At 32.0% G+C, this 72,089-nt stretch overlaps 1 protein-coding gene across 1 annotated transcript; it reads left to right on the top strand.

Annotated features, from left to right (window-relative positions):
- The first annotated feature begins 23,620 nt into the window (after positions 1-23,620).
- On the top strand, positions 23,621-68,947 carry LOC143255693 (uncharacterized). The gene is made up of 3 exons (XM_076511753.1): positions 23,621-25,064; positions 56,714-56,973; positions 67,149-68,947. The coding sequence occupies exons 1-3, from the start codon at positions 24,455-24,457 to the stop codon at positions 67,659-67,661; spliced, it is 1,383 nt and encodes a 460-aa protein (XP_076367868.1). The 5' UTR covers positions 23,621-24,454; the 3' UTR covers positions 67,662-68,947.
- The last annotated feature ends 3,142 nt before the right edge of the window (positions 68,948-72,089 follow it).

Here is a 72,089-nt window from a genome sequence, read left to right as displayed (position 1 = left end):
ATCTTTGCTACAGAAAGATAGTTAAGGAAAAGATACACATCACCAGGAGAAAAAGCCAATATGAAAGTACTCCCAACAAACGAAAACAAAGAGAAAGGTTTGTAGAAAAATAAACCAAAAACAATTACAAATGTAGAATAGAAAATTATCTTTAATACACATTTATCTATGTAATCATAAACAATGATATTCGAAACCTTCGAAGAACAAATCAAAGAGATAATGCAACATCTAACAGAAGAAAGTACTTTGCTACAAAAAACATATTATATCAGTTAAAACTTTACCCTAGTTGCTTACGAAGCGTCTAAAGACCAAAACCAGGTTTTACCTTTAATATCCACATGCTAACATATGAATTTGTAACAGAACAAATATCCTGACTAGTGAATCAATTATATAAACCATGTCTAAAGTGCAATCAGCCTTACACAATACTAAAAAACATCTTGAAAAATATACACTCTTCAGCTCGAAGAGTAACCGTCTTGTACTTATCCACACTTATAGAAGAAAACATATATGACATCCTTACTTTCATATTTTCCCTTACTGAATACATCCTTTCAGCAAGCATCACCTTAGAAACCACTTACGCAATGACTAACTATGTTCCATCCAACAGCTACTTTAAATTTGGATACACTTTGTACAAACAAAAGAAAATGGTAGCAAAACATAACAGTAGTCGCATTTGTAGAAACATCCATGCACACACTAGAAACCAAACCTCTTGACACATGTAAAATACAACAGGTTTAACTCCAGAAGTTTTGTGCAGATTCATCGATGATACAGTTTGTTTGTTTTCATATATGGAGTTATGTAAAAGTTGCACTATAACAGCTTTACCACTTCTTAAAGAACTTCCATCTATCAGTCAAGTTCACACTACAACTATTTAACACAGAAAGAAAACAACTCATCGTACATTTATATGCAAAAACGGCTCGTTTGGGTTGAGAAAATATTTTACATAGAAGAGCGAACAACGGTCATCGTCACGAAAGAAAGACGAAGAAGGTCGAAACGTTGTTCGCTCTTCTATGTAAAATATTTTCTCAACCCAAACGAGCCGTTTTTGCATATAAATTTCTCAACAAGTGGGTTTCTCGACATCACTGAACCCATCGTACACATAACCCTAAAAGTTCAAGACGGACAGAGTTTTATGTATAGCATACAATGTAAAAAAGCTTCTGTTTCTCTATTATACACCAAACCACAAGAATCAAATCAAACAAATGCAATAATAGAACTAAAGATAATAAGTGTAATTACAGAGATGTTATACTCTCCTGTTCCTTTTCCAGACTGCATAGTCACTCATGTTATGACGTCATCGTTTCTCATGTTTATGACGTCATCGTCTCTGGTGTTTATGACGCCATCATCGTCAGCACCTAACCATTGCCTGAGGTTGACACACCTGTGCCGTAACTACTTAAATATGACTATACTTTAGTGTCCTCATAAAAATTCAAAACATAAAAATACTTATAATAACCAAACTGTTCAGATAATATCGAAAAGTTCTTTCATCAAACATGCTTAACCTTTTAACCGTGAGAGCGTTATAATGTAACTATCAGTCTTGCTACTTGCTGGTAAAGAATAGCCCAATTATTGGCTGTATGTGGTGTTGAGCTCTCTCTCTTTTAATCTATTATTTTAAAATTAGGAACAGCGAGATTTAGAGCGATAAGATAACTGAAAGTTCTTTACAAATTTTTGTATATTTTATGTTCTAATTCATTATTCAAAAACTGCTTTTGTGCTTTGTTAGCTGCTTTTGTTGTAAGTTTCTGTTTTGTTTCTTAACATAAACTTTTCCAAAATCCAATTACTGATTGGTAAAAGAGTGTACCAAAAGTTGTTGATGGGTAGTGTTTAGTAGTGCGAACAGCTATCGTGTAGCTTTGCGTGAAATTCAAAACAAACCAAACCAACTGAGTGATATGCGACTTAAAATATCTGGTTTTTCAAAATGATACTGTTGTATAAGGACAAACAAAACTGGTTTTTATTTAACTATTAAGTTTTCAAACTAAATATATTCCATTTTAAATTGGTCAACAGTATTTATGATAAAATAAATGGTGCTGCTATGGGTTCAAAATTAGCGCCTAATCCAGCAATTTTTTTTCTCATAATTGCGAGAAAAATGGTTGAATAATTGTTTATAGAAAGTTAAATCTTTTAAATATCATAGGTATTTAATAAAATTTCTACTATTTTAAGGTTTGTTTTAGAGCAAAGCTACATTGGGCTATATATATTATGTGCACCGCGAGGAATCGAATGCTGAATCTTAGCGTTTTAAGTTTTGTAAACTTCTTCCTGTCCTGCTGTACCAATGGGAGGAACGCTGTTCTAAAGAAAAAACAATAATATGTAACTTTCCACTTAGAACATTTAAACACAACATTCTTGTATCACGTTCACTGTTCAAGAAGAAAAACTCCCAAATATATCTCATTTATGTTTAGATATTAAAACTTCGATAATCGTTTACAGGATTGTATAGACTCTGGGAATAGTTTTACACCTGTTAAACGTCAGCAATGTATGTTTATGGCGTGAACATCAGTGCCGAGAAGACTAGACTAATGACTAACAACACCAACGGTATCAGTACTGACAAATTAAATTAACGATACCTTGAAATCAGACTATTTCAAGTTCTAGAATATGTGGCTTTAAAATTGTGTTACTTTTTTTTTCATAAATAAAATTTGGTATTAATTTCGTGCAAAGCTACACGAGCGCTCTTTGCGCTAGCCGTCCCTAATTTAGCAGTGTAAGTTATCACCACCCACTGCCAACTCTTGGGATACTCTTTCACCAATGATTAGTGGGATTGATCATTACATTATAACGCCCTTGAGGCTGAAGAGGTGAGCATGTGTGGTGCGACGGGGGATTCGAACTTGCGCCCCTTGGATTATGAGTCGAGTGTCTTAACTACTTGGCCTGGTCCATAGTAAGGGACCAGAATTAATAAATTTCAACATGTTTATAAGAATAGTGATGAATTGTAATAAAATGTTTTAAAGAGTAACTTTGGGATTTTCAAGAAAAAGTTAACTGTAGTTTTTAATATGCTACAAATAAATATATCAATAGATTGTTGTTGTTTTGAATTAAGCACAAAGCTACACAAGGGGCTATCTGTGCTTTGACTACTACAGGTACCGAAACCCGGTTTTTAGCGTTGTAAGTCCGCAGACATACCGCTGAGCCACTGAGGGTGTCAATATTAATTTTATTTAATTTGATTGGCTTACGGTAGTTCTCGACAGGCCACAGATAAATACTTCAATATTAATAGGATTTACTTAAATTGCACTGCGTATCATGCTTCTAAGATTATTAAACAGAATCATTTCATCGTCTGCAAAGTTTGTAAACAGGTGATTGTGTTAATATTTCAAAGACTTTAGATGTGGTCCAAGAAATATTCTGCATTACGTATAATACATCAAAGCACCACCTGGAAGAAAAGTTGGTGGTTTCGTTAATGTATTTCCGTATATTTAATATACTGATGGAGACAAAACGTATATAATAGATATTATACATGCTTGAAATCTAGTGTACACAGGAGTTATCTTAGTAACTTCATCTATGTTAGATTAGGAGTATTGGATACGCTGTGTTTAATTTGCTTCTTGATGTTTTCAAAAAACAGAGATATATTTTAACACAAAATGAGGAGCAAGACTGATATTGATCAACAAACTTGCTATATCATAAAAATATCTCATTGTGTAGCTTTCTGGTTAATTATATAACACACTCTGCTTGTTCTTCGGTTTTACTGGCATCTAGGGGCCGAAATAATTACTACAGGAAATGATATTGTCGTAAAACACAGTAAAATTGTATGAAGTCAATACTTATTAACAATCAAAATACAAGCTAGATATTTTAAAAGAAAAACCAGTTTCGGATGATCTCTAGTTAAATTGTTTATTTCTGATGGATGAGGCACTAAACAGAAACTTATTTATGTTTGTTTATGCTGAAATGAATATTCAATATCTGTTTATGTATTTAATAAGAATACAAATCGGAATAAAATACTTTACACTCATCATTTTTAAACATTTTCGTTACGTATTTAATACCTCCGATCGAATGATTTTTCCAGTAAAACCTCTGGGATGACTTTAACCTCATGTTCAAAGTTTCAAAGAGAAAGTGCCTTCCTTTTAGAAATGTATGAGAATATGTTTATTCCCTCTTTAAGCTTTCCAAGAAAAAAAGTTCTTTATTTAGAATAATTTAAGGTTTTACTTCGTGTTAGCTCAGCGGTAACTCTGAGAGCCCATGACGTTAAGAATTGAGTTTCAATGTCCGTCGTGAGCATAGAGGAGATAATTCATTGCATAGTTTTGTGTCAACAACAAACAAACATAGAATGAGTTTATTTTTAATGTAATATTTATATTTCGAAGACATTCCTTGTAATATATTGACACATGACAAACCTTAACAAAATTATAAATTATGTTCTTCCATTACATCTTTTTCTCGAACAATCCATTTAATTTCTATGAAATAAAATTTTAATAAACTTCTTGTTAATTCGTTTTCAACAAACCACAATAGGATTTGAAAGTGTGTCCATGTAAACAATTAGTTTTTGCCAGCATATCATTATTACATCTATCCGAAGCTGTGAGCATGGAAGTTAAAAGGTTTGGTTTGTTTTCAGTTTCGCGCAGAGCTACATTAAAGCTATCTGCGCTAGCCGTCACTAATTTGGCAGTGTAAGACTAGATGGAAAGCAGCTAGTCATCACCATTCACCGCCAAATCTAAGGCTACTCTTTTACCAACGAATAGTGGGATTGACCGTCACATTATAAGTTTTGTTGATATCTTTTATGTTTTAAATAAATGATTTTTTATGTTTTTAAAGCAGTAATTGACTAACATTAGCTCGTATGTATCAGAGAAGCAGTTCTACGGATTTACGAAGTACACACGGTGTAAGTCCATGTTTTCCTCTGATATCATGTTAGCTTTATTTTGTTAAATCCTTTTAAAATTAAGAATTTGTTTTTCTTTTCGCAGGAGGCAGAAATTATAGTAGGTTAAATAAAAATGTTTACATTGCAACAGAAATAAAGATAAAAATTCGTACCAATAACACGTTTTTCTACTACATATAGTTAGTTCTTTGTACTAAGTTTAGTGCTGCCATCTAAGAATAATTTTAGTAAACAAAAAGTACCAAAAACAGTTGTCTTATTTGTCCGTTTTTTCATTACTCTCGGTTTGGGAGTTGAACGTTTCTCACAATAGATATTTTACATTTTTTTTGTTAAACGAAACTCAGTACTGCCACTGTAAAAATTTAATACCAATTCAACAGTCTTCCATGCTTTCTCATCTTTCTTGTGTTGTCTGACAAATATATTCATTAGCTTTAATAAGCTGCAGTTTAAATTTTCCGTTATTCATCAGGTATTCTACTCTTTTAGAAACGCAACATGGTTGCGTTACCTTAAACGTAAGTCTAAATAAATATATGTCACTTTTATACTTTAGCATTTGTTTGTTTTGAATTTCGCACAAAGCTAATCGAGGGCGATCTGTGCTAGCCGTCCCTAATTTAGCAGTGTAAGACTAGAGGGAAGGCAGCTAGTCATCACCACCCACCGCCAACTCTTGGGCTAATCTTTTAACAACGAATAGTGGGATTGACCGTAACATTATAACGCCTCCACGGCTGAAAGGGTGAGCATGTTTGGCGCGACGGGGATGCGAAACCGCGACCCTTAGATTACGAGTCGATTACGAACATTTAGGTTCTATGTAATTGCTTAATTAAATGAAACATGCCTAGCAATTTTTAAAATAATTAATTTCAGACTTAAAATATCTGAAAAAACAACAACAAAATCACAAAGGCATGCCCGCGGAGTTACAAGGCTAGAAGATGGTGGGCAAAGTATAGATAGCCTACTGTGTAGCTTTGTTCTTAACTACAACAATCCTGAACAACAAATTAATATATGCTTCTTGGATATGAAGCTTCAAAGTATATGTACTAATAACAATTTAATGCAACAACATATACTTAAATATAAAATGATAACTTTACACAAAAATGTTTTAAAGATCCAATAAAATTATAATTTGTGATAAAAGTTTTGTTAAGTTTTATTTTTAGTTTATTTACTAGTTATATGCTAAAGAACGGGGAAAACGCAATTGTGGTATTTGCATTTATACATGATCGATAACTATCTATTTGTTTGTTTTCTTGTTTTTACTACTGCTTGGTAGTTCTTCAGATCTGGATATGTAATCTCCATTTTACAGCACCAGATGAAATATTGAGAACATAAACAAACAGCTAAACAAGAGGGGGAAAGAGGTCATTACTGCACCTGACTCCCCCAAGGTCACCGACCCAAACACCGATACAGATCTTTGATTGATTTCGTATGTCCCTTGAAAGTGTTCTGTTTGAAAAGTAAATAAAACCAAAATTAAGAGTAACAAATATTTTTTTATTTCTTGCTTTGGAAGTTCATATGACATGCTGTATTATAGCCTACAGAAAGTATCATTTTTTTCATGATTAGTGGCGTGTACACATTTTACAGACGTCACGGCAAAACAAATGGCACGTTAGAAATCCCTTATGTGACGTCATTTTAGTGTCTACTGACTGACTGACAGACAACACCTTACTGTGTACTAGAACGAGTGCTTAAAACAGGTAACCCATCCAGGTGGCTTTCGACCTCCTTTCGGGGAAATTAGCATTCAACGATTACTTTTTTTTTTTTTCATTTAACAGATAAAGTCATATATCTTGTATTACATTACAAAAACAAGTTAGAGAAAATTTATCTTTCAAAACGATTAGCCTTAATTTCACGTAAAAAACTTTTAAGCAAGTTTTTAATACATTTTTTTCAAGGTGTGTTGTAAATTGGCATTAATTTGTTTGCGAATGATAAATGAAGTGGTACAGTATAATAAAACTGAAGATTGTCAAATAATTCTTTATATGTTCTACAACTGTTTCATTCTCTCCTTCTTTATGAAAGATTAGGTGAATTTGATATAAGATCCTTAGAACGACAAAGTAATTTCTTGGTTGACCAAATGACCTTCTACTTGGGTAATCGATCTTCAGAGTTCTGTTGTCTGTACTGACGCTCAAATCTAAAGAGAAGGCGGTAACTGGAACGAAGGGAAACCATTAAAACCTACTTAAATTCTTTTCAAGTAGCTTATTGAACGTATTATAAGGACTATTGTGGTTAACTGAACTTCGTCGTAAAAAACTGGACTGATATGGGGTAGTAAAGTTGGGAAATTATAACACTACAATCCTAGTTTTATTATCAATTCTTCTGTATTCTGTAAATACGTATTATACGGGTACATGATTAACATTTAGGCTTTTGACCTATTTTCTTGTTAACACATTTCTTAAATCTAATGTTATTAAGCAATTCTTGTACAAAAAATCGACGGTCTTTTATCTTATTCATATTGGATTAAAACAAAATTACCTTAATAACATTACTAACATACACTTTTGCCACAAATCGCTTTTATTGTTTAAAACTATACTGTTAGAAGTTAAATCAAATGAAACGTTAGGTTTAAAGTTCCCTCGAAAAAGGTATCTTCTTTTACAAAACCAACTGACTGAGTAACATTTATATATACATAAATATACATTTAAGGCAAGACAGAAAGCAAAACCATTCATTTTCTTTTGATCCATCAGGGTAAAACTTTGGGTTGTGATCACCTCCTATACTAAATGTTGGCTTTAAAGCTTAGCATAATGTTTTGATTTTGTTTTTGGATTGTTTAAAACAAAAACATACAAATAACGTGCTATTTAACGTCTTCGGGTAATTTTCAGATTGCATCACTTTTAACTATGACATCATTTATGTGAAATCCACGAGTTATGTCGACAGGTGACAAGATATTCTTTTTGGCTGCAGTTTATGTATTACATGATGTAATATTTAGATAAAAACAACCACGTACAGAAAATACAAGCAAACCTAGCCTTAGTCCAAACATAAGTGATTTCAAAATACGTCTATAGTACAAAGACAAGATAAAACTTTTGCAGTGTTTAAAGTATACATAGGTTATAAGCCCCCCCCCTGTGGCTTAGGGGTATGTCTGCGGACTTACAATGCTAAAAAGCGGGTTTCGATACCCGTGGTTGGCAGAGCACAGATAGCCCATTGTGTAGCTTTGTACTTAATTCAAAACAACAACATCGGTTATTTATAATAACTCAGTACTCCCGTTTACAAAATAAAGAAGTTTAAATTTTCAGAATAATCTTACAGGCTATCATTTAATTTTACATATGTTTTTAGGAAAATAAGAAGTCACTGTACAACACAAAACACGTAGAAAGCTACGTTTCCAAAGGAATTTGTAGTAAAAGAAAGGTACCCACCCTTATGTGGGTGGAAGAGGTCCTTCTTGATAGACAAAACAAGTGTATAGGTGAAAAACAAAACCTGGTAGAAAAATATTATTTTATATAATGTCCAATTACTGCAACTTTCGAAATTGTAAATGCTTACAGTATATAGATAAATAAATTTCCAAACATTCTAGTAATGATTTAGACAATAATTTGCTATGAAATAAACACCTACTATTTTCAATGTTAATTATATATTCGTACTATAAACCTGTCAAATCAGCAATCATAATCGTTAGGGTTAATTAGAACGACACAGTATCACTAAAGAAATTTTAACTGTTTCCGAATTCTAGGCCTAATTTGTATTTAATTCGGTTTAGACTATCTTATTTCAGCACTAAGTTATCCACAACTTAGTGATGAAATATATAAATATAGTCTTTATATGAAAAGCTAGGCGATTAGCTGGGATAACACATATTTCTGACACACATCTAACATTTTTTGTGTCACCTTCGTCTGATTTTGAAGATTTTACTTCGTTCAAGTAGAATGTATTATTGAAAGTGACGATCTATTAATATGACATTTAACGGCTTTGACATCTTTGATTATATTTAAATAAAGACGGTTAGCATCTACGTCACTCCGTGTAATGACCTGTTAGTATAAAACTCACTATTTTCAGAATTTATGTTATTCCATCCAGTAGTGACCTATTATGATTTCAATATTTTTCGCATTTTCTGAGTATGTGCAAATGCGTTCAGAATTTATGCCACTACAAGTGATGACGTGTCAGTTTAACAATTAACTATATTCATGATTTTTGAGTATGTGTATAAAGAAGGTTGGAAGTTATGCCTTTAAATGTAAAAATTAACTGTTTTAACAATTTTTAGCACAAATGAAAACAGGAGATGCGATTTAAATTGACTAGGAAAGTTAATTATTTCCACAGTTGTTAATATGAATTAAGATAGCAGGAAATTATGCCTCTTAAAGAGATGATGGCTACCGTGTATTTAAGGCATGAGCTACAAGACTATTTTTTATACCGGAAGTGGCAATATTCACTCGAAACTAATGTTCCTAGAAGGTGGACTGAAAACATGTAATTATTCGCCTGAGTTGTTAATATTTTGTCATGAATAAAAGTCTTCAAATACCAATATCAACAATTTTTGGAAGGCTAACTGCTTAATAATCAGTAGTTACAAAACGATTTCTCAACACAAAGAAATGCATAATAACCTCTATTTTGATGAACTGGCAGAATAAGTCATTTTGGAACAGTATAAGCCAGAGATCGGACATATTACACTCAATTCTTTGATTTTGTTCTGAGAGTTATGAACAATGCTTAATGTTGTATTAGTACAAAGCCACACTGGGATATCTGCTCTCTGTCTACTGCGAGCCCCGTATTTTAGCGTTGTGATTCCGTTAGTCTACTGCAGATTTACATGAACAATGCAAGTGATGCTACTGATTTTCTAGTTCGATTGCTTTAGTAACATAAAAATAAGATTGTTGAATCATGATAGGTTTAAATTAAAAAAAAAAAAAACAAGCAAACATTAAACTTACGTTTCGAAAGGTTTTTGTTCAGTTGGACTACTTTTTATGATAATTATACATTAAAACAAAAATTAGAGAGTTGCTAATTAATCCAGTTAAAATAATAGAGTTTTATTTCAACGAAAATCTAATCCTAACTGTGATTTAAAGCGAGAAATACAAATTCATAGACAAAAATCATAGACTAATATCATGGTAAAAATGATATGCATTAAACTGTAAATTGTTGTTTGTTTTCAAGTACCAAGCCACAGAACGGACTACTATTTTTTCTGTACCCCATGCAGGGATTGTACCATGAGGTTTAGTCCTCATGCTCACCGCTGAGTCATTGAAGAAAGTACATTAAAATGAATAATAATAACATAGAAAAATATTGTAATAAATATTAGACGATCCCTGTTTCCTTCGTACGGTATAAAAGTCAAAGGTCAAATCCCTCCAATGCCAGGATAAAACTTAAAAACTGACGATGAACTTCGGGATATTGCCACAAGTAGTATATTCTTCTTGGACGCTATATCAGTATGTCGCATGTTCATCTTCAAGCTGGGACCCACTATGAAACTGGGAAGGCGGAAATAGTTGTTTTAAAGGACAAATCATATCGCGAGTAAGACCAGACCTCGCAACAATCCTATTATGGACTCAGGGCTAGTTTCCCATGTTGCCTTCACATACGTTATACAGCCGGTAAATTATCAAATAAAAGACATAATACTGAATACTTCGAACATTTTTTTCTCCATCTGCCTCGCTGTATTTTGATCTTCCTGTACTTAAGATGTAAAGTTGGTAATGTTAAGACAAGAGATCACTGACAATTAAGACAATTTTATTTTTTATTTTTTTCATAATGTTTCCTGTTTGTGATGTAAGTGACTTGATCAAGTTTCCTCTGCTACAGATAAAGTAATAGTGCACAGATGTGTATATAAAGAGATATGGTATATCAGATAATACGTGTTAAGCTACAGTGTTAAGTATTTGCATATTAAAAATGACAAAATAGCGACGACCATGTAGACAAAACAAGACAACTCTCTGTAAATTTGGTTGGCAGGCGAAACTGTACAAAGTACCAATTATTAATACCAAGTAACGTTAAGACAGTTAATGTTATACTTCGTATTTTTACATAACTCATTGTAGATCAACCGTACGTAACAGTATTTTGACTTACAGGAATGTTATTGTTAAAATACAGATTCTTTAAATTTTAATTGTTGAAACAATTTTTAACGTTAAAATGACATCTTTTAAAACTAAAAGCATATACTTTCCTTACTAATATTATGAATAATTTCTTTAGTTCTACATAGTTTTAACCAAGATTTATAAACTAGCCTTTCAGTAGTTCAACTGTAAGTCTGAAGGCTTGCAACACTAAAACCCGGGTTTAGATGCAGGTAATGGACAGAACTCAGACAACCCATTATGTAGTTTTGTGCTTAACAACAGTCAAACAAAAATATATCAGTTAGCATCGTCAAAAGTATAGTAAAACAGGAAAGCTACGATGAGATTAAATAACAGTTTCATTATGAACAGTCTGATCCCAGATTTACCAGATAAAAGTCATGCATTACCTTTCATAAGTACCTTAAATCACTTGTCCTTTGTTCGTTTACTAGAGTAACTACTCGGTAATGAGAAAGCTACTATTCTGTTTTACTTATTTTACAACGTTATCAGTCAATAAAGAAGCATACGTCATATGCAGTACCTATGTTAGGATTAGTTCAGTTTATGTGAAAATATATGAGTTAAAATTTAAATGAAGTAAAACTACAGAAAGGAAGAAAAGCTTTATACCCTCATCTCTTTGACTTTGCTTATCCAGGAATAGGGGACGAGGAGGGACCTTGTATTCAATAACATTCACAGAGACAAAAGTAAAGAAACGCCTAAGAAGTTGGCGTGTTCTTCTGTCTTCCCATCCTTTGCTTTGTTCTGTAATATGTAAGTAACCTGACTTGAATAAAAGGTTTGAAAAAGAAAGTTCTTGAAACGTGACATCCACCCATTTCGGACGTCAGGATATCCTTTCGAACGAAGAGCTGTATCTGTTCGTAATTTTTACACCTTTTTATTCGTTAACGTTATCCGCTGTGATATTCCAAGGTACACTTTGTCGGATTAAGTAAATTAAGTGTCACAATAACGGGTCGTTATGGAGTTTCTAAGTGAAGTGTAAATACGTTATGGAGTTTCTTAGTGAAGTGTAAATACGTTTGACTTTACCAAAAATTAAAAAAGATATGAACATGTTTTAAGTTAGGAAAACATATTTTATCACGTGGTTATAGTTTAGTTTGTACAGTCACGAAATATTAATAATTAATTAGTCTATATTTTTTTCTATAAGTCACAAATGTGTCGCGTGAGCCACTTAGAACACAAATGTCGAAAACAGCAATAACACTCTTTTATTCTAATTCAGATATTTGTGTAAACATCTGCAGAATAAGACACAATGCAACTTTTTCTTGATGATCGATGAGAAAAGAAGTGAGAAAGATTTAATCTTGATTAGAATTTCATCCAATCATATACCCTAACAGGACTTTTATAACATTACGTCACCAGGCAAGCCTCATTTACAGAAAAGGGAAACCAGAATTTCCGTCTAGCATGCTAAACCAGCATGCTAGTCTGAAAGATACATTCTACAATTATTTATCCAACAAGCAGGCCAAGCTTGACTACTCCTTCACTCCCATATGGGCACAGTTAACAAATTTAAGGATACTAAAAGTTGTACTATCATTCAGAAAAAATTATTCTGAATAAAGAGATATCTATACACTCAGTTATGAAGAGATTTAGCTCCGATATCACCATACTATACTATATATATAATGACTGTCCTTCTATCTGTCTATTTATTCGAAAATATGAACACAAAATCGTGAGAGTAACTGTTAATAGGTTCTGATGAAAAGAAAGGAAGAAGGAATAGAAAACATCATTACTGAAGCCTATGAATTTGAGATTGATTTGAATCTCACGCGTCGAGTTATTATTCACTGAAGAATATGTTAGAAAAAAGGTTTTCATTGCATTCTACTAACGAGCTAGAAAGATCGATTAGCCGGGCTTGTTGGCTCGCTGATGGGAAATTAAAAGCGGGTACCGCGATGATCACACGGGCGAGCTATATATGTATATACACGTTTACGTCATTATAACTGTTGGACAAGGATATATATCGCAAGAGAAAACACCGCGGAGAACGTGTCTAATTGGCAAGAGAGGCGGTCGGGGTACCAAGTGAATTTGCCGACAATTCACCTTCAATTGCGGGGCGCTTTGTCACTAAAAAAAGTAAATTTCGTGTTTTTTTAATCGTTAACCTGGTCTCCGATTTCTTTCCAAGTAGGAATAGTATTTCTGATGACGGGGGTGCTGAGGCATAAGGTTCTTCTATTAAGAGTTGCGAAAACTATTCTTGACAAACAGTTATAATGATATTGAAAATAAGATAAAAATTTCTAATTTTAACTTATACAGCCAATATAATTGTACTTTCTTAGACGTATGTATAGGAAGGCTGTCATTTGCTCTAAATATACCATAGTTAATACCGGATCTCAGAATAAATCTATTAAAATAATATTCAGTTTTGCCTGTCCTGAAAATGCACGTGTACTCACTTCATTTCAACGGATATAAATAAAAGGCTGATATAAATATAATTCAGTGGAACTTCTGTACAACAACTTATTAAAAGTTATCAACGTTTTTAAAAAGGTCTAATAATAGAATAAATTATAAGCTTATTTATTAATAGCATTAAGTACAGTAAAGTCAAGTCTTAATTAAACTAGAACAAAAAACACACAAAGTTACAGCGCTAATTTTTTATTTATCGAATGAGATATTTAAAATTGTTAATTTAAAACAGAGAAACAGGGATCGTCAAAAGAGTACAGAAATTGGATCAAAATGCTAGTCCATAACTGGAGACTGTAAAAATAGTAAACAAATTAGGATGGAAATAGTGTTTACTTTATTAAGCTTCAAGTCCCTCCATTTACTCCATTTCTACAGTGCTTAACAATTTTACTGACATGTCGTCACCTAATCATTTGAAACATTCATGTATCATTAAAGCTGTTCCTAATAAGAGGCATTTTACCACCTACTGGTAATTTCAAGTATTCACGTACTACTGATGTTATTTCTACTAAGGAGTATTTTACCGTTTATTGAGGACGTTAAGTCGTCACCATCAACAGTAGTATTTGGGTGTTTAACTACGTATTAGAGTCTTCAAGTCATAATGTACTAATAATGATATTTTTATAAAGGAGTATTTCATTACCTATCAGTTTCATCAAGCTGTAATGTATTAATAACAGTATTTTTAATAAGGAGTTTTTCGCGAAGTATTTTTGTCTTCAAGACATCACTTATTAATCATGATATTTTCACTAAAGAATATTTCATCACCTAGTATTGAGTTTTCAATGACTATTTCACCACCTATTAATGTCTTAAGATGTCATAAATTAATTATGATATTTTTGTTTAGGAGTATATCACCGCCCAATGGTGTTGTCAAGTCGTCTCTTTTCAGTAATATTATTTTCATTAATGAATATTTCAAAACCTATTAGCGTTTTTAAGATCTCATTTATTGTATTTTCACCAACGAGTATTTCATCACCAATTGAAAATTTTTAAGCCGTCACGTAATATTTGTTTGATTTTTAGCCCATTTTGTAATTAAAAAAATGTTAATATAAATTGACTTATTTGAAATCATTATAAATATAAATACAATACTAATACATCACAATTTAAATAAAATACAACTTATAAATAACCCGAGGGCTTTTAGTTTATCCTGGTTTTTATTATACATCATCTAATATATCACTTATAACTAACCCGAGGGCTTTAGTTTATCCAGGTTATTATTATATATCATTAATATATCACTTATGATTAACCCAAGGGCTTCTAGTCTATCCAAGTTATTATTATTCATTATCTAATATATCACTTTATAATCTTTTATGAATAATTCAATTTATTACTGTCTTCAGTTGAGTTAGCGGTCAGTTTACGGGCTTACATTGTTAAAATCCAGGTTTTGATTGCCCGCGGTGGACAGAGCGCATATGCGCACTGTGCAGCTTTGTGCTAAAACAATATTGTATTACCTTAAAAATCTTATACATGTTTTAATTCATCAAAAAGTATCTTCTACGTATCTTACACTTTATATTTTATTTTCATTTTGTATTATTGCAGGTAAATTATTAAATAATTTTGATGTTAAATGAGTAAGTGTTTACTCATAGTACCTTAGTTTTACTATTATAATTTTATATTTTAATTCCTATATTTTATTAGAATAAACATCAGTTAGTATTTGCAAGAAAAGATTTTTATTTTTATAAGTAATAGCACACTATATATTAATATAGCAACAAACATCTTATTATTCTATAAAGAAACAATTGACTAGTGTTTTGGGGTAAATTCTACCTGATATTACAATTAGATACTTAACTATTCACTGTATTAATGGGTTATAAAGAATTGTAAAATCTGGTTACTTAACACTTTGTTTTTCTCAAATAGTAGATATTAATAAGCGTGATCTTTATTTTTATCAAGTCCTTCACGTGCTGTTTTCTGCTTAAATTGTTATCAGTTTTTAGGCCTAAATGTTTTATGTCATGCGCGCTTTCATTCTGCAAACAGTTACAAATTATCGTTATTTATAAGACTGTTGCTACAAATATACAATTTAAAATCTTTTGAATTTAAAATCATTTTATTAAATACTTTGTATTAGCAAACTAATTTTATACAGTTTGCAAATAATTTTGATTTGAAAATTTAAATTCTTCTATGTTCCCAGAGTTAAATATTAATGCTTTATCACCACCAAACATAGCCCAGCATGACCAGGTGCTAAGACACTCCCATCATAATCTGAGAGTTGCGGGTTCGATCACCCGTTGCACCAAACATACTAATCTTTTTAGCCGTAGAAACTTTATAAAGTGAAGGACAGTCCCGCTATTTGTTAGTAAAAGAATAGCCCAAGAGCCTCAGACTGCTAAATTATGAGCAGATAGCTCCCGTGTAGCTATGCGCGAAATTCAAACAGCAAACATAATGATGTTGCAACTTAAATTTAGATCACATAAAACATTTTCGTATGTTATAAGACATAGATCCAACTACAGAACTCTGTGAGATATCATACTTCATTATATTCGAGTATTTAAATTTATGTTTTTATTTTCACAGTATGTATTTTTTATATAAGCAAAATTTAAATATATAATGCAAAGCATCTTATCCACGGATGTTTGCTTTTATCTTATAATTTTTAATGTGACACTGTATCAAATATCTTTTCTGAATTAAAAAACGCACTTAATATTTAAATTATTACCTAAGGACTTATACATATTTCGTGTAAAATCTAATAATGCCTTATCAGTATTTAATCTTTATGTAAATCAGTACAGATTTTAGAGAAAAAACTGTTTATTTAAAAATCTAGTCAAGCTGCTTCTCACTATTTTAATAATATTTCAGAAAATATTTATAATAATGGAATAAGTTTATAACTTACAAAATTATTCTAATTACGTTTTGGTTTTCGTCCGATCCCCGAAGCTAAGCAAAGTCGGTCCCGGTTAGTACTTGGGAGGGTGACCACCTGGGAATACCGGGTGATGATGACATTTTAGAAAATGCCTCCCAGTTGCTCATCGGTAAGTCTGCAGACTTACAACTCTAAAAACCGGGTTTCGATACCCGTGGTGGGCAGAGCACAGATAGCCCATTGTGTAACTTTGTGCTTAATTCAAAACAACAACTAGTACTTTTTGTATATATTGGAATTACTACAGTTTTTTTTCGTTTCCTTGTGAAAGTTTCCGTTGCAACAGATAAATAAAGCTATAATTTTACGCTTATTTACTATTTGTATTGAAATTACATAATATTCTGGACTTCTCTAAATTTCAGACTCATAATTACAGTGCTCACTTTCTACAAATAACCCCTCACTAGTACAGCGGTGTGTCTCCGGATTTACAACACTAAAATCAGGGGTTCGATTCCTCTCGGTGGGCTGAGCAGATACCTCTCTGTGGCTTTGTTATACGAAAAACACACACACATTCTACAAATATGAAGGAAATAAATAACGAAAGTTGTTATTTTTCTTTGTATTAAACGTTTTACGTAGTTCATTACATTTGTATAACCTTTCCCACTATATATGTATAAAATAGTTATTAAACTTGTTTTGTAAATTTATAATTAATGTCACCACCTGCACAATCAGGAAATTATATTTTCTTTCTTTATAAATTAGCACAGTAGTGAAAATGCAAATGTTTTGTTTTCAAATTCAAAACTTCATTTTCGATTATTCATTTTTGTTATTCTTAGCTTTTTATTATATTTGTTACTATTTGAACCTATTTCCATGACATTTTAAATGAATATTTTTCGTACTTTTGTGTATTATATATTTAACTTTTATGAATTATGTAATTTCATTAATGTTCCATGATTTCGTAAATTTCCTTGTTTTATAACTTGTTTCATTATTACTTAATTTTTTGTCTTACTAATTAATATTTCTATAAATATCTCACATGCATTATTAATATCTGTACAAGTTTGTATATTTTTTCAATTTACTTAAACTTTATTTTAAGTTTAATTACCAATATTTTTTTTATAAATTATCTATATGTCTGCATTACGTAGTTTTCCATCGATGGTCTATTATCAGTGTTTTCTAATCGGTACGTATAAAAGCTTTGTTCTATAATTTGTTTTGCATGGATACGAAGCTGATTGTTTGATTTCACTAGTGTTGTTCATCAATGCGGTTGAAAGGTTGTAAAATTTTCCCTTTCTTAACCTTCTTAACAATGAGTTGGATGCAATCAGAGAGCAGTTGTCTCATTAGACCCCTCCCTAACAATGAAAAGCATTCTGATGGAACTTGTTCATTTTATGGATGTGTTTTGGTACTATCAGTGAAAAAGTGTGATGAACTTTTTTCAGTGCTGACTTTCCAGGAAAGGATAAAGTCTGCGGTACTATTCCAGGCCAAAAGAATTATTACCACTACCATCAAAGGACACCAAAGGACTTTTGAATCACTTGTATAACTTTCAGAAACTCAAGAAGAGCTCGAATACACCAAATTTTCGAACGCCAATGATGATTACTTATGGTAGGCACCATTTGTTTGAAGGAAATCGAGCTCTTTGTTTGATAACATCCATATTTAGAGACTTTTCATTGCGATAACTATATAACCTTATTGTTCTGTCTTCTAAAATCTTCCGACGTAAGTAATGGCTACCGCTCAGAAAAAGAGAGTAGAAAGGAATACAAAAGAGACTTTTTGATGAGATTTATGCTGAATTCTTAGAGACGAGTGATTGTCATCCTTAGACATCAAGTCATTTGTGGACAGAGAATAACTTGCTGTTTTCCTTTTAATCGACATACTGAATTTACCTTATCAAATGCTCATGTATTATTAATTGTATTTTCACTAAGAAATATTTCATCATCTATCGATGTCTTCAATTAGTCGCTTTTTAATATTAACATCTTACATTCTCATTAAGGATTATCTCACCACCTACTGTTTTATCCAATCCGTCTCGTGCTGTATTTTCAAAAAGAAGTATTTGAAATCACCACTTACTAACGATATTGTTCTTATCAAGAATTATCAAGGCCCAGTCTTTTAGAGGTGTAGCTAAAACGCTACTTTGAATATTTGTTATACATTAGCAAAGTGTCTTTCGCAAAGGGATGCTGCATCTTTTGTTAGAATTTTCACAGTATAAGTCATTGAACGTTCAAAACATATCAAACCACTAGTTATCACTGATGGAAATTCTGTCGGAAACGAAATGAATTATTTTACTGGTATATTATATTAAACTATAAGTTTATAGCAATGATTCTCTCATCAAGTAAATTTTGAACTGGCTTCTCCAAACAGTTATTCAATACTACAACACCCTACATACTGATATATCGAAGTTACCACGTAACACTAACGACATATCTAGCAGTAGTAAACAACAATAATTGTCAGTATCTTGAAATACTATAATTTACCAATGGTATTTATACCATGTTACCTTACCAAACAGTATTCTAACACCAAAAAAATATATTTAAGTCATCACTTCAAGCAGTAATCTTAATATCCATACTGGTTTACCATAAGCTGAATGTATATATAGTTTTACATTATATGTTTAAAATTGATATAACTTTCAGTACAAATCAGTTCCACAAGCTAATCAATCGTCAATATCATTTCCTTAAAAGTTATAAAGAAACAAGAAAAGTAGTATTAATATTCTCCATATTACGATCGCTACAGACTTTTGGGACACCCTGTAATAGTAACTCTCCCTTATTGTTAAAACGATACACTTAATATGCGCCAATATTTAGTATCCTGAGATGACCATTAATGAAGAAAGGAAACGTTAATAAGAAGGATTTCTTCTCTAATTTGTATTTGAGGATATGATTTATAATTAAAGATTCCGTCATTAAAGAATACTTTTCTGTGTATTGTTCCTAAGACTATCGTAGATTGTCGTTTAATGTTTAAAGAATCATTTTATTGTAAAATCATTAAGTGAATCTACAAATGTATATACTATTTTTCAAGATATTAAAAAAACTCGAAGTGTTTGACCTTTTGGCTAGACTAAAAAAAAAGACGCCCTCCAGTATCAGAACGGTACGTCTACGGATTCATAATGCTAGAATCCGGGTTTTAATACCCGTTGTCGGCAGAGCACAGATAGTCAATTGTGTAGCTTTGTGCTTAATTACAAAGAAACAAACGAAAAAATTCTAGACAAAAACATAATGGCTTAGAAAATTTTAACAATAAAAAATTCCATAGCAACTAATTGCAAGTACGTGGTTTACACAAAAATATGGATCATACGTGTTAATCTCGACAGATTCTTATGAGATTAATCATCGTTGAATTTGGTATATCATCCTCTGACATTGTGTATAACAAGTTAGTAACTAATAATGAATTGCTGCCTAATGCGTTGTGTCTTCATCATTTTCGTAACTAGGGAGAAAAATACAGCATTAGAAACTGATAAAACTATTTTTGAGTGTAAGTGTTATCACAGGGAACGTGTGTGTATACAAGAAGCTTAGCACTGCTACTTAACGAACACCAGGTCAACATCAAAACCCGCTTAACAGTAGCAGGTAATTTCAATTTGAAAACAAATGTTATGCCAACATAGTTATCACTTGCACAGAAAAGTTAATTGATTCCTGTTAGTTGTTATTCGTGTGCGCATGCGTATCACAAACAAAAACTGAAAATTAATTGACTGTCCAAATGTATACTTGATACAGAACACAAAAGTCCCTAATGGCTTTGATATTTTCTAGATTACAGTTTTGAGCTGTTAGCTAAACATCTTCAAAACAAATACCATAAAATATGAGGTCATGTTTTATCAACTTAAATTAATGTATTTTAACATTAGCTAGAATCGGAGCTCACGAGGAAAACAAATAATTCCAGGTATTTATTTTTGCTATCCCTAAGAAGGTCCTTGAATAAGGTCAGAATATCACTTTTGTATGCCCATTTGGTCCCTGTTCTATTAAACCAACACTACTAAAGATAAAAAATATTTTTTTTTCGTTCTATTGTCGATCCCGTGAAATTACGCGTTGAGTCAAATTTTCTATAATTATCGTACACAGAAAGTTATACGATGAAATTATTACGCTAAAAAAAAAAGAGAAATGATATAACGTACACACACACACACATATACTATTTTCGCTTAATTAGTAGTTCATTTTTATTGGCATAACTATAGATACTTAGTAAAGAAATGAAGTTTATTAGTGCACTTGTTTAACTATCTGAATGTATGGTGTATTTACTGGGCATGGTTTAAAATAGAAAAAAAAAGTTTAAAATCATTGCAAGGGAAAATGATTTATGTGCATGTTCAACGTTTCGGCCAAAGGACCATAATCGACACCTGTCATTTAGCCGAATCGCTGTCTACATAATTCGTTTTTTCTCCCTACAGTGATTTTAAATATTTTTTTTGTATGTTATTATACGATAGCTGTGTTTGTTTGTTACAGGCGGACAAACCCACACTTAAGTCAAGCGTGTAACAAATAATGACGTTGTTAAAATTGTTGAATCATACATCTAAGTCTAATTCAAACTCGGTAGCGCTACCTTCCTTGAAGCTAGTCTCTTTAAATTTATTTATTAATATATTTTATTTTATATGGATTAGCAGACACGAATTACAAATACTCACAGTTAGTAGACTAACACACTGATTTTTTAGTTGGTATCATTGTCAGCTAGCGCAGTTTGTAACAACTAGAGACAAGTTTTTTTGTTTGTAATTATACTTTACGAAAAACATGTTTGCGAAATGTGAGAAGAGGGGTTACGTTGGAAATGAGAAATACAATATCGTGAACATATCTGGAGCATTTTCTAGTGTCGAAAATATAGGAATAATAACAGTAGGATAACTGTTTAGGATATATTCTAGTCAGCCATAACCTAACGCAGCAGAATCACCAAAGAAATATCTTAGAATGAGTTACGCTGGTCTTTATTTTATCTTCATTTATACCCGTGATGAACACAGCACGGATTTCCCATCTAGTACGCGTACCATTGTTTCACAACAACAAAACAAATATGTTCTAATTTAGTATTATTTAAACATTAGTAAATACCAGTCATGCTTTAATTTCCACGTTTTTTTTTAATCGGAAATGTGGCTAACTTATAAATATCTTCTAAAGTTTTATTTTTATATCAATTAAATATACGGCTAGTAAACAGTGAACATGTTCTAATATTTTTTACAGTATACATTATGTTTCTGGTTATTCAGGTACTTAAGTAATCCCTCTATTTGTAAATACTATGAAAACCCCAAGATTAAATTATCTTAATTCTATTTCGTGTTTACGATATAATTATTAATATTCTAAATTTGTTTCAATGTTTTATTTCTGTAGAGAAAAAAAAAGAATCCGTTCATATCATACTTTTGTTTTTCCATTTACATCGAATGACATACTGAGAAAACTGTGATTATAAAAAGAAAAAGAGTTGATTATTGATTGATTGAGTTTTTGATACTCAATAATATAAATAATGTGGACAATATTGGAAAGTTGCTTTGAGTCACTACAAACGAAATCAAAGTGAACGAAAAATGGCATCTAATTAAATGGTATTTATGTGTATCATAAACATGTTGAAGACGTATGTGAGACCCGCATAAGAACAATATGTAGTTGTAAGCAGTAATGTAAACTTCTTATTTACAAAGAAAAATATGTAGTTGTAAGCAGTAATGCAAACTTCTGTGCTAGCCGTCCCTAATTTAGCAGTGTAAGACTAGAGGGAAGGCAGCTAGTCATCACCACCCACCGCCAACTCTTGGGCTACTCTTTTACCAACGAATAGTGGGATTGACCGTCACATTATAACGCCCCCACGGCTGGGAGGGCGAGCATGTTTGGCGCGATTCGGGCGCGAACCCGCGACCCTCAGATTACGAAGCGCACGCCTTAACGCTCTAGGCCATGCCAGGCCCCTTCTTATTTACAAAGAAAAATATGTAGTTGTAAGCAGTAATGCAAACTTTTTATTTACAAAGAAAAATAAGTAACATAATCATGTGTATGTTAGTATTCAGTATCAGTGATTTACAGTGTAAAAAGTCAAGTTGTAAAACTTTTAATTAGTGCATTTTCTGTTTAAATACGCCTCTTAGAATCTACCGTTACGAGAGTATTTGATTTCGTGTCTTTCCAATTATACAGAGCGTTTCATTTCTTTTTAACTATAAACAGCATCAATAGACGACTGCGGACTGGATCAATATTAAGTTTCATCAAACCAATTAACCATATCCAGCTCAAGCTATTATTTCCAATGAAGACGCCTGGTGTCAAATAGAATTTTTAGATAAGTTATAAGGAGCTTTAGAAAGTTCAATAAATTGTAAGTGTTAATTGCTATAACAATTCTTAACATTTAGTTATCTATATTCTATATGAAATCTGTTTTTTATGGTTTTTTGCTCATTTAAAATGAGCCTAAATGAATGCCTGAATCTAACTTGAGGTAAAGAAAGATCCCCCATCATGACATTTTAATAACGTAATTAGTGTTTGCAAATTCTTTGCACAGAAAACTCTTAACAACAGTCGGTTAGCAATTACATAACATATGAAGCGAGGTTTTCACGAAACTTTTTAATTTCTTTTCTGGTACGGTTCACAATGCAAGCAGTTCACCGGCTTCATTCGAGGCTAGACTGACAGACACATCGTCATGAGCCAATTACTTTCAGCCCCTTCCCACCTCCCCAAGGGGAACGGTTTATCATTCTGTGACAGCCCCCATGACTAGAACTTTGATAAACCACAGTTGTCGAATCTCCTAGCTGTAACCACTGAAGAGGGAGAGATAGCAATAGATGAAGTATTAACTTGCTCGTGAACGGTGACGACTCAAGAGCTTGTGATCACTCACCATAATCTCCAGGCCCTGCAAGGTTTTCACCATTGTTATTCTAGCTGTCTCGTCTGTATTTTCATTTTAAGGGCAGTTCGGAAAAGAGAGAATTCTCCTTGAAAACCAGCAGAAGATGACATGGTATCGTGCCTTGTGTTGTGAGCAAACTGAGTGAGAAATTTTCGGTTAATGGTTATTTTATGTCATAATGGTTCTCCTGCTGCCACCTAAGTGCACACGTTTATGCTCGTGGTGGAAGTCCTTTTTCGAGTTACACTTCAACTGAATTCTGTCTCTTTCATTTTAGCGTAAGCTGGTGTGCTTGTAGGAGGGGGACAACCATTAGGCGGCTACCAATTTTCTTTCATTATTTACTTTAGTGTGTCACGTTACACGAGTCCTTGCCAAATTCCCTTCTCCCTCCCCAGCTCCCTATCTTCTCTTTCCGCTATAAACTGTCAAGTTTAGTGGGAGAAAGAAAGAGACCTTTCTCGGCACGGTTCTCCGAAAGCTGCAACTTGATTGGGAATTAAGCGTGCTTCGTTTAAATGAAGACGTTTTATGTGGCTGTCGTCGGAGCGAACTGAGTATTGATTGCAGTCAGCCGCAAGCTTTGTAACTGAACCGCCGTGCTTCGCGAGCTTCGCCACTTTATCGAGCTTAATAGTGTTCTCTAGCTCGGGAAGCTGGTCATTCACTCAGAGCGTTCCGACGGCGTCAGTTGAGTAGCTGTACGACGCGACAGTTATTACTGTAACTAAAGGCCTAACCTTTGCTTATAGTTGAGGGACTACTTAGTTGTGGTTTAAATACGTATCTCTAGTGTTAATCATCTTATAGTGAGCCATGCACCAGGACAGACTGTCCACGGTGTCCCAGGTGTCGCAGTTAACAAGTCGAACATGGCATCCCCATGTATATGCAAGGCCACCCAAACAACCAACACCACACTTCATTTCAGATATCTTAGGGCTCAGAGACTCATCCCTAATGTCATATCAAACAAAAAACTCGAATGATAAGACCCAGTTATACAGCGAGGATGAACATTCTGGACTAAACGGTGTTCCTTTAAATGGTGTGCATCAACTTTCAGTCAACGACAAAGTTAATTCAAGACCAGACAGTGAGGGACCACTAAATCTTTCGTGTACGACTCACAAAAAACTGATGTCGACATCGACTCGAAGTCCTGTTGCTCCTAAGTCAATCAACAGTTTGGTGTATAAAGAGAAACTTCCCATTGTAACAACAGAGCCAGTTGATAGCAGGTCGTCGTTGTCTCAGTCTTCTTTGGACAGTCTCGTCCAAGTGGATCCTCTAGGCCTAGTTGATAAAGTGACTTCTTATGCCAGTGAATCTAACATTAAAAGGCTTAGTGATGCCAAAAAACTTGAAGATTCTGGTTCAGGGACCGAGGATACAGGAAGCCCAAATTTTCCGCTTGGAGGCGCAGGTGAGACTTTCAACCTAATGGTTTTGATTATATTGGTAAAGCTTTACCATTTTATTGCATCGTCAAACAATGTAAAAAAGTGAGAGACTGCTTAACATGTTATTACATAAAAATTAGATAGGATAGTAACTACGTGTTTTGAAAAATAATAGATTAAATAATTCATTTATAGAAACACGAATTATTACAGTTATTGCACTGTGTTATTAAAGCCAAAGCAGTAATTGTGTACATTTTGAAAAACAAATTATTTAGTATAATTTAGTATAATGTATAAACATAAGTGACAGTGTACGTAACAGTCATGAAAATTGAGAGAGTTTTATGTTAATTTAGGTTTCCAAACGTAGGAAGATATAAGTTAATTTAACAATTATTAATAAATTATGCTTGTGTATAAGCTGCATAGTCGGAATTGTCGAATGTTTAGTGATATGTTTTTTGGTTGTGATTAATACGATTCTGATGATAAATTTTAATAACCAGAATAAAGTAAAGCAACAACTAAAAACAAAGAGTTTCATAGAAGTCTAGAACTTGTTTTATTCTGCAATACAAGTTTGTCGCATATAAAACAATGGGATTATCTTGAATTCGAAGCAATTGTGAATGGAAGATAGATATTTTTCAACAGTTTGTTTATCGTGAATAAACATCGAGTTTTATATAAAATTTGGGTTAATGTGAATATCGCATAAGGCTTCATTCGCTTTTAGGGTTCATTCAATAACGAAAAGGAACGAGTCTGTTTTTCGGGACTAATCATGAAAAACCAAAAGGTTTTGGCATAATTTTCAGGACCAAGGATAGTAAAGAAATTTGTGCATCTATTTATTGTTATATATATATATATATATATATGAACCGTTGCTGTTTGAATAATTGAAACGAAATGCGCTGCGTCTTCAGCTGCGCTCAACTGCAAGTGATAACGAGCTTTGTTTATGTATAGAAAGAATAATAATTCCTGGAAAATTGTTTTACAGTTTTTAGTAGCTTATTATGAAATATTAGATGGAAACATAGTCTTTTTTGTTTTGTTTCTTGCAGTGTTCTTCCTTCAAAGTATTTTTAATTGGCCAGATTCTTTACGTTTAGTGTCTTAATTAATTAGCAATCATGGCGGTTTTTTCAATTTTGTGGATGAATGGTTATGGTTTCTCATTGTTCTCTATTTTTCGCTGCCAACAAGCGTCTCATCTCCAATCCATTTTCTAATGTCATCCAGCCAAGTGAGTCTCTGTCTGCTTCCCTCTCTTCTTCGTATTATTTCACCCATCAGGTTCTTTGCCAACTTTTCCTCAGCTCTAATTAATATATACCTAAAGTGTCTCCTCTTGTGCTTCCTACGTATGTCCAGCAGTTTTTCTTTTTGTCTCTGCGTGTTCCAATACTTCCTCATTAGTTTTTCTAGTAGCTGATCTTCATCATTAGGCTTTAACATTATGTTACAAATGCTTCCAACTTGTTTCATTTCGGCAGACAGGGTCTACGTTTCTGCCATGTAGAATAGGGTTGACCCTAAGTAATATTTTTACTAGTGTTTTAATTAAACAATGTCATAACAAAATGCAAATAATTTTATCCTATCATGGAAAATACATTAACAACGTTGTCTCATTAGTTTAAACATGGCTTGGTGTTAGGGCTAAATGTAATTGCCTCGGACCTCAACTACTAAAAAACAAATCAAAACTAGATGTCTTATTGAAAAAGACATGTTTACATTTGTTTCATCACGACAAAAGCGATTTTATTCGTTTCATATAATCCTTTTACTTTGTAATTTTTCATTAACATGTTCTTATAGCTTGTTCTTTCGTAGCTGTTTGCTCAGCCTAATATAAACAAAATCATTGTAATTACTTTATATTTCTTGGAAAATTTAGAATTTGTATTTCGTACACTATCTACCTATCCCTTGTGTTTGTATATTGCTTAAACTGTAGTTAATATATCGTATTGAATTGTGTCTGATTTAATTGTGATGGTCCCCTGCAAAATTTACCGTGTATCTCCTAAGTACTTACTCGTTTCACACAAGATGTTCGTTTAAAATGAATAAAATTTTCTCCTATGCTCTTGTCATAAAAGCTTTTTCTTTCTTTTTTTGAAGCCTAACATTTACTGTACTAGTTGTATTCACTGGTAACGTATGTTACTTCTAAGGAGCAATTACATTTTTAGTTTTATCCAGGAGTAATTTAGATACTCGAATAAATTTAGTGTTGAATTATTTTTCAGGGACAAGTTATAAAATGAAAGAACGTTGTATGTATTCCTTTATCTGGAAAAATGTTTTCACAAACTTACAAATGTTTCGCTTAGTTTCATTGACGAATTAGAGTAAAAGTACAACAAAAAATATTATACATCCTTAAATGTTGTTTCGGTCGCAAATGTTCATTAAAAAAAGAACAATAAATCAGGAGAAATCTAGGCGCCCCTAGTGGCACAGCGTCAAGTATCCGGACGTACAACGCTAGAAACCAAGTTTCGATACCCGCGGTTAGCAGAGCACAGATAGCCCATTGTGTAGCTTTATACTTAACTTCAAAGAAATAGAAAATTAGGATTATAGTAATTTTATTTAGAAAGAAATGAGAAATTTAAAGAACTTCGTTTACAACAATTTTAGTGCGAAAAATCACAAATCTTGAAACACAAAACACTTTTTGTATAATACCTGCCTCCGGTATTGTTTGCACACATATCTCTGTCCGAGATTTGGTCATGAAAAAAAATATATTAACGGGCTTTGTTTTTGATTTATAGGTCATGAGGTCATGACCTTACCCCAATAAAAAACTAATAATTGAAATATTTTAGAGGGACAATAATTCTGAGAATTGCTTTAGTTTTTGAATGAAGCTTAGATTATCTCTTACCCTTTGATGTTTGAGTATTTGAAACATAACCATTCAGTCAGTGGAAATTAAATACGAACTTCTCTGAGGAAAAATACTGAACAAAAGAAAGATGCATAATCACTCAGTTTACCCTGCATATGTAATTAAAGTAAGAAAAAAATGTTATCTAAAGATAATTGTAAACATGTGATGAATATTACAGTAACCTAATAACTCATCTATAACATTTAAATATCTTCATTGTTTTTTTTTAAGAGAATGAAGCCGTAAAAGGAAATTAGGGTCTAGCGTGAGTTCATCGGATCGTGTCACACGAGAAAGCGTTTTGCGTTGTGATGTAGTGGGTGGCTGTAAGAGTGACGGTCAAATCCACTATCCGGTCAGATAAGAAAACCCATATAAACGGCAATGGGGCTGTTTACCAGCTGCCTTGTCTTTAGTCTACCAGTTCGGTTGGAGTCATATAAGTATAAATACTCACTTTGTACCTGTGCGATATTTTAAAATAAATACACAGGAAACTGAAAAAACTAATTTTCATTTACAAGTTGGATAGAGTTAATTTATCAGTCGCTAAGTACGTTTACTCATCTTGAAGACAATCTTCCAATGAGAAACATTTAATGACATTACCTCAACATACGTAATAGCAAGGCCTATTTTACTCTCTTCACCTTTCGATGTCGAAAATAACATTACTAGGTCAACCGCAGATGTGTATTTTACAATTTTATGTACGTACCAATGAACTACTTACTATCTGTAAGCTTATCCTAATAAACTCATAATAAATGATCAGTTTCAGGACAGAAGGCTCAGTTTTATGTACGTTTGAGTTCAGTTTCACTGTATGTTAATAAACATGACTGAAATTATAGTTAATACCAGTTTATGTTGTAATATTCTTCCCAGCGTTGTATAAAATAATAACGAATAATAATTGTCCTGTGGTGAGGATGCTCGGCTCACAGTCTGCAAGTTGCTGGATCGAAACCCTTCGCTGAAAATCCTTGCTCATTTCAGCTATGTGGCCGTTGGAGTGTGACAGGCAAAATTCCACTATTCGTTAATAAAGAATGAGCCAAGAGTTGGGTGCTTGTGACTATCTCTTTTCCCTTCAGTCGATTACTTCAAAAATAAGGACTGAGGGCACAGATAGCCCCCCAGTGGCACAGCAGTATGTCTGTAGACTCACACCGCTAAAATCAAGTTTCGATACCCGCGGTGGGCAGATCACAGATAGCCCATTGTGTAGCTTTGTAATTAATTCTAAACAAACAAATAAAAACAGGCAATTTTCTAAGAGATGATTCTTTTGTGTATTTTTACAGTTACGTATGCGATTAAAACACTGTTTCTCGTGTACTTGATCTAAAATGTTATAGAATTTTCATTCGACGACTACAGATATTGAATTACATAATTACGTCAGATTCAAACGAAAATGTATAACTAGGATCCCCATTATTATATAAGCAGGTCAACAGAACAAACGATACGTTATTACTTTTAATGGATCGTGGGATTATTTTATCAATGAAATATTCAAATGAGATGTGTCATTGTCCACAAACAATCCTTGTTTGTTGAGACGTGAATAAACGAATTTCCGCAGCATGGGCCCAAGGTGTTTACTTGAAAAATTATAATTATATTACTTGGATATGTAACCAGTTATGAAGAGCTCGATGTATTGTGATTATTATGAGAGTGATACGTACAACCCTTATCTTCATGTGTTTCTTATAACTGCAGTGAAGAGCTCGATGTATTGTGATTATTATGAGAATGATACATACAACCCTTATCTTCATGTGTTTCTTATAACTGCAGTGAAGAGCTCTATGTATTGTGATTATTATGAGAGTGATACGTACAACCCTTATCTTCACGTGTTTATTATAACTGCAGTATATTAAAGAAGAAAATTTTTCGTCCTCTGTTCTTATCTTTGGAAAAGAAAGACACCTTTTTGAACGCATAGGTAAAACTATAAATGTAGATTTATGTTTTGAAGAAATACATTTCATTTTACGTTAGAGAATTCTGATTATATTGTCTTGGATGTGTTGTTGTTATCACACACTTCAAGCTTTCTTTTTCGTGCGTGTTTTTATATTCTTATTAAAGAACACATTGCCCCGCGTATAGCAAATTTATATCTCATGGTTGTTATTTACGTAAATAAATAGATATTTATTTATAAGCTACGAATATTTATATGAAATATGGACTAAAAAGGTAGCATACATTTTGAAAGTTTGTTTTCAAACCATTAAAACACTACTGTAATTTTTATAACCTTATTCATAAGTGTTTGATTAGTTGGTCCAGGTGTCGGAGCATTTGTACCGCTACCACTGTGGTTCCTAATCGTCAAATATTATAAACTCTCTCCCTAAAGCAAGGATTTCGACCTTGAACATCAATACAAGAGATGAAGATGTGATATTATAGTCAAACAATGAATAACATTCAATATTGGAATTAAAATATCCGGAAATGACGTCCCAACGGTCATAACAGATAATTTGGTTCACGAATATGTAGAAAAAAAGGAGATAAATACACATGATTTAATGTATTAGAAAAAAAAACCAAAATTTCTCTTCGATTGTTTGATGCAAACAAAGAGAAATAAAAATAATTGTTGGTGTTAACTCTCTTTCTTTTCGGACAAGAAGAATTCGTGAAGTGGCCTTTTGTATTTATCTTACTTGCCACAATCAATACTATCAAGCAAAGTACTTGAAACAAGACATACGTTCAGTACGATAACGTAACGTAAAAATAGTTCATTGCTTTATAGTTTAAAATCCACTACCTTTTTTTACAAAAATACCGTATGAAATATAGGCTTGAGGAAGTTTAAAATGCTAATCATATAATTAATGTCTGCTTGAACAATAGAAACAGCGTGAAGCCTAAATCAGGTTTAAAGGTTGAGATTACATTCTAGGTTTGTACGAGAGCTACCTAACCGTTGACAGATGTTCTGCACCATGAATAGCCGGGTAAGTATACCTAGGATCAATAACTGTATCACGGCGTGCACAGAGTCATAGCGTGAATTAAATCCATAAATGCAGAGAGCGAAACGTTTGAATGTAGCTCAGGCCATTAATCTAGGATGAGTTGAAACAAGAAATAAAGTACATTGTGTGATGACTTCGGAGACACTTTGAATACCCATTCACTTAATTCTCTCTGGATTCGTGGAATTTAACTCATTGTTCTGTTGAAAAAGTACAAAGAATGAATTTTTAAACTTCCTTTTTTATAATTAATAAAAGGGCAAAATTTAATCGCTCACGAGATTTACAAATAATAACAATTTAGTACTATTAGTTGTTCAGCTTTTGTAATACATAGCCAACTTATATACATTAAATAAATATTGAAACTACTTTTCGTCAGTGATAAAGGAAACATCAAGATTTTTGTAGGATATGAAAGGAAAAAAAAGCCAATATTTCTAGGGTTTAAAATTATTATTTATAACGTTCAACTGTGTTTCACTAAAGACAGATAGTGAGTATTTTTTGTACCCTAAAAGAACTGAAGTTTATAATCAGTTATGTTTTTAGCGAGAACGTTAATATTTTTTTACAATATATTTCAATGCAATTGGCTTTTCAAACATATTGTTATAAATTTGTTCGTGGATCTCAGACTTTTCTCATTGCCAGGTTATTAAGGCACTCGACTCGTAATCCGAGGGTCGCGTGTTCGAATCCCCGTCACACCAAACATGCTCGCTCTTTCAGCAGTGGGGGCGTTATAATGCGACGGTCAATCCGACTATTCGTTGGTAAAAGAGTAGCCTAAGAGTTAGCAGTGGGTAGTGATGACTAACTGCCTTCCCTCTAGTTTTACACTACTAAATTAAGGACGGCTAGCGCAGATAGCCCTCGTGTAGTTTTGCGAGAAATTCAACAAACAAACTTTTCTGATGACATAGCCCTTAATAATATATGAATCACGAAAATGCTTACATAAATATATCTCACTGTATAATTATTGCTGGGTGTTCTCTGTATCTGACATAGAAAATGAGAAATTTCATAGAATTTGTTAGCTAGTTCTTTAATTTGACAGCTATAACAGGCAAAACGCAAAGTTACTCAATGTAATGTAATGTGTATACTCCAGTGGTAACGAACGGTAAAATAAGTCGGTAATTTGAGGAGCAAATAGTTCGCAAATTGATTTTTAAGACGTTTCAGCAACTGGAGTAAAATACCTAATAAATTTAAAGTAAAGATTGAAAATTTATACAAACTCTAATTATCTAATCTTAATTTCAACATATATACTATACACACATGAAAAGGTTAATCATAGCTAGTATGAAATATTTTATTAGCAGAGAAATGCCTCCAGAAGTTACCAATGATTCCCGTAAACGAAGAGACGGTTCTATCTAATGAAGCTCGACTATAACAATGAAAAGCAAGTCAACAAGTAAAACGTTAATATATTAAATAAAAATAAAGAACAAATATGCGAATTTCTACATCTATATTACATGCATATTTAAAGTTTATAATGTGTTGTTGTTTTCTTGTTTAAAAAACATTTCTGGCTTAAAACACGAATGAAAATAAACATGGGAGTAGATTGAAAACTTTATAGTAAAACGGAAGTAGTGCAATTGAACAGTGGAATGTTATTTGTATACAAAATATAAACAATGTATAACAAGGAAAATGATGTTTGTTCTAAATAGAAATACGACAATAGTGTAAACAAATGACTGAGGTAGAAGTACTCTAGTTTGAAAATCTAGAGTGAAAATTGCTATTCAAGTATGAGCAATTTTTGATAAGACATATAATATTTTTTCCCAATGTCAATTATTATAAACAAATAAATAAACCTTACCAGCTTAATACTCATTTAAAAATAATGCTTCACGCCGTACAGTATTAAAAATACATAAGCCGTTAAAATGAATTTGATTCGTAAGTTCGTAATTTTTTAAATCTAAAATAGATATAGTTATTTATAAACAGTTTTGTACATTTTTTGCTATTTATAACGTTTCATCAAGCACGTTAAAAGTTCAGGTTTTTATTTGTTCACTTGACAGTTTTCAAGTAGTTTATGTACACTTTTAAAAATATTCAAGATTAATTAGTTTTCCTTTTTTGCTGCTGAAATTTTTAGGTCTATCCCAAATTTCAATATAATTGCTTATAAAGTAAAACAAAATATTTATACGCTTTAAGTTAAGATAGGACATAAACACTATTTTTAAAATGCCAAAATAGATAATTTAAATTCGTGGTTTAATTTTCGATTTATTTTTAAGAGCACGTATAAGTGAAACTGCGGTTAAAATAAATAGGCAGAGTTGAATATTGGGAAGATACAAGAATTATTAAAACAGGAACAATTAAGCATTTTGTCTTTAAAACGTAAGTTATCTATGACGTATATCATAACAGATAATTTCGATCATGTGGATTATATATTTTTGATGTATAATATTGTTTGCAGTTGAAGCTACGATGATAACAAAAACAAAATTCCTATTAGTTTTTCAAGCTTGATGTTTTTAAGTACATTATTCGAATGAAATTAAATACCAAAGACATCTTGGCAAGGTAATCAATATTCATTGATAGAAAAATCTTGATGGTGCATATATATATATTAGTTTGTTTAACTCAAAAAAAAATATGTGGAATGTCCTATACAATGAGGAAATTTGAAGTCAGAAGTAGGAGGACTTTTTTTTAAACTGTTTCAACATATCAACTTCTTCAACTTGGTTGATAACTTAAAAAAATCTCGTGTCTGTAACAACTTATTATTATTTACTTTTTATTTTGTTCCAGGCTTTTTATTTCCTAATTTGGAGTTACGATTTTGTCTAACAAAAGTTAAGATTTGATTTCATAGAGGTTTGTAAGAGAACTTTACCATTTAAAGTAAACATGTATTTAGAGTTTATACACATATACATATATACTATCAAAGCTGGTCTTTATTTGTTTTTTCTTTTTCTTTTACAAACTAATATGTTTTACATCTTCCATGTGCTCCTTCACCTCTCAAGCGAAACGATTTTTTGTTTTATGTAATAAAAATTACATATCGTTTCATGTTTGTTTTGAGAGAGAAATTCGTCGTAAAGTGCTTAGATTATCTGTTATGGATAGACTTGATTGTTAAGTGTAACCGTGTAAAGATCTGTTTGTATTTAAATCTAAAACAACTTTCAAATGCATCACTTCTTATAATTATCTTATTTGTTTCGTTGTAATGCATAAAGTTACGCAGAGGGTTAGCTGTGCTCTGCCCACCACAAGTATCGAAACCAGGTTTGTAGCAGTATACGTAGGCAGACATACCACTGTGCCAGTAGGAGCGTTTTAAATGCTCTCTACAAGACATCCTGAAGGTACTTAAAATTAAATTTTTAATTATACCATCAAATACTGAAAGTAAAATACTATCACCCAACAATCTATACCTATATAAATCAACTCATCGTTGAGTTAGGTAGCAAAAGTACAGATTACATAAAAATGTTATTGCTTCATTACCGCGTCTATTTGGTATTTATAACCTTTCTAAGCCTTTAATTTTAGCTTGAAAGTAATATTAGGAAAAATGCATATAAATCCAAAAGAATTGAGGGGATGCCGAATACATACTTGATTTGAAACAAGGGAACTATATAAATTCGCCGAATAGTAATGAATTAACCAGTAACTATTGAATATTACACTAATAAAACATGATGCATTACTAAACCATTAGAAAATACTTTTAAATCAGTGGAAGGAGTTTAATATTGCTGGGAAACGTTGTTGCTGCTTGAAAAGAACAACAGAAACAGAACAAACACAGCTTATATTTGAGAACAACTTTGTAGTCCCGTGTCTCTAATTAGAATTGAACTGTGTATTAAACATGTTGAAAAGGTGATATTATTATTTAAACATATAAAACACGTTACTTCGCAGCTTTCAAAGACGATCTCGTATGATTATTAAAACATTTATCGAGTCCAAAAACATAAAACTACGTTCAAAATAGGTTGGGCGAGTTATATTTGTTTATTAAGTGTCACATTATTTCTTACTGGTGCTCATATCATTACGGAGTATGAGGAAAATATTAAATCGGTTTTCTTAATCTTTTTCTATAAATTGTCTTTTATTGTTTAAAGTCTTAATGGAAAGTTGTTATCAAATTGAACGACAGAAATGGATCTAAACGTCATTTGATAACTTGTTCATGTATTATCTCGTCCATTTCAACAACAACAAAAAATTAATTATTGTGCTTAACCATAAACTTTGTGGTAAGTAAACTTTACGTACATTTTACTGGAAGTAACTTTAAGATAGTTTAGAACCAAGTAATAAACATTTTCTCTAATCCTATTACTTGCTAAAGTCAATGAAACTGAAAAAAATAAAAGTAAAAAACGTTATGTGTGAACTTAAATACATTAACATTGAAGTATAAATGACGTGTGAATGTTTCAACATGAATTCTTTTAAAAATTATTTGCAATGGTAAAGATACAGAAATAAAAACGTTTTTATTATTAGAACAAAATACCTACACGTAAGAATGTTGAGCACTTCTAGTGTGTATAGCTTAAAGTACACAAAACAAGATATTCTATAATTTGCAATGTGGATTACAAAATAGACTATTACAACTGTGCTCTGTTCGTGATCAGTAACCATCCAGTGTTGTTCCTAATATAATTTAACCAAAAATAGTCAGTAGTCAGTTGCCTTAGTTGACCAGCTCCTTACCGCGGAAATAAACGTGTAGTTCGTGTTTCTAATCGAGCCTGCAGGCTTTCATTAGAAACGTGCGAATGCAAAATGTATTTTGTGGCGCCTTTAGGCGGGATAATTATAAATAAAGGAATATATATATGTATATTGCTTGAAGACAGGCGTAATTGCTACTTACAGGAAAACTTGCAAACATAATAAACTTTTCTCTCGTAAAGATCTGATTTCCTTTTCTCTTAGAACATTATAGCGTTCGTCACGCGAGAGACACTATTGGTTTTGAGATTGCTTAGTAAAAACATTAGATCTGCAAACAGCACTCCACTATTTATTCGGTTGGCAGCCAACGCTGGTGTTGCCACACACTTTTGTTAGACCAGTTCAGATCAAATTAAATGCATCATGACAACAGACACTAGCAGGTTTAAAGTTTCTCTTGTTGTCCAGACGAAAACTGTCTGGCACAAGATGCAGAAGTAGCGTGATTAAAACAACAAAACGTGCGAAAAACAGTCGTGTGAATGGGGAAGAAAAGTAAACAAAACATAGCATATTTTTAAACATTGAATTATGTAAATCCTCTTATAGTTATTAGCAGTATATAATAGTAACTGCTTGCTTTAATTGCTAGTTCCGCCACTAGGGATACAAAATATATTCTTGCTTTAGGTATACAATTTGTTTATCTCCATAAATAATATATTCTTCCAAAGAGATAACAATTTAAGTTAGAGAATTAGTACTAGCTGTTCTAATATTCTTTGTAAAAGAGTACATATCGTTACTTCTACAGTTACTTACTTTTCGTGTTTTAATGTTATTTTCGATTAGCATGAATTTTAGCAGCTGCATCGATATGGAAAGCCCCTCAGTGGCTCAGCGGTATGTCTGCGGACTTACAACGCTAAAAACCAGGTTTCGATACGTGGTGGACACAGCACAGATAGCCCATTCTGTAGCTTTGTGCTTAATTAAGAAAACAACAATATGGAAAACTGACGAAATTATTTCAGGTCTAAGTGTCTGAAACAAAATGTTTGAGAATTGTGAAAATATTCACAAAATTGCTTTCTAACTCTTACACGTAAGACTTTTAAATTAATAATCGTATCAAAGAGAGATAAAACATATACACAACTTTTCTTATCTATTAGTCTGTTTATGACGATTGAAGGCTACAAACATAATTTCAAGGTCTTCTGCGAACTTCAAGAGCAAGGTTAATTGACTATGAAAGAACTTGCAGGAGTTAAAACTAAAGTACACATTTTGTGCTACAGGTAGAGTTAAATAACTGTGTACGTGATCTAAGAACTAACGTTACTTCAGTTTACATGTTTTTGTAAACAATCAAAAACAAGTGAGGATTTCCAATACATCTTCGAAAATATCTGAGCCAAGTATAATTGAAAAGTATCAACATCCCATAAGAACTACGTATTTGAATCACAGTAACCAATAGTCGTGGTCCAGTAGTTAAAGTGGTGGAAAATAAATCAGAGGGTTAGGTTCGCGTCCTGTTTCCGCAAAATTATGTTCCGATCTGTGAGGACGTAAGTTCTTCCTTCATAAGTGTAATGGTCAAATTTCAGCGTTTCATTAGAACAGGTCAAGAGTTGGCAGTTGGTAATGTTAACTAGATACCTTCTATCTTGTTTAACCTTTTAAATTTAATGACAGCTAGGAGAGTCATTTCTTGTATAGCTTTGCGCGGATATTCACAAACAGTGAAAACACAGTGGCTAAGAGCTATTAACACAACACTAAAACCACAATTTTACAGTCCTAAGCAACTTCAAGACCTGATGGCTACACACACCAGAGGCAACAAAAGATTACCTTACATCTTTTTAGAACTGTGTGGTTGCAGCAAAAATAGCTAAGAAATAACATTACTCCTTCAGATTTAGGAGGCTATATCAAAAGAAAGTTGAAGCAACCCCTCAGATCCAAGCTAGAGAGAAATAGATAAGATAAAACAATATTTTGTCAGTGGATAGAACCAAAAACTAGTAAAGAGCTAACAATACTTCATCAAAGTTCAATGGTTACATCATAAAAGACTTCTAAGCAGCAACATGCCCCTAAGGTCTAAATTGAAGCAGAGTCAGTTGAAGATATTACACCGATAGATGCTAAAGTTTACGATTAGAGCTTTGTTTTGATATGCTCTACATTAACTATAGTGTATATTATCATATAAATTCAACATAGAGGTATACAGAAGAGTAATGTATCCATCTCTCAGACTGGTCATCTCAACATTGCACGCATATAAAAGTTAAATTTAATTACCTTTGTCAAACTGTTCTCCCAGCGTTATATATATATATGTATTAAAATGCAACTTTATCCCAAACTATTAGCTTAGCGTTGTGCGAATATATAAATTAAATGTACCTACCACAGAATTATGGAGACATAAAAGACGGTCTGGCTACCCTAGTATTAAAAAGATATGTAGAACGAAAGTGTAACTACCCCATTTAATGTGGTTATGTCTTCCGCTAGGACAGCGATAAGTTTACGGACTTGCAACGCTAAAAGCGGGGTTCGATTCCATGCAAAGGATTCGACAGATACCCTAATATGGTTTTGTTCTAAAACAAACAAATGATTTATCCTAATATTACAGAGACACATAATATGTAACTGCAACTAGTCCTTTCAAACTGCTTAACCTAGCATTTAAGAACATATATTATGTTTGTAGAGGTGATTTAAAACACCTACAAAGTCGTAGTATCACACCACTGGAAACTTTTCCTTAGCTGGTTTTAGCTACAATGATCAGTATGAAAAATTAAATTTGTATGCATTCAAGTTTTAAACTGATTTTTGATAACAAAGAGAGAAACAAGAAAAATAACGTGTTACAATTATAATATTTTGATTTTCTTAAAAGTTTCTAGATTTAGTTTAGGAAATGATTGGAGTAACTTATTAAAATATCTTGATTTTTATTTTTTATTCATAAATTACCTGATATAATATGCACTGTTAATTCTGTAAAAGAGTTACTCTCTGGGCTGAGTGTAGCTTTTGACAAGTTGCGTCAAGTTGTATATTTTTTGTGTGCAAGGTATTCATCAATTATATATGTTGAAACAGAATAGATAATTACATATAAATATGTATAGGTAAATGGCTTTACCCAATGGAATTTCTCTTGGCGTACTTAATGTTGTTCAACGTTGTAAACAACAACGTGTGTCTGGATTTCTCTACATTCTGAACTCGTGCAGTTGAAAATTTGCATGAAATATGAATTATTTTCGTTTCTTTTTCGTTTTAAATTTCGCGCAAAGTTACACAAGGACTATTTGCGCTAACCGTCTTAAGCAGTGTAAGACTAGAGAAAAGTCAGCTTGTCATTACCTTCCACGGCCAACTCTTAGGCTACTATTTTACCAAGGAATAGTGGGATTGACCGTCACATTATAACGTCTCCACTGCTGAAAGGGCGAACATGTTTGGTTTGACGGGGATTCGAATCTGCGACCTTCAGCTGACGCGTCGATTGCCTTAACCACCTGGCCATGCCGAGCCTTTTTTTTCGTGCATGTCTATCTGCATTATACATTTAGCTTATTAGATATATGAAGGTAGCTAAGTGAAAAATTTAGATCCGAAGGAACACTTATCAGACGTTTTGTATTTTAATAAATCCTTTATTATGGAGTGGTTTCATACAGTGTTACATTTCACAACTGGTGTTTTGTACATCCGCAGGCACCAACTAAGCTAGATCTAATTTGTCGTATAAGATCAGCACGTAGAGGGCAGTTTAAGAGTAAGTCATTATCATAATGTGTATATTGTTGCCTGACTCAAAATACCCATATACGACATTTTGTACGAACTTAATTCTTAATATATTTAATACTTTATTTCGATGGTTATTTATATGATTGAAATCTTAAAATTAAAACATCACTTCTATGTTTAGTGACTATGGTTTATGTAAAAAAAACATTCTCTACTTCGGTTGCTTTAAAACCACATCTAATAAACGATTGAAGTAAGGAGAAAAATTCCTTGTACCTTTCATCTAGGATTGTCGTGTTTGATTGTCATTAGTCTTTCACTTCCAGACATTTTTGCATGCTAATTTTCTACGATTACCTGTAGTAGCAAACAAATGATCAACCAGATCTCGTGCAGCTGTGGCTTGGCCGTGGTAATTGCAGGGTTTGTTGCTTGATGCTAGTTGTGCGACACAAGGCTACTATTAGCATTGATAGCAACGATTACCTAGAATATATCGGGAGATGTAGTTCTACAACGTTTATAGTGAAATATAATGGCAGCTTAACACGAGAAGGAAATCGGAAATTTCAATTTAGGGTATTATCGTGCACTGCTAAAAGTTTTTGCATACTTTTTTTTTTACCAAATTTCTGCGAAAAAGAGTTTCTCTTAAGAATTACCGGTTTTTTTCTTTCTTCATGACAGACAACACGAGCAGTGGCAACTCCAATTAGATATCAAAGCTCGTTGGGAATAGTTCTCGACTCTTTAGCTATGTTTATTCTGCCTGACCAATCACACAATAACAGCAAAATGGGGAAAAAATATCTGTAGCAACAGAGATGTTGGCGCAAAGTAATCTATGTCAATAGTAAAGGAAACTGATGATATGAATTGAGCAGAAAGTTGAAATTGGATAACTAGGCGAAGCCCCAGTAAAAATTTTTGTTGTTACCTTTTCTCTAAAGCAATGATTTCTTGATTTGCCTCGAAAAATTGGAAGCACTTACATGTAAAGATGGTGAATCAAAACACTTTCCTCATTGTGGTATTCACACATCTTGAACGTAAACAAAGTTTTGACTTCAAAATAATCTTACACAACACATGAAGGGTTTCATAAATTAGTCTCAGATGGGTTGTCTTAAATTTTGTCTGGCCAAATCGTTTTGTCTTTTTGTCACACTCGAGTTACCTCAGACAAGTACATCTCTTAAATTGTTGTTTTACTGACACGCATCTGTCCACTAAAAACCCGTAGTTTATCTGATGTAAAAAAAATACTCATTTGTAAGTAAGCATTCCTTATAATCTATTTAGAATTGTAACTTTAATTTCTTTTACGTGTGAGCTTACAGGAAACCATAATTTAAAAATGAAATAGGAACTACAGAGACATCTCATGGAAATTTACTGTTTTACGTTCTAATCAGTAATTTATTTTAAGACTCACAAGTGAAGTGAAATAAGTAGCACCACTAAAGATGTCGTCAAATCGACACACTTAAACACATTAACACAATATATTAATAGCGTTTCAAACAGTTACAGCAGTCAATGATAAATAGTCAATTTGCAGTTATTACCAGATTATATTTCTAGAACATTCAAACCAACTTACTAGTTATTTTGTCAAGAGTATTCATATAGATGTTTTTAATCATGCTATCAAGAACTTTCACGGGTTGTCAGACATTATGCTTAGACCATTCGTGTAAAGTTATTAGATATGCTGTCCAAAACATTCATGTAGGCGTAAGTTAGATATTTTGTCAAGATCATTCAGGTGAACATGACTATAGATATTCTGTATTAAGCATTCATGTAGATGTTACTGGATATCCTGTTTCGAACATTCATGTAGATGTTACTGGATATCCTGTTTCGAACATTTATGTAGACGTTAATGGATATCCTGTTTTGAACACTGATGTAGTCGTTACTGGATATCCTGTTTTGAACATTAATGTAGACGTTACTGGATATCCTGTTTTGAACATTTATTTATACATTATGTGATATCCTGTTTTGAACATTTATGTACGCGCTACTGGATATCCTGTTTTAAACATTTATGTACACGTTATTGGATATCCTGTTTTGACGTTACTGATACCCTTTTTTGAACATTTATGTAGTCGTTATTGGATATTCTGTTTGAACATTTATGTAAACGTCACTGGATATTCTGTTTTCAATTTTCATGTTGACAATATTGGTTATCCTGTTTTAAACATTCATACAGACGTTACTAGATTGTTTTGAAAATTCACGTAAGCTTGACTGGTTACTATGTTTCGAACGTTCATGTAGATGTAAACTATTTTGTGAAGCACTTTCATATAAACGTTACTTTAGACATTCTATCACGATAATTCATAAATATTGTGTTAGACATTTGTTGAAAACAACACTGTTTGTTAGGGCGTTAAATTTATTTTCTTTGCTTAAAAGAGTTTGAAATATATTAAAGCGTGGGATGTTTTGGGCTTGATCTATATAGTGACTGTATGAAACTTCAAATTTATGTTTACCGGAAACGGCATTCAAAATGTTGGGAATGACAATAAGCGCACATTCCTAGTAATAGGTGACTACTATTAGCTGTTTACACCTCATGCACGTCATGTTCCTACCGTCCTATACATGACACCAACGTGTTCATGAACCTGATGGTGTGGATTTATTTATGATAAACGTTTAACGTTATGCACTTGAGAAAATAACTGTTTGCTTATTTAAAGCGAGCAAATGATATTTGTTTCCTCAAACATCATGTAGAGAAGTGTAAATTTAGTAACCGTCCAACAATAATCCGATAAATAATACAATAATATATCTTCGATGTTGTATTAGTCTTTGTAAGAGGCGTATTACAAAAAAACAGCAAATAAATCTGTCAACTATTAGCTCAACCATCTTACAATGGCCTATGAATAATACTCTAAGATCTTGTACGATATCATATTAGGGTTTGTAAGAAGCGTATTAAGAACACAGTTAAACGTCAGTTTACAATCCACGTCTAACGGTTGGTGAAGAGTTGTGCTTAACCCATTACATCTCCATAAGTGACGGTTTTTTTTCAGTACAGTAAATCTTAACATAATTCAGTTGACAAACTAAATGGAACACGCAAACTAGTTTTAATGCGTGTGGATGTATTGTTGAAGCCACTATACGAGGCTATAATCGTCTCACAAGTGCACATAAAGAAAAATAAATAAAATATTAATATTTATATATAAAAACAAATATAAATATACAATAAATAAATAAATAAATGAAACATAAATATATATAAAATTAAATATAATATAAATATATTGTAAAAATACTTATTACTCGTATATGTTCGTACTTTAGATTTCATAAATATTTTTCATACATTTCTCAAAATATTGTGTTTATCATTCAATCGCTGTACTACCCTTAAACATAGTCTTGAGCATTGTTTGGTCCATCATTGTTGATGTATTTTCAGATGTGAACATTTTTTTTGCTTTGTGACTATAAATATATTTCCAGACTATTCAACGTTCTGACACAAATAAACTGAAAGCTATGTTTCAACAGAGTTTACGATATTTTTATTAGATTCGCCTACTGAAGGGAGATAGAAGTCTGCCAGTTTAAAACAAATGTCAACGTTCTTTACGATAGGATGGTTTCTTCGTACGTCTGTATCAATATTTGTTTATTTGTTGGCATAGGAAATGATGATACGTGATTTTATTTTAGTTAACACATTGCCAGAAGATAATTAAACATGAGTATATGAAGGAAATAGTTATCGTGTGTTGTTTACATACTTGGAAAGTTTTTACGCTTTTTTTTTAATTAACATCCGTTGCTTATAAATATTCGGGCATCATTCAAGAGATTTCAAATCTTTATGAAAGTCTGATAAATCTGCCTACTGTTGCTGTAACATTAAACAATTGATGTCAAAGATTTTTAAAGAATGTAATAAATGTAATATTACCATTAAAGTAGAAATTTCCACAATGCATTATTGAAAGTGCTGAATCACAATGAATTTTCAATTTTTAGCACATCAACATTTTCCTTTCTTCTCTCAGTTTCTAACTGAAACTGATTTTGTTAACAACGCATAACCTGCGCATTAACTTATTGCAGTAGCATAGGTAACACTCACTAAATTCATTTAAACAAGAGCACACAGTGTTTTTTTAATGTTGGTTGCATGTTTCTTTAAAGATTTTAATGGTAAAGTAAGTTCTTGACAGTTTGTGATAAAGAGCTCTAGTAACCTGAATAAATGTTTCTTAGAAAGCCGGTGTTATCACCAGTTGTACAGATACGAAAAGTTTCAACGGTAGTAGAATAAAATCAGTTATTGAAAAAAAAAACTGTCTTGCTTGCGTTCAAATTTTTCCACCTCATAAACTGTAAACATAGATATACGTTACTACTCAATATTTATAACAAGATAGTAAATTGTAAGTAACCAGCGTCTTCAAAAAATTGCTTTATTTTGTAGGAAAAAAATAATGATATACGATTTTGCACACAACCTGAACAGACTTAAAACCACGTGGTTTGTTGTTTTTGAATTTCGCGCAGATTTTGAATTTCGAGGGCTATTTGCGCTAGCCGTCCATAATTTAGCTGTGTAAGACTAGAGGGAAGGCAGCTAGTCATCACCATCCACTGCCAACTGTTCGGCTACTCTTTTACCAACGAGTAGCGGGAGTGACCATCACATTATAACGCCCCACGGCTTGGAGCGCGAGCATGTTTGGTGTGACCGGGATTCGAACTCGCGACCCTCGGATTAGGAGTCGACCGCCTTAACACACTTGGCCCGCAACAGTCAACACCAAACTTTATAAATTATGAATACTACTAATACAATATCTGAAAATACCACGTGCTTTGTAAATAACACTAGAAGCGAAAAAAAAAGTGATATTGCGCACACAACTAAGACAGAAAAGTTATATTTGGTTCTTTGATTGTAGCACACCACACTAATAGGAAATATATAAAGATATCACCTAATTCCTGTCATGCGGTAGTCATGTCATCGTATACACTATATTAACACAGGTGATTTTAATTACTTTATCATTTTGTAAACTATCATCTTTTTACCTTAAAAGTTAATATTATGTTTGTTATTTTTAATACAAATAATGAAGGAAAAAGTAATGAAACTTTTTTTTTAATATTTCCAGGAAAAATTTTTATTAAACTTAAGATGCAATTACCAAAATATAATTTGTCTACGTCTAAACAACCAAACTTTACAGTTTGAACTGGACTTAAGGAAATATAACATATTCCACTTCTACCTTGGATGTATTCCCTTATTCTGTATCCCACGATCAATCCCACTATTTGTTGTTGAAAGAGTAGCTCAAGAGTTGGCGGTGGTGGTGATGACTAGCTGCCTTCCATCTACTCTAACACTGCAAAATTAGGGACGGCTAGCGCAAATAGCCCTCCTTTACCTTTGCGCGAAATTAAAAAACAAACAAACAATACAGATTTATATTCAAACTAATTTTAATACGAATTTCTACACAATAAAACGTACAATGCAAGAAAAAACTTCAAATATAATAAGGAAGAGATAATTAAATAATTTATGTTTAAGTGGCAGGGTTCGAAAGTATGTCATTGATAGTGATTAACATGTGTTTTAGTAATTAAACATTGTGTTTTCAATTAAAACTAAATAAACAAATAAATACTTCTTCCACACTGAAAAAAAAAATCTATTTCGGATTCAAAATCCAAGGCTTGTAAACATGGCATTTCAGACATGTTTTTGTCTCTGACAGTCACTACTCAAGAGACATTTCAGTCAATACCAAAACTCGTCATTTGGGTTAGTGTGTGTGTGTTTTCTCACAGCAAAGCCACATCGGGTTATCTGCTGAGCTCACCAAGGGGAATCAAACCCCTGATTTTAGCGTTGTAAATCCGGAGACATACCGTTGTACTAACAGGGGGGCATTTGGGTTAGTGATTGAGAGATAAAAGATGCTCTGAAATGTTATTTATACGTGCAGTATAATATTTTAAAAGTTATGCTTTAAATGCTGGCGAAACGTTCGACATTTAAACTGTGTATATATATATATGTGCTGAAATATATTTTATATTTGCTATATGATTAATTATTTGCAGTTGAGAGCGAGACGGTTTTAAACAATGTTGGGTATGATGGGATTTTAGTTTCTATAAAGAAAAGTAATAGAAAAATTAAAATGTAAACTATCAAACACTCCAAATATGAAAGCTGTTTACAACTATAAATTGTTATCGTATCCATGAGCCCCCCAGTGGCTCAGCGGTATGTCTGCGGACTTACAACGCTAAAAACCGGGTTTTGATACCTGTGGTGGACAGAGCACAGATAGCCCATTGTGTAGCTTTGTGCTTGATTCAAAACAACATCGTATTCACGAAATTACGTTACGACCATAATATTATCCTTAAAATTCCAAATGGATTTTATGTGGAATACTTTGTAAACTTACTAAGTAACCAAGGTAGGCATATTTCACAAGTGAAAAAAAATGTTAAAAAGGTTGAACAAATCGAAAAAGATGTTATTCAAACGAAACATAAACTATCATAACGTTCCACCACGTTAACGTGGCACCATCAAGTAACGATGCACACACATATGTAGCAAAAATCGCATGTGCATTAAACTGAATACGTGCTTTTCACAATTCACATTCCATAGGATTTTCCATCACAAGTTATTATCAATGCCAATACGCAAGAATTATGTCCAAATACACGTGGGGATACTTTTGTAGCTACTATAAACTAGAATAGAAAAATAAAACATCGGGAATTTGTGAGTAAGCTGTGACACTACATTTTAGTTTTTCAAATTTGTAGTATTACTGTATATCACACAACAGTGACATTAACTTTATGTTATGAGCCAGAAAGCGAGAATAACTTTTTCTTCTTATTAACTTCATTAATTAAGTAACACAACATTAAAAGCATATTTTAGTTTAACATTATTAAGTTTATCATCCAGTTCTTCAGAAACGTTGTATATAGCTAAGTATGAAAATTTAATATATAATGCACAAAAATTTTTCAAATTCGTTACAGGAAAAGAGAGTTTAATTTATTTTTGTTAAATGTATTAGATAAAGAATTGCACAAAGTGTAATTTGTTATGCTTTTTGCAGTGCCCCTGGAAGATAAAATCAGAAGTAAATTGAATTATGGAATTCAGTAAGAAACCATCAGGGTTTTTTATTAAGCTATATTATAGACCTATATATTTTCTATATTATTTTGTGTATGCCAAAAAAACACACACGCGACATTCTTTATTCCAAATGCAAATTATATTTCCAGATAAACCTGTAGGCAGCATTTCTTATTTTAGACCGAAAACAAATATAACATATTTTGTGCCAGATAAACAGTATGTAGCATCCCTTGTTTCAGGTAAAAAGAAATATTGACTATTGTGTTAAACAAACGAGTACCTAGAATCTAGTTTGTCAGATAAAACTTATATGCTTCACAAGTTTCCTAAGCAAGGTGCATGCTTCTAGTTCTTTAGTTACAAAGTCGCGTTGTATGTGTTACAAAGTTTACAACCAAGCCCTACCAATTGATGAAGTAGTTCAAAAGTTTGGTACTTCTGATTAATCTACTAGTTCAAAATTAGAGAGGCTTAGCTCCATAAGAATATTCACAAGCATGTCTGTGCTTTATTATGTTGCTAATACATAATTGCAATATTTTTGTTTATTCTTTTATCTCAGTTAGTGTCGCATGGTGAAGTCAGTCATACAGCTTTAATGTAATAAGGGAACTGGAAGTTGGTTGAATTTGGTGGAGTTGTGTGAAGGTTCAAAATAGGCTTAGTAATGACTAATTAACCGTTAAACATGTCCACAGCAGTCCTAAGTTTCTACTTCATTCAAACATTAACTATAGCTTTTGAAAAAAAAATCCATATTTTATATTATCTGTGTTAACTCACACATTAATGTTTACACCAGGAAATATGAAATGTTATTTCATGGTTTTTCACCTTAAAGTCAAATACATATCTGCATTTCGATCCAAGCAAAATGAGAAACGGTAAGACAGATAGTTATAGATAACTCATAATCTCCACAGTGTAGTTGTAAGTATTCAAAGCGCATCCGATTGAAAATAATCTGCGAAAGGGATTGTGGGACGTGGAATTAAAGTCATAAGCCACGATTTTTCTTACAATCATCAGCCTCTTGCACCAACGGGGAGTAGTCAAATTGTCAGCCTTCAAGTCCATCAGGAACTTGGTGAGTCATTCAGTTAGGGCAATTCTAGCTTTATATAGATGGATTTTATGGAAATGAAGCAGACCTAACTGCCACTTAATTCAGAGGAGTAAAAAGGTCTCCGCCCACCGAATGGAATAAGCCACGGGCGTTCTAGAGATTTCGTCATTTAACCTCGTGAATACTCTTTTTAGTACAGTTTTCTTTGATGCTTTAAATTCTCTATTCGACTAAAAGTTTTCAACTATATTTCTAAAGATACATACTTTATCTGTGCCTTCCTTACCACACATCTTTGAATAAATTGCTCAGTTGATTCTGTGGCTTTTTAAATTAAATGTTACTCACAAAAAAGACAAATTAAACATTTTATAGAAAGGACCATCAGTAATTCTTATCGTATTAGTGCTGTAATATAATTTGTTTCAACTAAAATTAATGTGGAAGTTTTCTATAAGCGCTTTCTAACATACTGTGCTGTATTTTGCCAGATATTCTTAGCGCTTGCCTCCCAGTGTCACAGTCTGCGAACTTATACTATTAGAAACCGAGTTTCCATGCTCGTGGGTATAGCTGTGATTAATAACAAAAATCACAACAACATTCTTGAAAAGTTAATATTGCACTCCTTCAGTTCGTTGGTTTGTTTGGAATTTCTAGTGTAAGACTAGAGGGAAGGCAGCTAGTTATCACCACCCATTGCCAACTCTTGGGCTACTCTTTTACCAACAAATAGTGGGATTGACTCACATTATAACGCCCCCACGTCTGAAAGGGCGAGCATGTTTGGTGTGATGGGAATTTGAACCCGCGACCCTCGGATTACGAGTCGAGTGCCTTAACTACCTGGACATGCCGGCCACCTTCAATTGATAAGATATAAGTGTTTTTCATTTGTTCGTACTGGCAAGTACTGGTAGAGAATGTGGATAAATATTTTAGTTTACGAAACTAAACAATAATAGTAAAGTGAATCTTCTTTTGGGAGTATACAGAATTTACTTAATGAATGAATTGTTAAAGGATGCTCAAGTTATGTAGAAATGCAGCTAAAATTAATTAAACGTATGTTATAAAACAAAATTTTGAAATTAGTTGATAGTTACATTTTGATGAGAACTTACCGACTGAACAAGAAATTTAACCGTCATTTCCTGTTAACATGCGCGAAACTGATATTATAAGTTTGAACACACACACACTTTTATATACATATATATTTTGCATTTTGTAACCACCTGTTAGAATAAAGCTCTAACTAATGATAGTTTTGCTTGATATTCTGATAAACAAATCATTAAAAATACATGTTAACATAACAAGATATACACAAGCGTATAGGACAAAAAGTTTATCAGGTTATATTAAAACTATTTTGGAGCCTCGCCACGTCGTTTTTATGTTCCATGATGCCACGTGCAGTCATCCGACAACTGTGATATCTTGAAATTAACCCTGCAAAAAATTCGGCCATTAGGACATCTTGTCCAAAGCGCACCAGCTCCTTTCAACGGGTATTTCGTAATACATTCAGTGTAAAAGAACACCTGTTTCCCAGATAACAATCCAATCAAATCACACAGAAATTCTTAGTCGCTATGTCTGAAAAGTTGACAAATATGTTTTCACATGAAATAGTATGAATACCCAGCTGTTTGAGGTATGAAACGTTTAAAGAGAAGATGTTACTGGAAGTCTTAGTTTCGCGAATCCATATCTTGTTGACCTCGTTTCTAGACGGAGATTTTTTTTTTTTTTTTTGGTTATGTTACATGCTGCCTGTAACATACGGACAACTTTGACTACTGATATTTGTGTTCGTTTGGTCTCAGCTGCTAAAGGAAGCACTTTTATTACCGCATCTGATGCACGACTTGTTACAGGACTTTTTCTGGATAGTCGTATTAAATTAAGGTTATATATTTTTCCTTTCTTTTCCAATGGCAATAAGCACAAAATGGTAGCCTCTTCTCGAAAATTCTAAATCCAGATCTGAACACCTTTGCATCGGAAAGACTTGTTATATACCCTTCTGAAAGGCAATCTCCGAAACTCGAAACAATGTAAAATGTAGTTCTGTTCCATCCGTTCCATTCCAACTTGATATTGGCTATGGTTGTCACGTGACTTCTTGGCTTGTGTATTCAAATTCGTTTTAATATATGGCTTTTAATATTGTATTCTGTAGCTGAGCACACAAATATAACTTTTTCACTGCATTATGGGTAAATATAGGGATGGGTGTAGTCATTGTAAATCTTGACTTACTTAGAGAAATACGTACATACAAATTTACATTTATTGCTGAAAACTAGTATTGTAGAGACGCGTAGTCTTTTTCAGACTAAAATATTGTTGATGAACACATACAAATCTAAGTTTTCCGCCAAATTTGGGGAAGGTATGGGCGTATGATGGATTGAAACTTAAAGCTCGATAGATAAATACACAGGGATCTAAATATATCACTGTATGTTGGACTAATGTAGACGAGTGCTACTTTACAGTCTAAATTTCTGTAGATAAGCACAAACAAACCTACATTTACTATACCACAATAGGTAAATATAGCGTATGTTAGTTATAAGTCCAAAGCTCCATATATAACAAAAACACACAAATCGGAGCTCAGTACCATACTTTCGGAAAGCATTGGTATGTGGTAATTATTAAACAAATTGAATTTTGTGATTTTTTGGCACGGTTGTGAAACCACTATCACCAATAAAATTTTTTAAACTTTAGCTAATAATTAATGTAGAGAAATGTTTGTAGAATGTATTTAATATACAAAATACATAACCGAGATAACAGAATATCCTCTGAGACATAGGAAATCTCTTAAGATACTTTTATTGCGATTGCTTAAATAATTGGTTTAAGAAGAATCATGTTATTCATAAAGCACATTAAAAATTCTTCTTCTTAAATCAATTACTTAAGCAATCGCAATAAAAGTATCTTAAGAGATTTCCTATGACTGAGAGAACATTCGGTTATGCAGAGAAAAAGTGTAATTGTCACAATTGGAATATGAAAAAACGTTGTTCAAGAGTTATTCAGGACAGTAATGATTTATTGACATAATGTTTCATACTTGTAGCGTGTCAAATGAACATTATTTTGAAAATAGGTGAAGCAAGGATTCTGAGAAAAACGTGGTCAAAATAATGTTGATTCACTATAACAGGTCATTTTATGTGACTCTTACATTGTTTAGTTTACACGTAATAACATCTTAGTTTAGTGGTGAAAAATAAACGTGTAATTAATATCCTTCGATATTTGTGAGCATTTTAATTATCTAGCGGTAAGGAGAAGTGCAGGTGAAACCAAAGACATTAGTGGGGAGAAAACTGTGTTATCTATTGTGTTATGAAAGTGACAAAAACAGTTATAAGAGAGATGGAAAGTTTGTTTATAACAAATTAACATTGGACTGTCTCCTGTGTCCACCGTAGAGAATAGATTGGTGTTTGGAATTTCGCACAAAGCTACTCGAGGGCTATCTGTGCTAACCGTCCCTAATTTAGCAGTGTAAGACTAAAGGGAAGGCAGCTAGTCATCACCACCCACCACCAACTCTTGGGCTACTCTTTTACCAACGAATAGTGGGATTGACCGACATCATTATAACGCTCCCACGGCTGGGAGGGCGAGCATGTTTGGCGAGACTCGGGCGCGAACCCGCGACCCTCAGATTACGAAGCGCACGCCTTAACGCGCTAGGCCATGCCAGGCCCCCGTAGAGAATAGAACCCTAGATTTTAGACTTAAGTCCGAAAACTAACCGTTATTCCACCAGGGACAAGGATAGAAACAGTTTTGAAAATATTTTCACAATTTGAGTGAACGTAACAAGTTTTAATTTTTCAAGAGAAGTCCTTAACAAGCATCTAAGTTTAAAGAATAAATATATGTACAGAAGAAGAATAAAAATATATACAATCATCAAAAATAAAGTATACAATCAAAAATAATAATGTATACAATAACCAATAATAATTTATACAATCACAAAAATTATGAAATACAACCATCAATAATAATGTATGCAATAACCAAAATAATGCATACAACCATCAATAACAATGTATACAATCACCATAATCATGCATACAATGATCAATAATAATATATATATATTCATCAATATTAATATACACAATCATCAATAATAATATCTATAATCATCAATGTCAATATATACAATCATCAATAATAATGTATACAATCATCAATAATAATGTTTACAAACATCAATAATAATTCATAAAATCACCAATAATAATATATACAATTATCAATATTAATATACACAATCATCAATAATAATATATACAATCATCAATAATAATGTATACAATAACCAATAGTAATACATACAATCATCAATAATAATGTATACAATCATGAATAATAATGTATACAATCATCAATAACAGTATATATAATCATCAATATTAAAATACACAATCATCAATAATAATATATACAATCATCAATATTAAAATATACAATCATCAATAATAATATATACAATCATCAAAATTAATATATACAATCATCAATAGTAATATATACAAGCACCATTAACAATGTATACAATCACCAAGAATAATGCATACAACCATCAATAATACTGCATACAACCATCAATAATACTGTATACAATCACCAATAATAATGTATACAATAATCAATAATAATATATATAATCATCAATAATAATGTATACAATCATCATTTATAATATATACAATCATCATTTATAATATATACAATCACCAATAACAATGTATACAATTTGTTTGTTTGTTTGTTTTTGAAATTCGCACAAAGCTACTCAAGGGCTATCTGTGCTCAATGTATACAATCATGAGTAATAATGTATACACTCATCAATAATAATGTATACAATCATCAATAATAATGCATAGAGTCATCAATAATAATGTATGTAATCACCAGTAAAAATATATACAATCACAAATAATAATGCATACAATTATCAAAAATTATTCATACAACTATCATTATTAATGTAGACAATTATCAATAAAAATAATAATGTATACAATCACCAATAACAATATATATAATCATAAATATTAATATATACAATCATCAATAATAATATATACAATCACCAATAATAGTGTATAGAATCACCCCTAATAACGTATACAATCACCAATAATAGTGTATAGAATCACCCCTAATAACGTATACAATCACCAATAATAATGAATACAATCACTAGAAATAATTCATACAACTATGAATAATAATGTATACAATCACCAATAATATTATATAAATCACGAATAAAAATAATAATTAATAATATATACAATCATAAATAACAATATATATAATCATCAATATCAATATATACAATCACCAATAACAATGTATACAATCATCAATAAAAATGTATAAAATAACCAATAGTAATATATACAATCATTAATAATAATATATATAATCATCAATATTAAAATAGACAATCACCAATAATAATCTATACAATCATGAATAATTATGTATAGAATCACGAATAATAATGTATACAATAACAAGTAAAAATGTAGACAATCGCCAATAATAATGTATACAGTCAATAGTAATAATATATAGAATCGCCAATAATAATGTATACAGTCAATAGTAATAATATATAGAATCGCCAATAATGATATATATAATCACCTATAATAAGGTATACATTCACCAATAACAATGTGTATAATCATCAATAATAATGTATACAATCATCAATAGTAATATATACAATAATCAATAACAATATATACAATAATCAATAACAATATATACAATAATCAATAATAATGTATAGAATCATCAATATTAATATATATACAATATTTAATAATAATATATATATTCGTCAATAATGTATACAATTATCAATAATAATGTATACAATCATCCATAATAAAGTATACAATCAGTAAAATATTGCATACAACCATCAATAATAATGTATACAATCATCCATAATAAAGTATATAATCAGCAAAATAATCCACACAACCATCAATAATAATGTATACAATCACCAATAATCATGTATACAATCATCAATAATAATATATACAATCATCAATAATAATATATACAATCATCAATAGTAACATACACAATCATCAATAATAATGCATAGAGTCATCAATAATAATGGACAAAATCATCAATAATAATATATGTAATCACCAGTAATAATATATACAATCACAAATAATAATGCATACAATCACCAAAAATTATTCATACAACTATCATTATTAATGTAGACAATCATCAATAACAATACATATAATCATAAATATTAATATATACAGTCATCAATAATATATACAATCACCAATAAAATGTATACAATCACCAGTAATAATATATATAATTACCAATAATAATATTTATAATCAAAAGTAATAATAAATACAATCCCCAATAATAGTGTATATAATCACCCCCAATAACATATACAATCACCAATAATAATATATACAATCACCAATAATAATGTATACAATCACTAAAATATTTCATACAACTATGAATAATAATGTATACAATCACCAATAATATTATATAAATCACGAATAAAAATAATAATACATACAATCATAAATAACAATACATATAATCATCAATAATAATATATAAATCATCAATAATAATATATACAATCACCAGTAACAATGTATACAATCATCAGTAATAATGTATAGAATCATCAATAATAATGTATTTAATAAGCAATAATAATATATACAATCATCAATAATAATGTAGATAATCGCCATTAGTAATGATATATAGAATCATCAATAATGATATATACAATCATCTATAATAATGTATACAATGACCAATAATGATATGTACACTGAAGAGTAATAACGTATAGAATCATTAATAATAATGTATATAATCACCCATAATAAGGTATACAATTACCAATACTAATGTAAAATAATCAAGAGAAATCATATATAAAACGATCAATAATAACGTATAGAATCACCAATAATAACGTATAGAATCACCAATAATAACGTGTAGAATCACCAATAATAACGTGTAGAATCACCAATAATAACGTGTAGAATCACCAATAATAACGTATACAATCACCAATAATAACGTATACAATCACCAATAACAATATATACAGTCACCAATAATAATATATACAATAATCAATAATAATGTATTCAATCACCTATAATAATGCATGCAATCATCAATAATAATGTATTCAATCACCTATAATAATGCATGCAATCATCAATAATAATGTATTCAATCACCTATAATAATGCATGCAATCATCAATAATAATGTATACAATTATCAATAATAATGTACGTAATCACTGGCAACAATGTATACAGTCACCAATAATAAGGTAAAAGTCAACAATAATAATATATACAATCATCATTAATAATCTATGCAATCACCAATAATGATAGATACAATCACCAATAATAATGTAGACAATCGCCAATAGTAATGTATACAATCATTAGTAATAATGTATACCATCACCAATAACAATGTATACAATTATCATTAATAACATATACGATCACCAGTAATAATGTATACAATCACCAATAAAAATGTGTACAGTCATGACTAATAATGTATAGAATCATCAATAATAATATATACAATCATCAATAGTAAGATATACAATCATCAATTATAATGTAGAGAATCATCAATAATAATGTAGATTAATCGCCAAGAGTAATGTATACAATGGTTAGTAATAATATATAGAATGACCAATAATAATATATACAGTCATCAATAATAATATAAACAATGTCGAATAATAATGTATACAATCACCAATAATAATGTATAAAATCACGACTAATAAATACTTTATTTATGCTAGATCTGAGAACCGGAATCTGTATGGAATTTCTTTTATTGAGGTGAAGACGTTATAATTAATTTTAAAACTGTCTCTGTTATATTAACATTTGATACTTGTCTGATATAGTCCACTACATTACTCTACTACAACATTCTAAACAGTAGTTTCAATAACGTTTAAATTGCTATTTGGTAAAACTCACATCTCCCTTAACAGTAATCTAATACCAGTCTCCCCTTGAAATTAACCATTTGTTAAAGCTATCATGTAACCAGATATGATAAGTAAATTACAGCATAATATTTTCAAATGCCTTATCAGTAAAGTAATAATTTCTAATGCATCTGTTCCACTTGTAATTGGTCATGAAATCATTTGACCTACATTACCACAAGTGCCTTTGAGAAGTTGTGAATGATGCTGATAAACTATGTTGCATTTAGGAGGTGTTTCTTTAAGGTGTTTACTAAGGAATTTGAACACGCACTTTTTCACAAGGAAAGTTTAGAAGAATACAAATATTTACAATGATTTACAGTGTTTTATTCTGCATGTAAGATGTATGGGGACAAAACTGTTATTGAGTTGAAAACGACAAATATCTCATCCCTCAGGGGAAATCAAGGAGAGTGAGACAAGTAAAGGAAACCATAAAAATATCTCCCACTCCTATTGTAAGGAGAATGGAGATGAGATGGCAAAATGTATATTAAAGCGATTCTCACAATGGTGCGTATATTTTGAAAATAACCACTTTCGATTGGTTGATTAAAATATCATTCTTGCTTGATCAGTAACCTGTTTTCCAGTGAATCAAACTCATGGTAAAGTTATATAACAGACGATATTTATTTAATGACACAAATTTTATTTAGCTGCGAGATGTTGAAAAATATTAAATCATACACTGTAGAAGATTATTGTAACACAATACAGTGTGAGTACAGACAGAGTTAATTTCGAAAACTGACCTATTCTCGCTAATATGAAGTAACAAATATAAATATGTGCACGCATAATAATTCCACAGAAGTGCTAATCAATGTGTTGATTTTAGCGTTAGGTAAAACGGGAAGCAGTAAAGCAGTGAAACGGAAGAAACCAGACAAGAGTCACGATTCACCCGACGGGTGTGGCGCCGAAAACAGTGGTTCTGGGAACGAATCTACGGGAGACAAGGGAAAACGAAAGAAAGCAAGAACTACTTTCACGGGCCGACAGATATTCGAGTTGGAAAAGCAGTTTGAAATCAAGAAATACCTGTCTTCTAGTGAACGAGCTGAGATGGCAAAACTGCTTAATGTTACGGAAACTCAGGTGAGTTCGATCACGTAAACGTGGAATACTGTGCCATGTGACCAGGAAAGCATTGATCACGTGATACTATATAAAGCTCACCTGATAATATAAATACCCATCTCCATTGTTTCAGTTATGCAGTGTCTTTAATTAAGACACATGCTGCAAGTTAATTATTTCAGTTTAAATGTATATTAATCTCCATAGCAATCTTTTTACTAAAAGTGGTATCTTAATTTCGCATAGATTAGGTACCGCATGATGTAGTAAATCCGAATAAGCTAAATCTTGTTACTTAGCTTATCACGTCACGTTATAGATTAAAAATTCGTTGTAACTAATTCGAACGAGTAAACCTGTGTGATCCCGTTAAGTTAGGTGATTTGAGAGAACAAACTTAGGTAGGACAATTGTTGTGACTTAAAACTATCTTGCTTTAACTGATCTGAAATACAGATTTGTTTTGTAACTTTACAATTTTTTTCAAAACCGGACAGCTGTTTCAGCTAAATATGCTTTCTGATTTCGAATAAATTTAATTAATATTACCTACCTATAGATATACATTTAAAAAACAACTTAGGAATTAGTATAGCTAATTAAATAAAATTATTTCTTTTTTACTTTTCGCTATATTTTCGGCCGTAGCCCCAATAATATCTCGCAAGGATCGGCCAATTTAGGAGCTTTATCATATTTTAGTTCTAAATACGTGTATTAAGCTAACAATGTAAACGATCTGTATGATAAAGTATAATAATAGAAAATAAAAGTAAAAGAAAATGGTATTCGCTATGTTATATACTATAACTAGTACTGTTAATTAACATAACAATAAATAAATAATTAGTATCTCTTGCTTAGAGAACATAGAAGCACTATCTGCTGGCTTGAATCACTGCCGTAAAATTAATTTTCTTTAACAAACGTAACCTAGTGTAACATGCATGGATTTTCTACAATTCTCCCTGATATGTCTTTTGGACAATTAAAGATCATTAATTCACTTCTACTGTCTAAGGTTAGAGATGAGCGACATTTGATAACACACATGCTGCTGTTTGAATGGTGTCGAGTAACAGTAATTTTCGTATAGTACAACCCAAAATTAATGTGTATAAAAATACAAAATAATAAGTAAGAAAATAGAATAAAACAAGAACTGTCCATGAAAACATAATAATGCTAATGTGATACAAATGAAAGAACTTCCTAAACACATTGTGTGACTCTGCACTTCAGCTCTGAACAACAGATGACTGATACCGTATTGAATAAAAACTGCTTTTATATATTTTCAAACACGTATTCGGATTGCAAGTATAAACACATGACGGTAATGCGTGACTGTTCTATGTTGAATCTGTGCACACGCGACGTAGAGATATTTCGCGTGATATTATACAGATCACAAATTCGATAAAGTAGTTCATTTTAACGAGTGATTTTGTGCTAACTAGAACGTTTTTAATGCGTAGTTTCTTACTAGGACAGCAGTAACTCACAATTGTATATTTTATTGGAAAGATCATTATCGAGCACGATTTTTTGAGGGGGGGTCATCAAAGTTAGTTCGACACTAAATTATTTTATCTTTATGGAAAGAATATTTTTTAAAATTGTTATTTGCAAAAAAGCATACACGCGAAATGAATAGCATCCATGTCTGATTAGAGAAAATAATCTGTAGAATAACAACAAAATATCGTTAATCAGCATCATTAACTTCAGAAGTCACACTATCTACTTAGATTTTACCATTAAGTTACGCTGAAAACTTAGATATTCTTAGTTCAAACTCTAATTATTCATATCTAAACCATTAAGAATATAGCATCTGCATATATGTGTATATTAATTATTTTTCACAGTTTGAGATGTTTTTACAAAACTTCAGTAATCTTTTTGTGACAACAAGCCTCTTTAGCTTTCTTACAAGGATTTCGGCATGAAATATATTTTTATGTTATTATTGCATTAATAAACTCAACATAAAGACGGTAACAGATTTTATCGGTTCAATGTGTTGTGAAGCTAGCATAAACTTGACGACAAGTAGAATTTTTGTTACTACTTTATGGATCAAAAAATATGTCTTATTTCCTATTTATCAAATAAAATTGCTTAACCAGAGGGAGACACCGCGAGGGCGGAGTTTATACTCGCTGGAGCTATTCCCATGAGCCGGTACAAATGTGTGGGGGTAATTCATTCATTACAAAAACCCAAACAAGGATAAACAAACAGAAGTCGTTGACTCTTGGGTGTCAACTAAAAACTCGAAAATAGTTTATCTCGAGACTAATTTTATATTTCTGGAAATAATTTTAGTTCTTCCTACTTTGTGGAAATGTCAAAGACCTTATGTGATTTACAGTCTAAATTATATAAAAATTACGCATGAATATGTTTATGCATGCCTAAGTATGTATTCCTAATATAGTCATATAATTTGATTACGTTATCATTTGATGGGTAATATTTGTGACTACTATAATTTTTTTTACAAAAACCAACACTCAAATAGTTCACTAACAAAATTGTATAGTATTTGGATTTTATTGATAAAATAAAAAGAAATTTGTTGCTAGTTCAAAGCTACACAATGGACCATTTGCGGCCTATCTACCGCAGAGAACAAAACTCTAACTTTCAACAAGGGATATAGACAGATCATAAGTCATTTTTGTGCCCTTCAAATTTATAGGTTTCATTACTTCTTTTCAAATTTAAATATACAGTATTGATTATTGTAAATTAAGACAGCGAAATATAACGTGAGTACATATGTCTACATGAGCATGTGTTTTCTGTTTAAACAGTTTTATGATGAATGTGTTTGCGCTGCTCGGTTTAAGCGATTTTATTAATTGTTTGGCTGGTTTTGTTTTGCTATATTCTGGTAGTTTGGTATACGTTAATCGTAAAACACTGAAAATGGTCGATTTTGTCTCTAAAGATACGAAAATGTTTTGTCTGATAAAGTACTTTACTGAACTTCCACGTATATAAATTCATCTTTACTCATTAGAAACAGTCCAGACGTGGTCGAGAGGTTAGCTTATCGAGCTTCGTACTGTAGAACCAGGGTTTGTGACGTGATGCTGGTGACATGTTCCGCACGTTCTGCTTTCGAACGTTATAATATTGATAGTCAATTCTGTCCTTCAGTATACAGAAAGTTGGAAATAGCTCGTATGGCGGCTGATGCTGTTGTTTGGTTACTTTCCGGCCAAAAGCTCAGAATTAGGTTCAGCCAAACTTGAACCCTAGAAGCTTCTGGCGTGTACGTTTAATATACGTGTGTGTAAAGTAATATATAGGATGTTAAGTCCAATTATAATAATTAAACTTACACATAAATGAATTTCTACGTTAATATAAGAAAACCCAGGACAGCTTGGGGTCGCGCTGAATTATACGTGTACTTATGTTAATGTTCTAATATAAAATTATGAACTTGTACACTTGTATTCATATTGTTAATACACCGCTCATTCACTGCCCTAATTGTAAGCAATTTTCGTTCTGAGTGTTTCCTTTGCTTGTTATATATTTTTCACCCAATAGATATATAATAATTACACAGTATATATTCTATCGGGGCAAATTGCCTGCTTAGATCAAAACTAAAACAATCAACTAAAAGTAAGCACAGTTAATTAATTATGCTGTTCTTTATTCATTATTTATAAATATTAGTATGCATAGTTTATCAGTGGAGCATCTTCGCTATTAACGATATTTTTCATTTCACGTTCAATTAAATACACTGCACACTTATTTGTTGGCAGTATGATGTAGCGATTTATAAGCATTAATCAAACATCTTTCAGTAACTGAGAAACTGTATGACATATCTGTAGATCGTACCATGAAAAACGAGGCAGACAGTTAAGCCCAACGGTTAAAACTCGAATATAGACATATATATCTATAAAAGAGCTAAATGTTTGAAGCTACCAAACACGTTTCACTTTTATGACATATAACTTCACGTTTTTTGAATTCTTCCTAAAATTCGATATATTCTAAAAACAGCATGTATTCAATAGACTTATAACCTACAGGACATCGAAACCTACAAAGAAATCCAAATTAATTGATGTTTCGTTTTTTTTTTAATGTGGATTACACCGTCAACAAAAATATAAAGCGTGACTACAATAAGACATAATCACAACACACTTCAGACAAGAAAATCAACGTATTAGCTTAAACGTAACGTTTAAGAAGTAATTTGTATCAAAATATTTTAAAACGTATATCTGATAACATAATGACAATGATAATGCTTTTGTAATTTTCACAAAACAATGTTGTCTACTGTGTTAGTCGATGCTGAAATGTAACTGTATTTAAATTACCATAGTCAATTGATTTGAAGTTACGCTGTAAACACTGGTTTTAAATACCTTACTAACTACTATATTACATTAGTATTAAAATAGTAGTATTATTACATTAATAATACACTTTTTAGTCTGAGTCACAATACAATACGTTAATGCTAACCTATTTTGCATCATACGATAATCATTTCTTAATTTCATAATATGTAATAGTTTTGACTACCCATTTAATCTGACCTTATATTTTACTTTTGTATTAGAGTATCTCAGGGAAGGTATATTGTTCTGCTTGTATTATGGTGATTGTTGTTTGTTTCATATCTTCCAACGATGAGGCAGGCTTGTTTTGTTATCATTATTTCTAGGCTGAAGGTTAATTTTGGATCACTTTGTGATTTACTAATGAATTTTTTAAGAACCTATCTATTTACTTTGAATTTTTAATTAGACATACTTTTCGGTTAGTTTTATTAGACTAAAAATAAAATTTTGAATTTTGTGGAAATGCCACTCTCTCTGAATTTGGGGAAATTTACTTGATGACAAAATTATTGAGACAATAATTAAAATGTTTGCTATAGAGGAAATTCTGGTAATTTTGTCTACATCGTGGTGTGTATTTCAGCTTCTACATGCCATTGTACTTGAATCTAAATAGAAGCTGTGAACAGATACGCTGTTGTAATTTTTAGCATGACAAAGTTCAAAATATATTTCTTGCTTTTTCACCAGTATTGTTTAAAATGTATAAAGTGAAACTCATGTCATCTACTTTAAATGGTTTTATTTTGAAAAATTAAAGTGTTGTTTTAAAGATGTCTGCTCTTGTTCCGTAACTTGATAAAAGAACATATAATAAAAATATTTTAATATTGTGAATGATAGAACTAATTAATTTCTAAATACGTTTGTCATAGTAGAAGCTTGTTCTTTAACTTTTAAGTTTCATTTGGGAAAGTTTCTCTCGAATGAAGCAGTTTTAAACATTTCGTATTAATAGAAAACCCTTGTCTTTTGGCTCAGCGGCAACTATAGGGCTTAGATCGATCAAATCTGGTGTTCAATCCCTGCGGTGAGCATAACACACATATTCTGTTGTGCAACTTTGTTCATATTCAATAGGTCCGGAATCGCCAGGTTGTTAAAGCACTCGACTTGTTATTTGAGAGCCGCGGGTTCGAATCCCCGTCATACTAAACATGCTCGCCCTTTCAGCCGTGGGGTGTTATAATGTGATGGTCAAAACCACTATTCATTAGTAAAAGAGTAGCCCAAGATTTGGCGGTGGGTGGTGATGACTAGCTGTCTTTCCTCTTGTATTATACTGCTAGCGCAGATAGCCCTCGAGTAGCTTTGTCCAAAATTCAAAACAAATCAAACCAATTCTTACCAATAAATAAATCAATCGTTACTCGATTTGTAGTTTCGTTATGTTGGACTACGATTATTTTGCGTGTAATGTGCTTTAAGTTCCATATAATACGCAATGGTATGATGTGACTGACGAAAAAAAAAAAACGAATTGGAATGTTTCAGTATGCAAATCTCGATTGAGTTTCCAAATAGGTCATCGATTCAAAATCGTAAAGAACACTTCGCGGAAGAATAACACGTGTTTTAAAAAAGTCATGGAACAAAATAATGTAGTTAGTGACTGCTTAAAGAGAAATTATCAGTAGGTATCTGTTATAGTTTTAGGCAAATAGTTTTATAGAGACAAAACCATGTTGTTAAATTATGAGAAAATAACTTGCGGAAAGTTCGTTAACAGGCTTCATAAACTGGTTCAGCAATATGCACTCTGGTGAGCGATCTCGACCGGCTTGTGTAAATTACATGGAAAACCACCAGGTGTCTAATGATCAAATTGCGTGAAATCCTTTGTTCAAATAAAGATAAGTTAAAATGGGTTTTACGTGCTTGAGGGACACATAAGTACCAGTATCTATTTGTAGCTTTATTTAGATTTTTGTGCACACTGGTGTGTATCTTGGCAGAAATTCACAATGTACAATAAAGTAAATAGTAGCTTTTGTAAGTCAGTGTGAATTTGGATCAAAGAATTAGCTGAGAACTGGTGATAAACAGTGTAATTTAAAAATAAACAAAAAATAAATCTAAAGTTTACATTATACCTCAATTTATTTTATAGCATTCGTTAATCGTTTTTGTTTGCATGCCCTGAAAAAAGTGTAAGGTATTGTATACTGAGATGTAGTAAGTTAGTGACAATGATTTCAGGAATTACTCAGATGTTAATTGAATAATCATCCTGGCATTCATGAAGCTGTTGGTTCTTCTGCAGATATTTTGTTTCTTGCTGTTATAACAAACGTTAACATAAAAATACAACTTCCTTTATATTACAGATTAAAGTATATTGAAGTGTCTGAAATAGCAAATTACGAGCAAAGACATCGTTTGATAAAATTATTTAAAACACTTAAAAGCTCATCTCATTGTTTCGATAATTATATGAAATGTTGATTGAAGAGGCAAAAAAGTCATTGGTAAAGAAAAACCAAGACTATCGGAAGGTAAACTTTATATGAGACAGTTTCACCGAAACAGTGTTATTCAAAGAACAAAATTAACTTGGGCCACGTTCGAATGATTTGTCTGGACTTATGTATTTATTTAACAATAACACTAAATAGTTCCGGTAGTAAAGGTTTTATTACATTTTACAGTCAGTAGAACTTGTCAGTAGTGATAAGCATTGGGTGTAAGTTTGAATTCAGAAATGACAAGTTTCAACTGTAATAATCTTTTCTATAAACAAACAAAGAAAAGTCTGGGGAATCTTTCGTGATGAAGTGGTTATCTCCTAAATTAAAACCTCTCTGCGAAAAAACACACCAAAAATCGGCTTACTAGAGGGCTTACCACTCTTTAGTATTGCAGTGGTGGTCTTACTTGCTTGTTAATTAGGCCCCGAGCGAGTGCAACTTAAGTTCATAATATATAGGCAGTGTCAGACGCGGCGCCACGTACCAATATGTTGTAGTTGTGAACAAGGAAATTAAGTAGAGAATGTGTTAACGGCTTATCTGTCGTAAAACTGACATACAAAAGCAATCTATCTTGTATGGTAAATAATATTACCTTTCTCTATTAGATTTTAAAAAGTTAACAATTTACTTAATACTAGTTAATACATCCTATTATAAAACAATTGTTGAAAAATAATCTGATAATAACTTTTTTCTTGATGTCTTTTCTGGACCACAAATGTTCCAGTTCTCTGTGTATATTCGGCAGTACTGTTTAGTTTCCCAAATGATTGACGCATTTTAATTGTACAAAAAAAAATTAATCGAATTTTAAAACTGAGTTCTTATTTTAAACAGGTGTATTTAATGCTCAGTAGTAAATATTTGAAATGGTATTTAAGTTTAGTGTTGTTGAAAGAGCAAGAGTTTTCTGTTCCATATTAGTGAGCCTTACATAGACACACTTAGAACCTAATAAAGTGGAATGCAACGTTGACAGAGGCTGAAATGGAATCGTGGATCGATATGATGAGGGCCCGTCGCTGGTGTACCTTGATAGTGGGATCTGCGTTCTGTAATTAAGGGCCACTCCTAAGCTTCAGTCAACGTAGGCTGGTCAACCCACTGAGGGACCGAAAAGCCATAAAGAAAGCCGAATGAGGGCTTAAACCTGCTGAGCTGCTTGGTCGCATCACTGAAGAGCTGGGGAGATTTTATTAAAGGATAGCGAGCCGAGCGCTGCTGACGTAGTGTTTGTGACAGTCACACTGCAAGATTTAAGGAGGTAGTCAGCAAGTGCTGTTGAGAGGTTGTTAGAAAACAGCTCTTTATTCTACCTTCCCACTCTCTCTCTCTTCTTTTTTTTTGTCACTTTTCAGTTCTGAAACTTTAACTGATAGCTTCAGTCTATACATAGTTTGTAAACCGAGTTTCTTTCATTCTTTGTGTGTGTGGGGAAAGGAAGAATGAGAAGTTTAGGTAGTTTTAATTATCATATTTATTAAACGTACTGCCGAAAAGCAATAACAGAAACACTACAGTACGTGTTCACTCGTACAACTTTAATTTAGTAAAACTTAAAAGCTTAAGTTTCATACATAAACAGACGTTGGTCTTTATATTTATGTACGATTTAATATCATTGAACTTATTCTTACACAATAACCTTCATGTAAATATAAATTTACATGAATATAATTGTGTAAAATTTGATATAGTTGTCTATATGATGAGATATAGACAAGATATAATATATAAGTATTACCTCACCTTTAAAAAGTTCATGTTTCTGGCAGATATTTAAGGTTAAATAATGTTTGCAATAACTGAGTGCAATATTTACTTTACTAGTGACAAAACATATGCTTAAGTTTTGAGTTTAGTTACCCTTGAGAAACCTATCTTACTAAAAGGTCAAGCCGATACTAGCAAGTAAGAGAAATATACAAATAGACACGTTTACGTATAGTTAGAATGTAAGGTTAAGCTATCAGTGAATAAGCCTGCTTTATCAAAATATAAGAATAAGGTACAGACATATATGAATGTACGTAACAAAAGTTACAGTTGTGATACCAGTAAATAAATCCACTTTATCAAAACGTAAAGATAGACTACTCATTAATAAATTTATCTTCACGTAAAATGGAGATATAGACAAGATAATAAACTTGCAGTTAATATAAGCTACCAGCGAGTAAAGCTCCCGTATCACTGGCAAAGACAAGTTAGGTGTAAGAAAATCCCTGTTACCAATAGTAAGTGTTTCTTAATGCTAGAAACATTTACATGTATATATTACTAGTAGATAAAGTGCACTTATCAGCATAAAAAAAACCAGCAATAAAACGTATATGTTTATTCTAAACTTTGGCACTTTTCTAACATTCCCCGACTAAATATCACACTTGAAGTGAAACTAACCAATAGATGAGTAATAAGTGACCTCGGATTAGATTTTACACATATTTATATCTTAAAATTTTACAAAATATTTATTCGCCGAAAATGTGAAGCCTGCTATGCCAGTAAATGAGATTTGCAGAAGAAGCATATGAGGTCTCTGTATCTTGTTAATAATGTTTATTCTAACATTAAATTATAATTTAGAAAAAAAAAGTATACGTCTCCAGTAGGTGAGGTTTACAGGTTCGGAAGTTATCGTCGTTTTTTGTTATGTTTTATGAAGTAATTCACGTAAATTATAGGTTTATATTGCTATTATAACAGGACTGTATGACCGGTGGATAAGACCTGCATTGCTAGTAGTGTGTACAAAACTAGTAGCAGGTAAGGTCTTTACGGATAATGTTTACGGATCATACGTCCAGTTTATATTGTCATTAGAGTAGGATTGCAAAATCAAATGATAAGACTTATCTTCCAAATAGATTGTCGTTGTTGACCAAGTAAATTAAAATTACATTATAACTCAGAATCTCGAGAAAAGTGCTTGAACAAATTTTAAGTTACGTGTACGTACTATTAATATTACCAGTGGCCAAAATTTATGTTTCCAATACATACAATTGACAGAAACAATAGATACAATATCGTTCAATTAAGTAATATGTCGAAGAGTGAGTGCATTAGGAAGTAAAAGACAATAGCGTAGTTCAAGTATTAGTCAACTATAGATAAATACAGTCTCACGCATTTTTGTGGTTTATTAATACCTAAGTATAGTGTTATTGTTAGTGGGGTATTTTTTTGGGATGGGATTGTGGCGCTTGAAGTAGTTATGTGGCGATAATCGAATATGTTACATTTTTTATAGTTCATGAAACAGTTGAGAATGAAGTTATGCTCACGTTTACAGAATCTCCAATGTACTTTTTTTCTTATTCAGGTTAAGATTTGGTTCCAGAACCGACGTACCAAGTGGAAAAAGCAGGACGGTCAAAACATTTCAGATGCCATTTTAGACTCAAAAATTAACACGGAGAAACAACTTCAGTCCACTGGTTCCAAACCAAAGACTTCTAAATCTAACCGTACCAAGAGCGATAAATCAACCCAAAATCAACACAAGGAAGACAAGAGAGAAGGAAAAGAAACTGTCACTGTGACAAACAAAACACTTCCCCATGAGAATGTAGAGAAAGTAGATGATACCAGGGCCAAAGTAGAAACACAAACATCTTGCTTGGTTGTCGAAAATGGATTAAATTACATTTGTGAAAATGACATGGAGAGGGGCTCAAACCCCAACAGCGACCTTCACTCCCACGATAGGGAACCAAACACAGGAGAGACACTTTCTTCAGAGGCCAGCATCAGCGAAACTTCCAATGACCCAGAAAAAGAAAACACAAACGAACTACAAGTGGAGTCTGATATCATTGATTCATTACAGTCCTAACAGTGGAATATCACTGGTTTCAAAACGCAACGGCATCAAATGTTTTTTCTATTTCCTGACAACTAAATATGTTTATGTGAGAAAAAAATTAAACAACAAAAACAGAAAATCACAAGGACAATATTTTTTTATTAAGAATAGTGAAAATGTTTTAGTCTGACATCTTCATTTGGGTAAATGGCACATGGCACACTACAATAGCTAACGTTGTATTTAGTCAAAGGAAACAACACATGACGCTGTAACACAGGACGCAATACAGACCTATCTATCGTAATGGTTAAATCTAAAGTCTTCAAGAGTTATTTTTAAAGGAGTTTTTAAATTATAGAAACGTACAGAATTCAAATTACACTGAAATTACTGTAAAACAATAAAAGAAAAAGTTGTATCGTTTAATAGCAAGATAACAGTTGATCAGCTAGTACTGACAACAGTTTATAAAGTCTTTATTATCGGTGAAATTAGGGTTAGACGCCCATAAAGTCCGAGCAAATTTTGTTTAAAATTTATAAATTATAAATATATATATGTATTTTACTGTTAAGTTTGAGATTTTTTAGCGATTAGACCCGAAATGATATTTTTACTTTAAGTTTATCCTCGGTTAAAGATAATTGTCTCAATCGCTATTCCATCTGTCTTAACGTGAACGCTTTTCAGGCATCATTTTGTTTGGTTGCTATAGTTACAAAACAGCAGCATTATTACTTCTTCTATCGAAAATCCTGACACTGAGAGGAGAAGCGTTATTAATTCTACACGTGTACGAGCCTTTGACGTGTAGCGATGAAAGATCATGTGACTTAAGCTCCTCTGGTGATAAGCTTGTGGAATAGTTTGCTGCCATTAGAACTGTCTTATCAAGCTAATGGCGGTGAGAGCTCCCAAACAACCCAGCAGCTGGAGTAAGAATGTGAACGACTGTTTGTCCGACAGTTGAATGAGGATCAAAGTCTTGTGGGTATGGCTTTTGTTAAGACAGAGGATCCTGAACTTACTAATCTCTACAGTACTACCCAAGACAGCAGTAAAAAAAAAAGTGTCTAAGAGGCTAACGAACTTATAAATGAGATGCACTATAGACTCAATTATATATATATAAACACCACAAGAATAAAAGTTTTGTGGTGGGTAGGAAACTGCTGATACTAGCTCGGTATGTATAGCAGTATTGTAGGGAATTTTAAACTCCTGATAACAGGGAAAATGTTTGTGCGTGACTATATTGATTTGTATAGAAATTAATATCTAATTTGTGAAATAAAACGTCTATCATATCAAAATATTACCTTGTGTTTACATTTTAATCATATTCACGATTCTTGGAAAATGTATCTCAAGAAACTGTTTTACAGAATCGTTTTGGCTCAAATCGCTTCGTTCAAATTAGAATCAGTAAGAATTATTTAAGTAGTAAATATAGGTGGAGTAACAAACATACGTGTTTCGAAGTAAGAAAACCCATGGTGACAGCTTAGTAGATCAAACAACGGTCTTAATTTATTTCCAGAGATATAAATATCTGCTCTCTTAATTGTTTTTCTATCTCAGATTATTTTTTATTTCTATGGTGCTTAAAATGTTTTTATTAATTGGTCATAAATAGAAGACATAAGTTAAAAAGTTATATCCCTGTTAACATAGCTTATTCTCTCTTCTAACATATAAGGAAGCAGTATTTATAAAAGTGTAAATAATACAGCAAAATGGTTCTGTTTCTAAAAAGTTATTTTGTAAATATAAGACTTTCGTCTTCAGTATTACGTTTAAATATTTTTGGTAGAATAAGGCTTGGGTGTTATTTTATTTTGATCCTGGATGCTAATGTGCCAAGAAAAAGCTTTTTTTTTTTTTACAACTGGGACATCAGTATGTAACTGCTACACGATATAAGGCCTTTTCGAGTTCGTCCACATATTTTGTTGACTTGGGTGTTCTCTTTCAGCTTCACGAAACAGTGGGCAGAGAACTGTCTCACAAATAGACGGTTAACTCAATGTTTCGGGTGGATTTACTTCGTCATGTATTCATGTAAATACGAACGAAAGTACACCCAACTTGCGAATCTATGTGATTTACTCTGCAGTTAGTTAATGTTTGACGGATATGATTTTTTTTAAGCTTGTAACTCAAAAGTCATATAAGATTACTTATAAGTGATTTATTGTTTTATTTGTTTTATGTGACATCGTAGAAGTAAACTGATGAGAATACCACTAAATGACATGTTCAACCAATAAATAAGTGATAATTGAAGCGCTACTTATTCAGCCGCTTTTCGTAGACATTCATTTTGTGCGTGAAAACGTCAGCAGTTTATTACAGTCTCTAGACCATCCACACAGTTTGGTTGTTTATTTACATACAAATTGTCGCACAAGAAATATAAGAAATTGACACTAGATTAAATAACAATTTGTTGTACAAACAGCATCGTATATTTAGTGACAATTACACATAAATATAGTTAATATGAAAAACAACTTCTCACTATCTTAAACAAACATAAGAAATATGACATAGATGGTAATAATTTTGTACTAACACAAGTTACATCAGAGGCACCTAGTGACAATCTTGTAATATAACCAATAAAATAAGAGGCAGTCCGTAGCATTTGTTACCAAACACCAGTGATACAACAAACAGCTGATGATGAATTTGGGCTAATAAAAGATAAAAGATGTAGCTGTTAACAGTCTTAAAGTAGTTAGTTTAAGAGAAAGCTTTAAACAACATTATAACATGACATAAAAGACAGCTGACAGCAATTTTATTCTAGTACAAGTGATATAATAGATAACTAGTAATATTATTATAGGTGTAACATCAGAGAAAGCAGAAAACTCGCAACGATTTTGCACACTAATTCTGTTCATATGTCCATTTAAATGTACATGAAAGTAAGGTTAAAAAGAAGTTACTCTCAGTAGATAATGTTCAGATTAGTGAAATTAAACAAACCAGTTCTTCTCCCAAGGTGATAAAGCAATTTCATTTTTAGAGTCTAACTCTTGTGACGTCTGTGTACCAAAAGTTATAGAAGTGTGGTCAACTGGAACGAAATGTCAATCCGATTACTCTACCCTAATAATAGAAGATTTTGGTAACTTTAAAGGCCTGTCACTTTCAGGCTGATGGCTTTCCAGAAATGCTATAAAGACTTATAATATGGGCTGAAGAGTGAAGCCTGGTTTAGTGGCTTAAATAATGTTTGTATCTAGTTTTAGGTGGATAATTAAATAGATGGATAATAATACATCAGATACTGTCTTCGAACATTTTTCACAATATTGTCCGTAGCGAAACGGTTTATGAATTTTTTAACATACGAATTTTAACATTAAGTGAATGAGACCAATTTTTTATGACTCGAACTATTGACACTTTCAGTGTCTTTTTTTCAACATACTCAATTATTTGGAAATTAGGCCCGACATGGCCAAGTATTTAGGGCACTCGACTCGTAATCTGAGGGTCGCGGGTGCGAATCCCCGTCCCCTAAATATGCTTGCCCTTTCAGCCGTGGGCGTGTAATAAAGTTTCGATCAATTCCACTATCTATTGGTAAAATAATAGCTCAAGAAATATATATGTAAAAACGGCTCGTTTGGGTTGAGAAAATATTTTACATAGAAGAGTGAACAACGTTTCGACCTTCGGTCATCGTCAGGTTCACAAAGAAAGAGGTAACTTTGTAGGTGTGTGTTGTTCGCTCTTCTATGTAAAATATTTTCTCAACCCAAACGAACCGTTTTTGCATATATATTTCTCTACAAGTGGGTTTTCTCGACATCACTGATTAATACCTCAAGAGTTGGCGGTGGATGGTGATAACTAATTGCCTTCCCTCTAGTCTAAATTAGGGACTAATTTGCGCGAAATTAGAAAATAAACAAACATATATTTGGAAGTCCCAGTTTTCTTTTCTATTTTCATTTACTAAGAAAACTTATAGTAGTTTTCACCTAACGTTAACCTCTCACAGAAAACATGGTCTCTTTTTTGTGTAGTTTGACCACTATGAAGGCGTTTCGACATTTTCAAATAAATTATTTCAATTCGAGCGTTCTAATGAACATTGTTATCAGTTCAGTAGATATTTATAACTGTGTGTAGTTGTCAAAACACGAATCTGGCGCTTGCTGATGACGTTCGTTCAAGCTTGCCTGCAAGAGTTTTGTGTTTTTTTTAAATAATTAACACATGTACACTGATATAAGAGGAGTGTGATGGTCATTATTGCTTCCAGTGTTAAGTCGCGCAAGTTTTAAGATTAACTCTTAATTATATGTTCTCGGAACAAGTTTTCTGTTCTGTTTCTTTAGCTACATAAAATTAAGGTAATAATGCTTAAATAATTGAAAGTTCACAACAAAGAGTCGCTTGCAAATTTCCTTGTTTTTGAATTTCGCGCAAAGCTAC

This window comes from Tachypleus tridentatus, chromosome 7, assembly GCF_004210375.1.
Source record: "Tachypleus tridentatus isolate NWPU-2018 chromosome 7, ASM421037v1, whole genome shotgun sequence".
Taxonomy (NCBI): domain Eukaryota; kingdom Metazoa; phylum Arthropoda; class Merostomata; order Xiphosura; family Limulidae; genus Tachypleus; species Tachypleus tridentatus.
Note: the sequence above shows the minus strand (reverse complement) of the source record. Positions and strands in the feature narration are given on the sequence as shown.

Bases quoted from the DNA above. Each gene is read 5' to 3' on its own strand.
- LOC143255693 (XM_076511753.1), top strand. From the start codon at position 24,455: ATGCACCAGGACAGACTGTCCACGGTGTCCCAGGTGTCGCAGTTAACA. The intron at 25,065-56,713 runs GTGAGACTTTCA...TGTTGATTTTAG, and splicing joins TTTTCCGCTTGGAGGCGCAG to CGTTAGGTAAAACGGGAAGC. The intron at 56,974-67,148 runs GTGAGTTCGATC...TTTCTTATTCAG, and splicing joins TTAATGTTACGGAAACTCAG to GTTAAGATTTGGTTCCAGAA.